The sequence below is a fragment of the Glycine max genome, chromosome 3 (assembly GCF_000004515.6).
Source record: "Glycine max cultivar Williams 82 chromosome 3, Glycine_max_v4.0, whole genome shotgun sequence".
In the NCBI taxonomy this organism is placed as follows: domain Eukaryota; kingdom Viridiplantae; phylum Streptophyta; class Magnoliopsida; order Fabales; family Fabaceae; genus Glycine; species Glycine max.
The window spans coordinates 40774113-40846201 of NC_016090.4; the positions used below are offsets into that span (position 1 = coordinate 40774113).

At 30.4% G+C, this 72089-nt stretch overlaps 5 protein-coding genes and 1 non-coding gene across 11 annotated transcripts in view; 2 read left to right on the forward strand and 4 right to left on the reverse strand.

Annotated features, from left to right (window-relative positions):
- The window catches only part of LOC100795114 (FAD synthase), an 8423-nt gene extending 5701 nt beyond the window's left edge, over window positions 1–2722 (reverse strand). Inside the window, exons 1-5 of one of the 2 annotated variants that reach the window (XM_003521362.5) lie at window positions 2402–2722; window positions 2187–2297; window positions 1306–1351; window positions 1066–1223; window positions 765–882 (exon numbers count right to left, since the gene is read on the reverse strand). In XM_003521362.5, coding sequence (XP_003521410.1) covers window positions 765–882; window positions 1066–1223; window positions 1306–1351; window positions 2187–2287 — 423 coding nt within the window. In that variant the 5' untranslated portion in view covers window positions 2288–2297; window positions 2402–2722. The other variant, XM_041014127.1, reaches the window with a different exon arrangement.
- A 4263-nt stretch (window positions 2723–6985) lies between these two features.
- On the reverse strand, window positions 6986–8896 carry LOC100795649 (putative pentatricopeptide repeat-containing protein At5g37570). Its single transcript, XM_003521363.5, has one exon. It carries the CDS (start codon window positions 8796–8798, stop codon window positions 7059–7061), a length of 1740 nt encoding a protein of 579 aa, XP_003521411.2. The 5' UTR covers window positions 8799–8896; the 3' UTR covers window positions 6986–7058.
- A 1230-nt stretch (window positions 8897–10126) lies between these two features.
- LOC100796170 (uncharacterized) lies at window positions 10127–13194 on the reverse strand. Of its 3 annotated transcripts, none has more exons than XR_001387569.2 (7): window positions 13033–13194; window positions 12909–12957; window positions 11875–12032; window positions 11100–11187; window positions 10709–10775; window positions 10550–10614; window positions 10127–10403 (listed from the first exon to the last, which is right to left on the reverse strand). XR_001387569.2 is itself a non-coding variant. In XM_003521364.4 (6 exons), exons 3-6 carry the CDS (start codon window positions 12011–12013, stop codon window positions 10561–10563), a joined length of 348 nt encoding a protein of 115 aa, XP_003521412.1. In that variant the 5' UTR covers window positions 12014–12032; window positions 12909–12957; window positions 13033–13128; the 3' UTR covers window positions 10166–10560. The 3 variants fall into 3 exon arrangements, 1 of the variants encoding a protein (XP_003521412.1); XR_001387568.2 differs by having other exon boundaries at window positions 10166–10398; window positions 13033–13128; XM_003521364.4 differs by having other exon boundaries at window positions 10166–10614; window positions 13033–13128.
- Window positions 13195–26298: 13104 nt separating this feature from the next.
- On the forward strand, window positions 26299–28679 carry LOC100796698 (putative xyloglucan endotransglucosylase/hydrolase). The gene is made up of 4 exons (NM_001255045.2): window positions 26299–26599; window positions 26710–26810; window positions 26918–27135; window positions 27923–28679. The coding sequence occupies exons 1-4, from the start codon at window positions 26404–26406 to the stop codon at window positions 28287–28289; spliced, it is 882 nt and encodes a 293-aa protein (NP_001241974.2). The 5' UTR covers window positions 26299–26403; the 3' UTR covers window positions 28290–28679.
- Window positions 28680–35612: 6933 nt separating this feature from the next.
- Window positions 35613–42092, reverse strand: LOC100818898 (E3 ubiquitin-protein ligase RFWD3). Of its 3 annotated transcripts, XM_014773882.2 has the most exons (13): window positions 41452–42089; window positions 41195–41270; window positions 40998–41087; window positions 40859–40903; window positions 40576–40656; window positions 40360–40440; window positions 38874–38942; window positions 38249–38359; window positions 37989–38134; window positions 37870–37909; window positions 37231–37293; window positions 36968–37158; window positions 35613–36462 (listed from the first exon to the last, which is right to left on the reverse strand). In XM_014773882.2, the coding sequence occupies exons 1-13, from the start codon at window positions 41874–41876 to the stop codon at window positions 35985–35987; spliced, it is 1896 nt and encodes a 631-aa protein (XP_014629368.1). In that variant the 5' UTR covers window positions 41877–42089; the 3' UTR covers window positions 35613–35984. The 3 variants fall into 3 exon arrangements, with proteins under 3 accessions (XP_014629368.1, XP_014629369.1, XP_040870063.1); XM_014773883.3 differs by lacking the exon at window positions 38249–38359 and having other exon boundaries at window positions 41452–42091; XM_041014129.1 differs by lacking the exon at window positions 38249–38359 and having other exon boundaries at window positions 36968–37293; window positions 41452–42092.
- Window positions 42093–66914: 24822 nt separating this feature from the next.
- On the forward strand, window positions 66915–66988 carry TRNAI-AAU (transfer RNA isoleucine (anticodon AAU)). The gene has a single exon. It is a non-coding gene; the product is annotated as a tRNA-Ile (tRNA).
- Window positions 66989–72089: the final 5101 nt, after the last annotated feature.

The window sequence follows — 72089 nt, forward strand, 5'->3', positions numbered from 1 at the left end:
TATAATATGCCAATAGTCCAGTTTTCATTAAACCATGGTAATTAAATATTGGTTTAAAGAGCAAACACATACAATTTTAAGCTTTTACAGTTTACTAAGGCCATACACTTGATACTTTTTCTCAAAATTGTTTTTGAACGAACATGTTTGAAAATTTCCTGAAGGAAGTAAAGTGGAAAATGAAGATTCTGATAAGTAATTTGACACTCTTCAAATAGATGATTTTTCACATGTGCCCTAATTATCCTCTCCTCAACAGCTTAGAGTAATCTTTTCAGCCATATTCTGGTTATTATTCTGGTGATTTCAAACTAATAGTAAGTTTATACAGAAATTGGGGAACCTAACTTTAGGTTGAATTTGCTCTATGGGAAAATTTTACATTGATTTTGAGCATGCAATAGTGTGGAAAATTGAGATATTTAATGCATGCTGCAATTGTTCCAAAATTGTAGTATTGGCAAATCATAAATTATGCATAATATGTCTAATGATCATATATAGTGAGATTAATGACAATGTTGAGGTATTCAAAGAACATTTAGAAGTTACAATGAGTCAATGACAAGTACCACTTTATATTATAATAAGTATCATTTTGTCATCGTTTAAGCCATTTTATCTTTACTAGATTGCAAGTTTGCAACTTATTGAGTAATGAGAATGTAGCTAAGCTTTTTCCTTAACATATATCTAAGAATAATTATATATGTGTGTAGTTTTTTTAAAGATGTTCGTATATTGTTTGTAAAATCTTCACTTACCGCAGTAGGGTCTCCAATTCGAACTCCAAGGAAGATAGCTCGAATCGGTTTTTCCTTTAGCAAAGCCTCCAAACCAGACTTGAAATCTAAGCTAATGGTGTCAATTTGCAACCCATAGCTGCTCAAGAAAAAAAATCATTAGCTGCTCTACCTTTAAAGGAGGACAAGCCTCCAAGTTTAAAAATTACAAACAATGGTAGAAATTAAGGGAGGAATATATCACCTCTCAATATTATCTAAACTTCAATGACAAATAAAAAAAAAAAAAAAAAAGTAGAAAGGAAGAAGAAGCTTCACTCACATGGCAGCAGTATCATAGGTAAATGAGTTGATTTCTGGGAATGCACAAGGACTCTCAAAATATATTGTTCGAATTGGAAAATCTTTTAGATCCCCATTGACACTATTTTGCCCCTTTTTATGCAAGAAATAGCCAGCCCTGAGTATGTGCAACAAAACCTGCATGCCGAAGGTCAATGTCACCATTAACGAGTCCATAGATTCTGATAGATCATAAAAGATTACAGACATTAAAACTTACTGTTGAATCCTTTCCTCCATTGAAACTGAAGGCAACCTCCTCAATACTGTTGGAAGAAATACATTAATACAACAGACATAATAAGACAACTTACATTAACAAGGACAATCAGCATTGAGAAGATAAAATTGTCATAAAAGATCATAATTTTTTCTCCATTCATAATTTAAAACAAGGTATGACTTATAGCAAATGAATTAGCAAAAAGACACCAAAAAGTAGGGAGACATCACTCTTTGATGTATATGCAGTTGTCCCCAAAACAATCAAATTTCAATCCCCAATTTGGCCATCATCAATGCAAAATAGTCTTCCTATGTAGCTGTAAGAGTTGTTGAGTTATTTGGAATGGGTACCCTGTTAAAAAATCAACAGATGGAGTGCATATCGTCCCTTCTTCATAAACTTACATACAATTATAAATGTCAAAATAAAAGCTATTTCCAGTTTTCAGATAACACCATCGTAAGAATTCTCCAGTGACTTAGACCAAACAGAACATCGTCACAGATCGTTGTTTCCAGATATCACATTTCCAGCAATATTTTCAAGTTAACAGACTCAAACATTTTCAACAAATGCTTGCCCCTAAGACAAAAGCAATCAAGGAAGGAAATTCAATATACCCCATAAACTCATAAAATGGATCCAACATAAATCAACAATAAATCCTCATTGAGCACCTATTCATCTTTCCAGTCAAAACAACATCAAAAATCAAGTCAACACTCCTCATTTTCTGATTTACACTAACCAACAGAAAAGGGGCAAATGAATCCAATTCCTCACACATGAACTCTAAACCTATCTCATAGAAAGGTTCAAGACAACAACCCCACAAATTGCATGTCCCAGTTCATAGGAGACAAAGAACGACTTACGAATACAAAGCCAAAGCTCTCTGAACAACATAGGTAGCGTTGTTGTACTTGGTCTGAAGTCTTCGATCGTCACACTCTCTAATTGCCTTATCGATCTCCATGTTGAAAAGCCTGAGCAAACGAAAAACAGAATCAGAGCAAAAGGGGTTCCGAAAAGATAGCGAATTTAACGTTGTTAAACGAAAAGCAAACATGGGTCGTCGTCAAAATGGTACCTTGTAGCGAATTGGAGAAGGGGGGGAGCAAGGTGTGAGTGTACGACAGTGAAGTGATTGAATAAAGATTGTGGCGTTTTCAAAAGGGGATTGGATGGGAGTGAGAAGACGAGATATATTTAAGAAGAAGAAGAATTGGACATGCAGAATGTGGTTGGTTATTATGTAACAATGAAAAAACGCGCAGAATCTGAACAAAACAACGATGGTCTTATCTACGTTGTGTTGTCGCTGCGCACGAAAAATGAAGTGGCCGCTCCAACAGAAATTTAATAAGATAACCGGATCCAGGGGGGGTCACCCTCCTTCGCAGATACAAAGCCTAAGATATTACCCAATTATGCCCCCTAGTGCTTTCGTTATGAATGCTTTGTTTTTTTTTTTTGTTCAAACTTTCAATAAATTAAAGGTGATTTTCTTCCTCTTTGTACTCTCACCTAAAAGCTTTATTTATTTAATTAATAGTTTAATTTTTATGTAAATTTAATGTAAAAAATAATAAATTTATCATCATTTATAAATTATAATAATATTCTCCGTGTGATTAATTAATACGAGATTCTTTTATTTTAATCAAATGTCTAGATATTTGAATCATGATTATGAAGTTATGTTAAATAAGAATTTTACTATCAATGATCATTTCTAACTTAAACATAATTATCTAATAAAGAATACTTGTATCATAAAAAAATAAAATCATCTTATCAATATATTAATTTGTAACCGAATAAAATATAAAATTCTTTTGTATTTTTAATACATGAATTATTTACTATTACTTTTGGTTATAATTTTTTTTTTAAAAATAGATATAAAACTTATATTAGTACATGTCATTATATATGTGAAATTAATTTATCAGTATGTTATAAAAGAAAAAAATTAATTTAATTCATTAAGATGGACCTAATAATTAAAGTTTGAATAGTTTGCACGTTTCACTTGTTATTCTGAAAAGTAATATAAAATTAATTATAAGTACCAGTAATAATTAATTATAAGGATTAGTATAAAAAAGTAATAATTAAACAAATATTTAATCTTTTTTAATATGTCAAATCACTATATGAATTTCTATCAACAGACGTGTTGTAGATAATAGAATCCTATTATACGACAAAGATTCACAAATATTTTTCTTGCCTACCACCCTACCATGTCGAAAGAGATTCTGAAATAAAGAAAGAAATATCTTCGGATTAAGCAAAAAAGGGAAATATTTATTTATTTATTTTCTTACAATACTCTGACTATGTTTCCTTTCTTTTTGGATTGGATGCTTGTGAGGAAGCAATACGGACTTTTTATGTTTGGCCATTTTCATAAGAAAATTGTTTGCAATTAATTAATAACTAATAACGAGTAAAAAAAGGGCCAACATATGTAAAGAAGAAAACACTAGGTAAAGGCCTATTTTTAGGAAGCATTAAAGTGAATTTTCAAGTAAGAAAACAATAATTGAATATATTTTTTTAGACGCGATTGAATCAATTTAATATAATTGGTTTGTATGTATTATTTTTTATCAGAATAATTTCATTTTTTACAACATAATTTCAATGATGTAAAGTCATTTTCAATACTTTTATGATATCTTTCCATTAATCTTCTTATTTATTAGGTGAAAATATCGATTATTGTATGTATTTCAGATACCATTTTCATTCTTTTTTTATCTATTTACTTATTTATTAAGATTTTTTTATGTGCTTTTCTTCTGAAAGAGTATTTTTAGGGGTTTTTTCTTACCCTCTTTTCTCTTTCAATTTATCATTTTCAACATCTTTCATTGTAACTTAAATTTTGATATTTTTTAAAATAAATTATCATTATCAATAATTAAAAATAATGTTACATCACAATATTAATTATTTATCTAATTTAAAATATAATTTTTATTTTAAAAAAATATATTTAATACAAATTTTAATTATAATTATTTAAAATATAATAAAAAAATTATATATAAGTATATATATATATGTATGTATGTATATACACACACTTATATATAAATTTTTCATTCGTTAATCTTGTTTATATAATCAATCAAATTCAAAATAAAATTTAAGCTTTTTCAACAAAATGAACTTGAACAATTAAGCTCATTTATTAGCGTTGATTTAGGGTTTACTGGATTTAGGTTGCAACAAGGGAACTTCAAAGTTCAAAATTTGGACTAGTCATCGTCTATAAATAATTGGTCATGACAAAGGTTACAAGATGCACGCTCTTCGTGTAACATACTCCATGCTTTATTATGCTTTTAGACCAATAACTCCGGTCTCTTATACAACAATAACAACAACTATGTTCACCTCTTTTCTTTTCTTTTTTTTCTATTTCACAGTTCTTATTATATCACATCAATTATCATATTTTTTAACTTCCTTTTTCTTCGTTTATTTTTCTTTTCTGTTTCTACCTCCTATTTCCTACACCCAACTATAAGGTATGTATCTACCACTTTTTTGTTCCACAAACGCATTTCTCAAGCCCGACATTTCAACTTAGTAAACAGTAAAAAAGATTATAACAATGTTATCCTAACTCCTAAAAGGTGCATAAGGAAAAGGGGATGGAAAAGTGGATTATACGGAAAGCAACGAGACATTCCACATATAGTTTTTTCATGATTTAGATTGCTCTTTTAAACTAGGAAAGCTCACACGAATATTCCAAGATCCAAGTTAGAACAATTGAGTATATTAATGGTGTTAAGTGAAACAAAATATTGTTTAATATTTTATGATTATGATATAAGGAAAAATGAAGCCTGGCTGTTTTTAACCTTATTAGCAAGGGGCAGGGGCACGGCTGTATGCCTTTAGCCTTCTGCCCTGGCTCGTCTAGTAGGGAAAAAAAATGATAAGTTGGTAAGTGGTAGATGAGAGGGAATTTCTTCATACGCCTCAAAAAAACTCCACCTACACCCCCTTTCATTAGCGAAAAATGCCTTTGAGGGTGGTGGTAGAAATTTTTTGGTTGCAAGAAGTTTTAACCCAAACGAGATCAATATTCCCTGACTTCTGCATTATTAACATGACATTATAAGTAACTGAACTAATATGACAATTATGTTAAAAAATAATTAACATCACTATATATAACTCTAAAATTTATAATTTATATTTAATACACATATAAGTTTTCATAATAAATTTAAATTTTGTAATTGAGCAAAGAGCCTGAGCTAAAAGAGATTTGGTACCCATGCAAAGAGCTTTTAATTAAGCAATTGAAAAAGCAAATTTAGACCTTAAAGAACTAAACTGTGCACTAACGGAAGGCCAAATGAAATAATACTTTCTCAATTTGAAGTCTCCTTTTCTATACCAAACTTTTTCAAGAATAAATAATTCCATAAAAAAGTTATCATTGATTGGCAAGAATCAGTTACTTACATTAGAAACATTACATTAGTAAACCAACTAAACAAAGTTCCAGTAAATTTACTAACTGTTCATGTTTCATGCAAAGCATCCCTTCCCTCTCGGGGCAAAATGATAACTACGAATCAAATCAAACTCAAAAGTTGGGTCCAAAAAAATTTTGTTCCCAATTTATGCCATTATCAAACATATGTTTTTGCTAACAATACATTGCTGATGAAGGGCTGTCTAAATCTCCTTTAAGTTACCACATATCAACTTTCACCAATTTACAGGCACAACGCAACATCTCAAAATCTAACACACTAAATCCGAAAAGAATAAATGAAATCAATAAACCCTGTTTTCCAATTTTCATTTTACTTTTGTACTACAGTTACCAACACCAACTCACATTTACCACAAAACCTAGCCATCAAAATCAAACAACACAGCAACATTGATTTGACCACAATAAATTATCACTCCAGTAAATCACTTCGGCTTCTCTATTCACAATAAGTGCGGAGAGAAAGCAGTGTATCTTTTGGTGTTTAACTTACGAAGAAAGAATGATCTTTTTATATTTCTCCATTTACAATTTAACAACCATGGTACAACTGCTAAAGCTTCCAGACCAACTGAAAACGTATTCATATCAGCTTCCATGTTCTGCAACCAAATTACCCAATCCATAGGTAGTGTTTGGCCCGTCATTTTTTTAGGCTTTACTTCTCCTTTTAAGGAGAAAATAGGCCAAACATTAGTTTACAAAAGCTCTTAAAATAAAAAGGAGCTTATTTATAACAGGGGGAAAAAATTAAAAAAAAAGAAAAAGAGCTTGAACAGATACTTTCACTATCTTTTATATAACTTCTCAGTAGCTTATTACCAAAGGCCTCTCTTTGATCCCTGAACTTTGGCTTTTTAAAAGATTTTCTCTTAATTGGTAAAAGAAAAGCTTTTCTTTAAATTATTAACAAAAAAGGTCTCTTTGCGCCTGAGTGACTTCCAGCAAAATCGGGTCATGCACCAATTTATCCTCCCTTAATTAGTTAATTGTGTCATTAATATCCAATATATCCTCCATTGAGTGCAAGTAATTGCTCATCAAGTAATTTAAAATGAACTTTTAAGTTTTAAAAAATAAAATTAACAACTTTCACTTTCTATTTTAAGTTCTTACGTTTAGCTTTAAATTAAAATTAGCTTTTAAGTAGAAAAAAGTTGGGCCAAACATACCCTTCTTCATACATGGAATACCGGAACAACTCAGCCCTGGACTAAATTTTACTGGAACCAGGTATCTTCCGCACTCTCCTTTCCCTCATCTTACTTCTCACAAGGGAAACATCTATCCATCGCTCTGCTGCTGCATAGATGTCGGACAACAGCACATAATTAGCTGCATTTAGAGGCTCAAGCTCAAAAAGTCGATTAGCAACAATCTCTCCCAACTCTGAATCACCGTATAGTTTACATGCCCCAAGAAGTGCACCCCAGGCTCCAGCATGAGGCTCCCAGGGGATTAATTTTATAAGTTCATAAGCATCCCTTATGTGCCCTGACCGGCTTAGAAGATCCACCATACATGCATAGTGATCAGGCAATGGACTAATGCAGTATTTTTGCTTCATGGACTGGAAGTAGTTCCGTCCCTCATCAACAAGCCCAGCACGACTACAAGCTGTGAGGATGACTGTGAAGGCCACCTCATCCGGAGTTAGCCCTTCCATCAGCATCCTGTTAAACAGATTCACGGCCTCTTCACCGCGTCCATGAATTGACAACCCTTGTATCATCGAACAATACAAGACTACATCTCGCCTAGGTTTTTCATCAAACAATTTCAACGCCCTTTCCATGTTTCCACACTTTGCATTCATATCCAAAAGCGCTGCAATTACATGGTCCTGCTGAAGATCAATACAGATCTTGCTTACATAAGAATCAACCCACTGAGCAAGTTCTAAATGACCCAACTGTGCGGAAGCCGACATCAAGCTAACCAATATAAACTCATCAGGCTTCACATTCATCAATTCCATCTCGAGAAACACTCGCAACGCCTGATTAGGCAGCCCATTCTGGACATAACCTGATATCAAAGCAGACCAAGCAACAACATCCTTCTCCAGAGAACAATCAAACAAGAACCTCGCCGCCGCCATGTCACCAGCCTTGGCATACCCATCAATCATGGTGGTGAAAGAAACAACATTCTTCTCAGGCATTGCGTCAAACACGCCTCTAGCACCGCTCAAATCCCCCATTTTCACAAAGCCCTGCAACATTGAGTTCCAAGAAGCCACATTTCTGTGAGGCATCTCATCAAACAGCTTCCTGGCCTCAACAACATCCCCAACAGCAACGTACCCAACAAGCATAGCAGTCCAGGAAACCACATTCCTGTCAGACATTCCATCAAACACCTTACGAGCATCAGCAATCTCCCCGCACTTCCCATACATGTCGATCAAACTGGTGCCCACGTAGAGATCCTGGTCGACGCCGCACCGGAACGCGGAGCCATGAAGCGATTTTCCCTCCCTTGCCTTGCACGTGCCGGAACAGGCCTTAATGACAGAAGGGTAGGTGAAGCTATCGGGGAGTGCCCCATGTGCCTTCATGCGAGCGAAGGCGGAGAGGGTGTGGGAAAAGAGATTCTTTTGGCAGTGGGATTTGATGAGAGTGTTCCAGAGGACGGTGGAAGGGGCGAGAACGCGGTGGAAGACGGAGGAGGCGTAGGAGAGAGTGGAGAGGAGGGTGTGCGCGCGGGAAATGAAGAGGAAAACGAGGAAGTGGTCTTGCTCGAGGCCGCGATGGATGATGCACGCGTGCACTTGTTCGAGGTGTTCACGTTTCTTGCAGGCTTTGAGGAGGGTGGTGATGCTTGCAGCTGAATGAAGACGGAAAGGAGAGGAGTGAGAGATTGAACGCATGGAAGTGGAAGTTGGAATGGGAATGACAGGGAAAGCCTGCATTTGCATTCCCGCAGTAGCTTTTGAGACCAAAATGGACATTTTAACTCACTTTTCGATGAAATCAACCATCTCACTCTTTTTTTTCTTCAAAATTGAACGGACTCAAAATATATAATATTTAATTAAAAAATTATATGTTAAATTGTTGGTTGATGAACTATAATCAGGGTAGAGAATTAAGTTGAAAATGATTGGATAATTATATGTTATGTTAATTGTCTGATCAATCGTTAGCATTTAGATTGGATAGATTTAATCTTATCCAAAGTACAAACTAGCAATTACAATTGATCACGTAATTATAGAGCACCCTTATAATTACAGAAATTGTGAACCACTTGGTTATGACTATTGAGATCTTCACCTCTGTCAATTGTTGTTTATATATTAGGTAGACATGGTATAAATTTGATTAACGAAGGAAGTTTGAATTATTATTGAGCGTATTACCCAAATAGAATTACCTCCTAAATTCCTTCGCATCATTGTTAAGGGACATAAAATAATATTTGGTAAAGAGATAAGAAAATGAATAAAAGTGAGAAAAATAAAAATGAATTGAAAAATAATAGAAAGAAGTGAAAAGTAAGATGGTTTTTGAAGTGAAAGAGAGTGAAAAAAAAAATAAAAGATTTGAATTAAAGTAATTTAAAAAGAAAAAAAAAGAATTTAATATTAAATAAAAATATATTACTATTATTATAATTATTTTATTTTATCGTAAGTATATTATTATCATTTCGTATTATTTTTATTTTTATTGTTAATATTATTATTAAGGGACACGAGTTCAAAGAAAATAACAAGGGAGGGGGGCATGACATGAGACGAGAGTGGTCCGTGGAAAATAAGAAGGTTGTGAAGAAAAAAAAAAAAGAAGGGATAATCCATTTTATCATTTAGTTGCAAGATACATACACATAATATGGGTTTTCTTGAAAGTTGTGTCATTTTTATTTATTTTCATCTCATTTTGTAATGTAAAACTTTTTTTATGGCCCTTTCATTTTTTTAAATCTTTCCGCCTCTCTCTCTCGTCACAACCAAACCATCCTTATTTTTTAGTTTTCACACTTTTCAACTCTTTCACTTCTTCATACGTTCGTCTCAACCAAACTGTCATCAAATTCGAGTACAAAAATGGCTCAAATTTTTCAAATGGTTTGCTTTTTTATGGTTTGATTCGGTTTTCTTTGCACAACTCGTGTATGACACGGTTCTTTTCAAAAAGACGGAACAAAACTGAACCATAATACTTAATAAAAACTGTTCAGTTCCAACTGAACCATAATACTTAATAAAAACTGTTCAGTTCCAACTGAACCGTTTTACAGAAATAGTTGAGTTTTTTTTTTACTCAAATGATATATGGTTTCATTATGGAATGTTTCGATGCAGTTCGATCGTTTCGCACACTCCTAGTAAAATTGCATTAGAAAGCTATTGAACAATGGCAATGCAAATGCCATTTTCTTTTCAAATTTCATTACAAATTTGAGTGAGATTGCCCACTTATCACTATGGAAAATGCATTCTAGTTTAAAAAAACGTAACTAGTCCGATGAATGTTTAGCTGCAGCAGCCACAATTTGACCAAAAAATCCAAGGTGTTGCAGACATAAACTGCTATGAAGCCTACCTGTGCTAAGAGAACCAATTAAACTGTCATTCAATGATTTCAACCAATCTCGCGATAAAGGATTTGTATAAATATAAACAATGTGCTTCCGAGGGATCTGGGCACAAATAAAACTCTGCCGAGTTCTCACTTAAACTTACAGTAGAATTACCTGTCTGTAATCTAATCATAGAGACCATCCTCGAGCCAAATTTCAACCAAAAAACTTACCATCTCCTGCAGAACCCAGCTTACCATCATTCTTTTCTTTTTACACAAGTATTTCCCAAATTTGAAAAGAAAGCATAGGAATGTATACTAAACAACTTACAGATAATAGTATTGGTCGTTTAAAAGGTTCTCTAGATGCAAGCACCTCTTCATAAGTCCTTGTGACGCTGCAAGAGATGTCTAAGTTATGTTTGGCAACATATAAATGGATAATGGTTTCCAAAATCCTAGTGGATGGATTAGGTAAAAACAATAAGAGTGATTCTGGACCTCCCATTTTATAATAAGCAAGAGTAATGACTTTTGGCTACATTTATAGGTTCTTCGTAATTTAGCTATATATACTAGGAAATTTGAAGTCTAACCTGATTGAATCTTATGAGGAATTTTCTTTTCTGAACATAGGAAAAAGTATAATTACATCATTGACTGAGCAGACCCCCCTCCCCCTACTTTTTCAATCATTTGTGAGAATGTGAAACTATTGATACCTTAATGTTGAACCTTTAGGTGACCTCCGTAATTTTTTTGATTGATCACCAACCCATTCTGTCCTCATTTGATGCCAGGCTAACTCAGCTGCATGAGAAAATTAACATACGTGAAATTATTCCACAAAGAGGCACACAAGTGGACTGCATTTGATACTGGAAAGTTGATTACGAAAAGAGTCTCATAGCAGTCAATATAAAAGGAGAAAAAATATATTAATATATTTTGTATTTCCTGAGAGGCCTTCAGGGGACTGAAAAGCATTAACATCAGATATTTTCTATAAAATGTTTGTTTCAATCTGGCTAAGTTAATTTGTAAGTTTGCAATTGTCTGTGTGTCATATTGAATAAAGTGTAGCAACTAACATAACCATATGCCAAACTATGTAGCTTGATTAGTTTTTACATTTTCTACCTTTTCCTACTTGGAAACCACAGGGTATGACTACGCATTTTGTCTCAACTTACCTAGGAAACAAAGAACAAAAAATATAGGATTCTAACATATGAGTGAAAAAATTTACGTTCTAAGTGATGAGGAAAACAAAACTACTTGTGAATTTAAACACGAATACATCAATCTTGTTGCAGAGCCAAACCTATTAAACCTGAATACTGCATATGAGCATTACTCAGCCCGCCCACATTGCCTTGTGCACACTGGATACTTGAGAAACTTGAACCATGAAGGAGGTTTTTTTTTGTTATTGTTGAGTGTTAACATATGCAAGCTAATTATTATTATTTTTTCTAAAGTATAACTAAAACATACCATGGTTTACATAGACTTCTTTCTCAGTTAAATTCTTGTTGCCAGCATTGCTTGAGCCCCTTGAAGAGTGATTCTGATGGGGAACGGCATCTGAACTAGTACCAATTAGTTCCATTTTTTTTTTGGAGCAGTACAGCATTATCTTCTAACCTATTAATCTGCATAGAAAGTATATGAACAAATCAATGATAAGAAATAAGAAATTAGGAATATAAACACATTCCTATTTCCTATGCCACCACCTAATAGTTTGAGCTTTAAGGAGATTTGGTACCCATGCACAATAGCTTCTAATTAAGCAATTAAAAATGCAGATTTAGACCTTAAAAATCTATATAACTGGAGGCCAAATGAAATAATACTTTTTTCAAATTTGAAGTCTATTTTTTATACCAAACTTTTTCAAGAATAGAAAATTCCATATTATATATATATATATATATATATATATATATATATATATATATCTTACATTAGCAACTCTGAATTTTTTTTTTCTTCTCATTTTATGCCATCATGAAACACATGTTTTTGCAAACAAAACATTGCTGATGAAGCATTATGTTTAAAGCTCCTTTTCATTTTCCACATATCAACTTCACCAATTCACAAGCACAACACAACACCACAAATCAAACGCATTAGAACAGAAACGAATAAATGAATCAATAAAACCCTTTTCCTCTCTTTCTTTTCTTCAATCATGTTTTCCAGTTTTCATTTGACTTTTGCGTCACAGTCAACAGCACGAACACTCACACTCACCACAAAACCGTGCCATCAAAATCAAACAACACCGCAACATTGATTTGATCACAATAAATCACTTTTTCTCCGTTCACAAAAATCTTAGTCTTAACTGCAATCGAAACGAACCAAGTTTCTACGCCGCCACCACCATTCCAATAAAACAGTAATAGAGAGAAAAATATTCATCACAATCGAGCCAAATATAAAACCTTAAAATAATAATAATCATCAACAAAATTAAACTGCAAAAATTGCAATATTGCATCAAGAAGACAAGTGGTTACCAGAGGAATTCAAGATTTACAGTGTAGACGAAAATGACGGTGTTATTTACTGAAAGGGGAAAAAAAAGAAAAATAGATTAGAAAGGAATAAAAATGCAGAGAAGGAAGGGGGAAAGAGAAAAACCTTTAGAAGAAGAAGAAGAATAGTGCAGTGCAGAGAGTAAGCAGTGCTTTAGCTTAGGAAGTAAGAAAGAAAGATCTTTTTTATGTTTCGCTATCACAGTATTTAAAGCCAGAACAGAATCACCGTACAGAAACTCAATTAGTCAATAGAGTTTAATTTTTAAGCTGTGAATCTATTAAAAATTACTGAGGAACTGTTACAAAAGTCATTCGGCTTCAACCGCTCAATCGAGATCAGTGGTCGTTGGATCGCTCATGTATTGGACACGGGATGGTCTGGTTAAACCCAACCAATTTTGTGAAAATATGTGACCCAACCAATTTAAAAACCTCTGGGTTGTGCACATTAGGAAAAATAATGGGAGTGAAGAAAACAATCATGTGAGTGCACCTTTTGTTTAATAGAAAACTGGATTTGTGTCTAATTTTGTTTTGTTTATTGAAAATAAGACTTATGTTTTAATTTAGGTAATTACTATTTGCATTCTTTTTATTACTAATACAGGTTATTTGTATTATCAATTTTAATATTTCGATTATTTTAGATTTTGGAGTATGAAATTATGGATAAATTTTTCTTAATTAAATAATATTAGTTATACTTATATAATATATATATATATATATATAAAATTTTAAAATTTTAAATATAAAGCGGTTCAAATTAAGTTAATTATTAACCTACCAATTAGACTATTGATCCATTATCTCGACCGACTCAATTATCAGACCAAATTTCACAGCTATGTATGCATCGATCAGGGTATTAAAAATATTCTTCAGCCCTTTCAAAAAATATATTCTTCACCCCACGTTTTATACGAGTAATATTTTAACATTTTGAAGTTATGTGTTTTATCTTTATAAATCGAATTAAGACTTTGTCTTAAAAGTTAATTTAAATATTTTTAGTAATAACTTATTTTAATTACATTTTAAAAATATAAAAATAAAATTTAAGAAGAAACAATCTCGAAGGCAGCCAACAAAATAATAAAAACACATTCAAATTATAATTTTGATTATTTTTAATTCTTAAGTAATTTTTATCTTTCTATTTTTTATAATTTTAGTCCTTATATTTTAAAAAATTTAATTTGATCCTATTTTCAATTTTATATTTTTTATTTTTTTATTTTCATCCAATTTGATCCTTAGTTTAACAAATTCATTTAAAGGATCATAAAAAATAATTTAATAAATTAAGACGTAAAAATTTAAAGAAATAAACATATACAAGATTGAGTATCTAACTAAAATTACAAATTTTCTCAAATTTCCAGAGTAAAATTGCAAAAAAAAAAAGTTTAAAAAAGCAAAATCACAGATAAAAAAATTAAAAAATGAACAAAATTATAATTTAGCATAAAAGCATTTTGCTACCTAATGTCTCGATTTAACTCTTAACGAAGAAACCATCACGAAGCCCACCAATTAATTTTATACGAGGTGTCCGTTACTCGTCGGGGTTTTTTTAGTGAATAGTTAGTTCATTGCCAAAAGTCAGACGGACTAAAGGCCCACTAAGAACAATGGACCTTTGCTTACTTGTGTATCTACAAAATACTGAAATTTTTGTCCAAAAAAATAATATAGTATTTTTAATTCAATTATATTCAGTGTTAGAACTTTTTCATGTCATATTTTTATCTTATCTTATGTCACAATATTATTTTTTAGACAAACATTACTTGCATTGTACTATTGTAGTGCTTTTTTCATGTGTATATTATTTAGATTCTGAAGTAGTAAGATGTTTTGTCTCCTTACCTTACGTCATGTTCAATCCTCCTTAAACTATAGAGATAAAACAACAGATTTCTCTCTGCTATTTGAAATTGTTTATTTAATCAATTTTATTTCTTATTTTGATGATTAATCATTCACTTTGATGAAGATTGGACTCCTACCTTGGGACTAAAAAATTACGACCATGTTCAAAGTGAATGTTTTTTAAATATCTTTACTGTATGTTTTAAAAGTTCATTTAAAATTTTTCTATTATCTTCTAGTGTCATAAAATTGATAGTAAATAAAAAAAATGATACATTTAAAATGAATCTATTTACATTAAAAATGAATTATGATATATTTAAAAATATCCATTTTCAAACGGAAAAATATCTAAAAAAATCTATTTACATTAAAATGAATTATGATATATTTTATATCCATTTTCAAGAAAAAGGAATATATATTTTAAAACAAGTAAAAAAAAAGTATAATTTAAACATCTTTCAAAAAGAAAGAAAAATATAACTTGCTCGATCTAACATGATCAACGCAAGTCATATGTAAATTTATATTCTTTCTAAAAAGAAATGAAGATTTATATATATTGTTTTTGTTTTTGTTATGGAGCATTGAAAATGCATGCCTTTACACTGATAATGAGTTGGATCAAATGATCTTCTTGGCGTTAGACTTTGTTCCTTACGAACCCTTCAAATATATTATATATGAAACTGTAGCTAGAAGCTCAAGGTAAAACTATGGCATTAAAAGTGCATACTTGATGTTCAAAATTTATGTAAAACCTAATCTGAGTGTCGGTGGGACAATCCTTTCAAAATGTCCACAAATGGGAAGGGGGATTTTTCCATGAATGCAAGGCTTTTAGCAAAGCTTTTCAGATGCTTTTTTTTTTCTTCTTCTTCCCTTCTCTCAAAAATGCTGTGGATGATGTGATCAGTATCCAAAGGCTTTGTAGAAATTAATTCCCATCTTATGGTTGCGATTATCCGCTTCATGTTCATGTCTTGTGCAATCAACCCATGTTGGATTCCGTTTAGAAAAATATATTTAGTCAAATACATATCCACATAAATAATAATTCTATTATCTGTATCCTTATCCATTTGGATATCTATGAATTTGTATCTGAAATCATTATATATCTTTTAGTTAACTTAAATGTCAATTCTTATAATGCATTTATTTAAGAAACTACTAGAATATGAATGTTATTATAATTATAATATTAAAATTTGTGGCTTGTGCTAAGTGAGTATTTATCGTTCTCTCACTTAGTTTTAATAATTTTTTGGATTTATTAAAAAATTGTAATATTAAATTTAATGATAAAATATAATTAAAAGAGCATTGATTAAATATATATTATATAATTTAATTGAATATTATTCAAATATAATTCTAATTTTAATTATGATGCATTAAAAAAATATTTCAAAAATTTAAAAATTTAAAAACCTTTCAAAAATTGATTATATAATATATTAAATAAATTAAGTGAATATCAATAAAATTAAATATTATAATATTTATATTCATGAAAAATTGAAAATAATTAAACATACGCTAGACTTATTTAATATAAAAAAAAAACTTAGTTATTTTGAACGATTTTTGTGAATACTCGTTAAAACTCAATCCGATTACTGTCCTTGATTGAAATCGTGGAAATGCATGAAGCCATCATAGTAACAATGAGAAAAATACATACATTTCGTAAAACATGAAATTTTGCGTGGCATAAAACTAAAAAAAATTTATGGCCCCTCGTTGTGGCTTGTAAAAAAAATTAGTTATTTTTTTAATAAGTTTGGTCACAAATGTATAAGCATAATCTGACTCTAACAAATTCTTGTACGCAAGCCCCATTTTAGCAAGATAAAGTGGTTTGATATTCTCTTTTACGGTGAATATATGAAAAGTGTCAACAACAACATCTGTGGGTTTTAATAGTTAGGTGGCATGTCGGAGGCCAAAACAAACAAACAAAAAAAAATCGAAGTGACAATATTATCGACTTAAACTAATTTTAATATAAATTTTGGTAAAACATATTTTATTTATGAAAAAGTAACTTGCACATCGTGACGGGATTGCATTTTTTTTCTATATTTTTTTTAATACATCACTATATTGCTCTACTATCGATTTGATAAGTCTGCTTAGTAAATTATAGGATTGCCTTTAATAAATAAATTAGAAAATGATAGAACATTATATATGAATAAGTTCTGTTATATGTTTAATACATTTTAAAATAAAATAAGACATAAATTCAAAAGTGATGTATTTATTTTAACTAAAAAAAATACTAAATTAAAGAAAACGCACTAGCATAAAATTATTCTCCTCTATTTACCAAACAGGGTGTAAAGGTTACTTAAAAGTATCTGTTAATCACTTAATCTACATATATTCATTATATTTGACCACTTTAATACATTATTATTTAGAGTTTAAATATGTTTTATTGATAAAAAAGCTTAAGAATATTTTTTTCCTCAAATTTATAAATATGTATGTTTAGTTGGCAAATAAAATTTTTCGTCAAAATCATGAAATACTATATTTAGTTCCTCATGCGATAATTCATTCAAACTATTAAAAAAGTTAGTTAAGAGTGATAAAAAAAATATTTGGTGAATTTAAAGGATTAAAAATATAAATTTTAGTTAAAAAGACTAAAAAAGACAAACTTTAAATTTAAAAGACAAAAGATATATTTAAATTTTTCTTCACAATACTATAAATGTTAAGTATTTATTAGTTTTATTAATAATTAATTTACGCTAAAAACCCTAAAACTTAATAGACTTTATTTTTTCATTTGCATTTTTTTATTTATAAATTTTGAACCTAAAATTTTACTTAAAGAAATTAGAATGCAACACACTCAAAGTGCATAATGTTGGGTTTATCAAACATATATAAATGATAGTTTTTTTTCATCCTTAAGTTTTTTCATATAAAAAAGTACTTGATAATCTAAATTTTATTCAAATATTAAAATACATTTGTTAACAAAACTCAAATATATCTTTTTGAGTTCAGAACACACATATATATATATCGAGAAATATATCTAATAACTCTTACAATCTTATTCAATATCTTTAAAATAAGCCTAAATATATTTGTAAAATTACTTTATCAACTCTATTATATATGCAATGCCATAATTCTGACGACTAGGGACATAATTCCCCTAACTTCACGTGACTTATAAGTGACACCTCAATTATGTGACAAATAATAAGACTTTTTTTTTTGGTGGATGACTAATAATAAGACTTAAAAACAAAGAATGCTAGACCATTGAAACTGAAACAATTATTGCAATCAGCTCTTGAATCAAGTCGCATTTACTTACAAATGGTAAATGCTAGAGATCGAATGCTTAATCATCAAATAAAAGTATAATTTTTTATTAAAAATATTGATTGCCTATATAAAATGTTAATATTTTTTCCGTGTGAATGCCTATTGCCGTTACTAATTAAATTGTTTTACTATATAAAATGTTAATATTTTATAGTTTATTCAAACTTTGAAATGTGTATTATTATTTTTAGAATGCTAGCGATATATGAGTTTTTTATCCAAAAAAAAAAAATATTTATTCAAATAATATAACTCAAAAATATTTATGCTAATGATTAAAAACACTATAGCAAGTGAGAAATGGATGCTTTTGAAACTGATTTTTACTATAAATTAGATCATGAGAAATCGATTTTTAAAGTAGTATTTTTTTTTATACACATTGGTAGTTTTTTTTTTCATAACCAACAAAGGTGTGGTGCTTGTTTGTATGCCCCCGCAATTGCAATTTTCAAGTTGGCTAAAGAGACGCTTACTGCTACTAAAACCCATAACTGTATCTTCACCACCTTCCCACACCAACCCTCAGGTAATGCCTTCTTCTCAACATTGGGTGCATCATCCACTATGTTCCCTTTTCGTTTCATAGCCCCTTTTGCATTCTTGGTTACCCAGTTCCCGTGATGGGTTTGTTTGCGTTTTTGAGTCTTCTTATAGGAGACCATGGTTGAAGCCTGAAGGGTTTGTTCTGCACTTTCACTTTCACTTTCCCATGTGAACACATCTTGCTTGATGAAATGCCAATGTGGGGGGTTGGTTTTGCTGTGCTTGTTGGAATGTGAAATGGTCTGGTGGGAAATCAAAAGATCAAACATTTTTATGTGTCTTTCCAGATACATTGATGTTTCCCTCCTGCCCACCTGCATCTCTACCGAGAAAAGCTTTAATTAAATGCTCAATGCTTGTTTATATGTGTTTGTTTGTATTGGTAAAACATGGGTACTAGTTTCTTGCATATGGACTAGAATCTTGAAAATTAAAACAATTTTTTTAAAAAAATACTTTTGGGGGAACCGATTTCTAAAGTCCTAAAAAAAATTATTTCTCACTTGTTATGATATTTTATATCATTAAGATAAATACTTTTTGAATTGTATTATTTAGATAAATATTTATTTTTTTATATTTTTTGGGTAAAATAATCAGCGATATCTCTTATACTTTTTTTCAATATTCTTGATCAGTTAGAATTTGTTAAGAATCAATAATTTTATTGGATTCCATACTCAAATCAAGAAAAATAATTATTAATGATAAATAAAATCCATTAAAATTGATGTTTTTTTAATAATTTTTAATTGATTACTCTTAAAAAAACGTGTGACAGATAAAGTATCATTAGCATTTTTATTTATTGAGACTTTTTTTAGAGGTATTTATTGAGACTTGATATATATCCAATCAGTTCCTTCTTTGTTAATTAGACTATCATTTATTTAACATGTGTGCATGATTACATGAGCAATGAATAGAAAAACTATTAACTAATTTCTTATCATAATTTTTTTTTTTTGCTTCTTTAGTGTATTTATAAATATTTAATATAATGCATTAATAGTCTTTATCATGTGTTGATAGTCGCACACTAAAAAGCCAATCGAACTTAAAACATCATATATAATTTAATTACATAAGAATGACAATAAATACAATTGGGTGACAATAACTATTTATTGACGCGTATTTTATGGGATAAGTTTTAAGCTACCATTTATACGAATAGCTCTTCTAAGTTCTAACCAAAGAAAATTGAATTGACAAAATCAATATTTTTTTCTATAAAATTTATTTATTTATTACTTGAGTCTCTATTTTTTAAATTTAATTCTTTATGTTTGTACCATGCAACATATTCGTCTTTTCCTTTAACTTGGTTTAACGCTAAGCTACTTTGTGTTTGTGCAACAATTTTATATATTTTTATCTAATTTTAATTTCATCATTTTCCAATAAACTCACTTTTTTATGGAAAACTCACTATTTTTTTAGTCCGTTTTGGATGGAGTAGTTAGAAATAATAAACTTATAATACTTTACAAAATACAAAGACCTAAATCAAAATAAAAATACAGAATTTAAATAAACAATTGAATAGAATGATGAAGAAATTAATTTCACCAAATAAATCCACACGTGTATTACTTAATTACTGGAAGCGTTTATGGTGTTCCTTGTAATGGGTTCATGCACGGTTCAGTTTAGTTACATTTTTCCTTTTAAGAAAAAAGTTCGGTTAGATTTATGGCAAAAAGTTATCCATGATAACAATTATATAATAAGTCTCTTATAAAAAAAAACATTATACATCATCATTTATAATCAGTATCATTATTCTTAATTTAATAAGTAAAATGTCTAATACACATGAAGTTAATCACATACAATCATTACCGAAAGTATAAAATGTAATTACATAATTTTATCGATCAATATAAATATATTAAAAATGTTGTTCAATTTGAATTCTAAAAAAATAGAATACTTATATAAAATATAAAAAGAATAAAATATAGATATATAATTATATATATATATATATTCGTTTATTTTAAAATTACTCTTTCACATATAAAGAAAAGAATGAAATAATATTGATCCTATGACAATTATAACAACTCACACCTTTTATGTTAGAGTTGGTGAAATTCAATGCAGAGAGAATTTAGTATCTAATAAATTTTTTTCCTGATGATATTAATAAGGTCATGAAATTTCACTCAATTCAATATGAAAAAAATTACAAAAAAAATTCCGTTTTCATAAATAAAATTAATGGTATCCTTATTTCTAATAATACTTATAAAAAATGATAATAATTATTTAGAATTAGAGAAAAAAAGAAATATATTTGATAGAAAATCTTTAGTAATTATATTTTTTAATCTAATCAGTAAATTTTCAAAAAAATTAGTATCAAGCTTAAGTTTTGAAGTCGGTTCTTTATTTCCAGAACATGAACAAGTCAAAGTTAATTATGAAGAAGAAAAAAAAATTATTTGATGCAATTAGAACTCATTTAAACGAAAAAACAATACTAAATGAAAATAAAACAAGTGTATTAGAATCCATGAAAACTGAAAATTAAACTGAACCATAGTAAAAAAAATAGTTTTTTCAGGGTTAGATTTTAATTGATTTTTAGTCTTTTATATTATTTTTTTCCTTTTTTTACTATAACATTGGTGTCAAGTCTTTTCATTTTCAATTTATTTCTATCAATTTAACAGTTTAAAATTATTTAATACAATTTTTAATATTGAACTTTGAACACTCCAAGTTACATCCGATGTCGAAGGAACCTAGTCCACTATTTTTTTGGAATATTTTTTTTCAATCACGATTTTTTATCAACAAAATTTGAATTCAAAATTTTATTTAAGAAAACTGAATTTATTACCCATCAAACCAATAATTTATTAATAAAAAATCATAATTTTTGTTAAAAAAATGTTATACTTTTTTTACACATAAGTCTCTACTATCGTTGGAAAACCCCACAACTACACTACTGCCATGCATGGCTCTATCCGACAATGCATGGAAACTGTCAATTCGAGAGGCGAAATCCGACTTTAGTAAACGTTTATGGTTCGGTTCGGTTCGGTACAAAACACTTAACCTAATCGAACAAGAAATTGTTCTCTCGAATTTAAATAAACTGAAAATTAATTTGTCTAACTGTTGACGGTAAATTTGATGTTTATTTTGGTCAACAAACATTATCTCATAAAAATTCGAAGAAGGAAATAATTATTCCTTTAGAGGATTTGTATCCTCTACATAAATCATTTACTATTTGTCAATGTGTTAAATTTTTAATGTTTAATATAATTTAAAATATATGATTATAAATATAATAAAATAAACTAATAATATGAATTAAATAAAAGATATTATAGAAAAAAAACAATCAAAAAAGAGAAATATGTTATAGGAAGAAAAAGAAGATATCTAATGATGTTATAGGAAGGAAGAAAATATCCAAAGAAAGAAGATGTGATAAAAAAAAATGAAATGATTGAAAAGATTATACTAATGATCCATGAATACGGCACACACTTAAAATAGGAGGTGTTTATAAGTTTCAACTCTCATTATAAGATTTAAGTCTAATATTTATAAAGTACAAATCATAACTTCTCTTACTACTAGACTTTTTCTAAATTTTCAGTATTTATTGTTTTTTTATTCAATCTCCACCTTTAATTGTTTTGGCTTTTTTTTTATCTTTATTATTGATAACTTTATTTTTAATTTTTGCCGTTGATATCTGATTTTTATTTTTGGATAATCATCAAATAACAGTTTTTGATACGATCTAAAAATGACAGATAAACTATTTTTTTATTTGGTTTACTATTAAAAATAGTTTGATTTTTAACTTCTAATTCAGTTTAATTCATGATTCAGTAATAACTTTTGAACGGCCCTGTGAATCACTAAAGTAATCGTAACATCTAAAATTCTTTTTTTATTTGAACGGAACATCTAAAATTCTTAATCCGTGCAACAAGCATTATTCTTTTCACCTACTGTTAATAATTGGGTAAAAGTTGGCCTCTATTATCTTCAATAAGTTACGTTGACTTTCAAGGTCTGAGTCCAGCACATAATGGAGGCTTTTTTTTGGGTTACAGCACATAATGAAGTTTGCCATCCATTATAAAATTTGACTGTGTTAAAAAAGAATTAAAATAAATATTAACATGGAAAGATCAAATTAAAAAATATTTTAAAATCTTATATATTGGATGCTTTATTTTTAAGAAATTTTGTTAAAGATAATAAATATTAATTTCTTAACATATATATATGTCTTTTTTGAGGAGAACATATATATGCATGTCTTAAAGATACATGCACTTTACTAAAATTCATAAAAATATAAGAATAAAAAAGTCAAGTCTACAAATGGCTAAGCATTAGAAAATGCACACTCAACTGAGTGCACCAATTATATGCAAAACCCATGTTTGTAATTTCCATCTCTCAAAAGAATTACTCTTTTAATTACTATTAGTCGGTGGATAAAAATAAACCACTTTTGATATAAAATAAAATAAAAACATAATAAAGTGGATGTTTATATGCTTCATCCAAAATTCAGCAAAAAAAATATGCTTCATCCCAAGAAAAGGGAAGTTCATATGATAAACTTAATATGTAGAATATCTAAAAAAAATATACTTAATATGTAGAAAATGAAAAACAATTTACTTTTATTCTTCTTTTTAATCAGTATTAATGCTTAGTTATCATTTTATTCAATTATTTTTTACTTAAACATAAGGATTGTGAATATATCTTTAGTCGTCTTTATACCCACTTGTAAAATTGGATGCTTCCCAATAGTTGTTACCTATAAGTTAGTGCAACAATTTAAAATCATATAATTTACTCCAGTATATTTGAAAAAGACATGTTCCATATCTTAATTAGATTCTTTACTACTGCTAGGGATCATTTTCGGACCTAGATCAACTAGAATTTGCCATTTTAAAGTTAAATTAATAATATAAGAACTGTGTTATGTGCAGAAAATTAATATTCATAAACTACAAATAAAGATGTTACGTCCTAAACTATAGAAAATATAGCATATACAGGGAAATGTATTTAAGAGTATATTTTAGGTGTAATAATTAACATAAAATTTGTTCCAATTTAATTAGTAGTCACGGGTTCAAACCATGGATAAACAATCGTGATAAAAGCTTGAAGAAAAAAAGTTATCTCCCTTAAATTATACATGTAATTTTTATTTAAAAAAACTGTATATCTATTTTCTAATTAAGGATCTAAAATGTAAAATTCTAGAGTAAACTCTTTTAGAGTTGTTTTTCATCTTTATTATTTATTTCCTTAGAATCTAATGAATGATTTATTACAAGCATTGATTTTAATAAAATGAATGGTGAGGTTTGGTGTAAGTTGATCACTCCATATATATATATATATATATATATATTTGTAACAAATTCAAATATTAGCTGTTGACATATGCAGGGCAAAAGCAAAGGCCTGAACCTACTTTATATAATTTAAATAAATAAAAAACCACGGTTATATGTGTGCCAGTGAGAGTGTGTGTGCATAAAGCCTATGATATAGCTTGTCTTGTATGCAAAATGTGATTAAAGCAAAAGCATCTACATTTAGACCACAATACAATAAAACCTTCTGATTATTGGTTGTAACACAACAAGTGATTTATCCCTTAATAAGTCTAATGCAAGATGATGTAGAACTGTAACTTCTGTGGTGATTCTATGCACAATGCCCTCAATTGTCACGGAAACAATGCATAGAAGAAGATCCATTTGATATAGCAGACAACCAATTCAATTGAATTGAATTCAATTCAACCCTCTTGTGATCAGTTTTTTTACTTGTCGGCCAAAGTGGCCCTACCACCATTCCCCACCATGCTCCAACCTTCCTCCATTTCTCTTCCTCCGTGTGTTACCGACAAAATAGTGCATACCCCAATCTTGTAAAGTTTGTCTACACATAGAAGCTCTTGCAAGTTGTAGTAATTGAAAAATTCAGCGTGCACAAGTCCCCATTAAGCATATTTCTCCTAGCTCATTAATTATTTTCTTCACTTGAGTTGAGGCTACACGTATGTGTGTTACTTTCAAATCTTTTTTTTTTTTTGTGGGGTTGTTATTTCTATTTTCTACGAATTTTGTTCAAGCGGTGTGTGTAGCTAGAACTCAATAATAATGCCCCCGTGTCTTGTGATTTTATGGTTTGCTTCCGGGGAACCATGCCTTAAGTTCATGTACTTTGACACCTCATACTTAAATACTCTATGTATTGTTAGATTCATGGGCACTGATCCACACAAGATCAATTTGAAAAGAGGTTCGAACCTTCTGCTTCCATAAGCAGACAAAAATGAAGATCAAATTATTGGTTCAGCACAATGTTCTCTAATATGATCATTTTATTTTGATTATCCAAATTCGCTCATAAATCACATAATTCTTCCTCTTAATCTAGTTATTTGCATATTTCGGGTTATGGCATTAGTTATAGTTAAGCAAGTTCTATAAGTTAAAAGCAAAATAGTGCATGTATACCAACGTATCGAGAGCAATTAACGATAAATCCACTATGATTAGTGTTTGTCCCTACTAATCTCCATATATAGTAGCTTCCTCAAACTATGAATGAACATTAAGCGTTTTATTTTAAAAGGTTTGTTTATACCAAAAATGTGCATGGGTTGCAATCTATGTGGACTCATTTTCTTGATTGATCTAGATATCAAGATTATAAGCTATACTATTCGTACCATATCACTAAGTAGGATTACTCTACGTGTCAATCAATCATTCATGTGCCCCCATTTTCAATCAAATCAAGTTTTGGGGGTCCATTAATGGATGGCTACTGACCCACCACTCTATTGATGAAGTTCACAGACTATAACACACCGTTACTCACCTTTGATTCATGAGAATTGACTAAATCAGAATCTGTCCCACATTTCCTTTCGTATTTAACTTTTATCTGTTTTATCATTTTATTCATTGGCTCATTTTGGCCCTTATATGGGCATGTTATGCTTGACTGAATGGTAAGTGACACAACGAAAAAGGGAAAATTGTGTGGTGAAATGAAAAGCACCAAACATTGGGGTTAATCCAGCTATTGCTTTCAGAGCTCAGACAAAAATACCTGCAGCCTTCAATGAAGACGGGAAAAGCCTACAGACACAAGCCTAGGTTCTAGTTTGAATCTGAAAGCCATGTAACACTAAATAAAAAGAGCCACATTTAAGACACATCCATCTACCCCTTCTGGATCCCATCACCTGTTTTGCACTTTCCAACCAAGCTAACAGATTTTTTGTCATAAATAGAGGAGGGAAAAAAAGTAGTAGTAGTAATGAGAAAAGGGAAAGTTACACTTACACTAATGACTAACCTAAGTGCCTATGCAAGTGAAGGTATAATTGAATGCCATCCAACAATTACTGACCTCCAATTTGTCTCTAATGATCTATAAATAATTATTGGTATGTTTAATTCATCCAATCCCTCCATAATTCCACCACCATTAATTCTCAATTGGGGACCCACAAATTTTCTTATTTATATCAAACTGGCTACCATACTATTCTTCCATATGCACCTTACCTTGAGCACTTTCCCAAGTTTTCTCTCTCACACCCTTCATTTACACACAACGGAATCATTCTCCTTTCTGCTAACACTTTTGCTTTTTCTTCATGGCTTTCTTTCTCTTTGCTATTTTAATCTTGATGGTCCCTTCTAGTAATGCCTATTGGCCACCTTCACCTGGCTACTGGCCAAGTTCCAAATTCAGGTCCATGAGTTTTTACAAAGGGTTTAGAAACCTCTGGGGCCCTCAGCACCAAAGCCTAGACCAAAATGCATTAACAATCTGGCTTGATAGAACCTCAGGTCTGAATCTTATCACTTTCAATTTCAATTCTCTCTCTCTCTCTCTCTCTTTCACTTGCATAATATCATTGAAATTTAATCCACTTCCACTTTTTGTTTCTCATAAACAGGAAGTGGATTCAAGTCAGTAAGGCCATTTCGATCCGGGTACTTTGGTGCTTCCATTAAGGTTCAACCTGGATACACTGCAGGTGTTATAACAGCTTTCTATGTAAGAAATAACAGCAAATGTTGATTGGTTAAAAACTAACACATTCTGTTCAGATTATTTATTAATTAGTATTAGTAATTATAATGATTATTTGATTAATGTGGCAGCTCTCAAACAATGAAGCACATCCCGGTTTCCATGATGAAGTGGACATTGAGTTTCTAGGGACAACATTTGGAAAGCCTTACACTTTGCAGACCAATGTTTACATAAGAGGGAGTGGAGATGGGAGAATCATAGGCAGAGAGATGAAGTTCCATCTCTGGTTTGATCCTACCAAAGATTTTCATCACTATGCTATACTGTGGAGTCCTAAGGAAATAATGTAAGTCACTATATGCATAGTACATTGTAACTGTACTTCTGAATGTATGTGTAATGTGTGTGAGTGTGACTGTGACTATACGTGAATTTCAATGCATACATTTTCAGTACTAGTCTAAAAGAAAAAGGATAGATAAGGTAGGGACTACTTCGTTTTCTCCTGAAGTAGATAGGTTGGAGTGAAGATAAAAGGAACTGTGGAAGGTTGGATTCGGGGTATGTGGCTTCGGCTTGATTGGTTCTTATATATCATCAGGTATCACAGTTTAGGCACCACTTATTGGCTAGACATTTTCTATAGCTAAAACTTATTTTATATATAATTATTTCCACAACTGAGAAAGGGGTAAAAAGAATGGAGAAATTGGTGTGAGATTAGATAAGTGATGTGATGATAATGTCTTGTAGAAAAATGTGTACAAGAATAATATAACTCGATTGATAATTTGGAAGATGAAACGGAAATAATTTCGTTATCTCTGAAATTAAGGAAAGCAAGTAGGGATTTGACAGGAATATTAAATCATGTGGAAAATTAGAAAATTTGTAGAACCAAGGTCACATGAATGGCACAAAAAAATATGCATCGAAGTGTGGGGTAAACAAAATCTCATGACACCCAACTTAATGAAAAGTTAAAAGTAACATTTAATTAATTGATCTACTGGTTCCTCTCCTAGCCACTTAGATATAATTTTAATTATAAAATGAGTTTAAGTGTTCAACAATACAGTCACTTTTTCATGAATAAAAAAAACTATATAGTCACTTTTTTATTTATGTGTCAGATTCCTAGTGGATGATGTGCCAATTAGGAGGTACCCGAGGAAGAGTGGTGCAACATTTCCTCTGAGGCCAATGTGGCTATATGGTTCAATATGGGATGCATCATCATGGGCAACTGAGGATGGAAAGTACAAAGCTGATTATAAATACCAACCTTTTGTGGCAAAGTATACCAATTTCAAAGCTAGTGGTTGCTCAGCCTATGCCCCTCGTTGGTGCCATCCAGTTTCAGCCTCACCATATAGGTCTGGTGGGTTGAGTAGGCAACAACATAGTGCCATGAGATGGGTGCAAAGATACCACATGGTTTATAACTATTGTCAAGACCCCAAGAGAGATCACAGCCTAACACCTGAGTGTTGGGGTTGAATTGAAGAATTGAAGTATTCAACATTTGGAAATTGGAACACTTAGGCCAATTGGGTATATTATGATGCTGATTTTTGGTCCCCAAAACCAAAACACTGTTCTCTTGTGATTTGTTTTGTCTTTTTTCTTTCAGAAAGTTTCATTTACTTTATGGGGGTCACTTGAGATGGGGGGCCCCAGCTTGGCAGATACATTATGCAAGTGTACGGGGTTGTGCATCCAAGGCTCTCAAGACACGAGAATATTTGGAAGATTGTGTGTGTGTGTGTGTGTGAGTTTTCTTTTTAGACAAAGGAAAAAAAGAAAACAAAGGGAAGAGCGAGGGAAAAGGAATAATGATATCTATGTCCAATGGAAAAGCAAAGTGGCCAAGGTGTATGGGTTGGTGAATGTGGCACCATTGAGTGCGAATACTAAAAAGCACACTTCATTTAATAATGTTATTGTCATTTTAATGATGAAAACGAGAATCTGTGTGTGTGTGTTATGGGGATGGGGGGTTATGTGTTTTGTTCCAAGACTTTGTTTCATGTGAAACTTGTTTATTACCACCATGGAAAAGTTGGTTGCATGAAAAAAGATCGGATGATTATGTAAGAGGTTGTGGGCCATTGGTTTGATCCGAAAGCAACTGACAAAGAATTGAAAATAATTACAAGATCGAGCATGTAAATCATATCAAAAACTTTTTTTATGGATAAATAATTGCATTACTTTTGTCAATGATAACATCTATAATACAAATTAAAGGACTTAATTTTGCTGATGAATTGTAGGAGTTTAGCTATATATTATTGTATAAATTAAATGTTCCATTTAACTCGATAGGATCATGCCTTGAGAGAAATTTTATCACTAGTGAACAGATAATAAAATTTGGTTTCCATATTTTAAGGAAAGTTGATAAATTTCGTGGATACTTAAAAGATCTTTTTTTTTCATCACTTTGATATATATGAAAAAAATTCTGAATTTTTGTTATGATATTTTTAAATTGATTATTTTTTATATATTAAAATGGATGATTCCATTGTTTATAATTGAAAAGAATGTTTATGAGAGATTTCTCAACAAATCCTAATTTATATTTTTTCTGTCGTTAGTTTTGTATAAATTATTCTCTTTTTTCAAAAAAATGTAAGGAAAGAGATCTTTATTGTTGGATTTTTTTTATCCCACAAAAGCTTGTACCAGTCGGTTTAGGGCTAACCAGTGATAGCTATATAATGGTCCAACCAGAACTTAGGCGATGAAATGTTACACTTGAAGTTTAAATTTTGGGCACAAATTAAATTTGTGCATTTTTAGCATGATTTTGGCTTAGCCGGCAAAAGTTCATACAAATTGGATTTGCACCGAGCTTAAGATTCATTTTAGAAGATCCAATTGAATTTGACATTTTTGGTCTAACTCATTATAACTTGTAATTCACATCAAATCCTAAACCAGGTTGAACTAATTAACGAAATGTATGACTTATAGTCTTTAAATATTGAGCTCAAATAAAGTCTGTTTGTTTAGCCTAATTCAATCATTCTTTAATCTTGGTTTAGCACACAAAACACTTGATACAAATTAGATCTTCATTGGGATTTGATCTCATTTTAGAAACCAAATTGAATGTGTTTTTTTGGAAAGACTTATTGTAGTGGCAACCTATAACAAGCTTACAAGTGGCCTAGCTCAAAGATGTCAAACAGAAATTAAATTAATTCTTTTCAACGTAATTTGCTCATGACTCAATCTAGGTTTAATCATAAAAGCTTGTAAAAAAACTTGCCTTTTCTTTTTATGGATTTTTTTCTTTTAATTCAATTCTTCTCATCAAAACCTCATGTGAAGATACTTACATTTTTTTAATGAACTTTTAAAAGAAAAATTATAAGACTAACAACAAATTTTGAAAACTCGAAGGAAAAAATGAAACTAAAAACTAAAAATTGATTTTGCTTTTTAAAATTTAAAACTATAAATCACTCCAAAGAGATCCTTACTAAAATATTTCTAAAAATAAGTGGTTGTAACAAAGCCTAATGCACACCTACATATTACACTTTAAATGTATTTTTAAACAAGTTAAAAAATATAACTTATTAAATACTCCTTTGAAAAAACAATAAATATTCCTCAACAAATTACATATCTAAAAGGATTTAAATTAATTACATTAGTAATGTAAAGCTTTTTATATTATTATTCAATTATAAATTGTTACATATTAAAATTATTAATTTTTTATAATAATTATTTTAAAAGTCATATTAAAAATAATTTTTAATTAATTAACCATATAATTTTTTTACACTTGCAATATATAAAAATTAAATCTATCCAATAATAATATTTTTTTCATTTACCAGATTTGAACTCAAAATTTTATTTAAAGGAATCGACTATAGTGAAATTTGATATAAAAAATCACTCTCAATATTTTTGCCTTACCTTTAAATTTGAATTTTTGTGAAATTTATAATTTATTTTTGTTGAGTATATTTAAACCATTTGACACTTTTAATATTTCATATATTTATTAACTTTCCTATAAAATAATATAAAATTTCTATTGTTTAGCAATTACTCATTTAAGTGTGATTTTGATTCATATATCCCACCAATATTCTTTTTGTTAAATTGCTTTTATTATGTAGATATTTAAATATAAATCTCTTCACTTCACTACAAACATCTTTCTTTTATATGTTAACACCCGCTTCTTTTCATCTAACTTGATTTTTGACACAAAAAAATATCATGTCTTTTCATCAGTTAAGTTACAAACGTAATTAGTTCAGGAACTTTAATGGTACTATTGGTTTATTCGACAGGATTCAATGAAACAAATACAGCACTTAATGATTCATGAACGAAAAATCCAGATTCGATCAGTAGATTGTCTGCTCTGCTCTGAAGTCTGGAATCCATTAACAACTTGTAATTCTATATATCCATGTGTTGTACGATGGTTTAAATCGTGTGTATGTGTGTCATATGAGTTTTTTTTTATTAATAAATGTTTAAATTATTTGTTTTGCTTGCAATAGATAAAAGAGAATATTTGGTTCAAAAAGTAACATAAATATATTAATCTGAACACATTTTAATGGAAATCAGAGATTCATTTAAAATATAACAATTACGTGACTTAATTTTATTTTTCTTATGGTAAATGAAAAAAATCGTTATATATACGTTAATATCAACAGTGAAAATTGTTTTAAACATGAAAAATATGTATAATTATTACACTTTATATATATATATATATATATATATATAAATTCTTTAAGATAATTTTAATATAATTTGATAATTTTTCTACAAAGAGATATGTATTGAGCAAGATCTCTATTTACCATGTTATCTTAAATATTTTAATGAGAAGTTGCAAAACAATAATTCATAAATATATAAAAGAATATTAGTTACAAGTATTTTACTATCGTGCACCTTTTTTCTCTATTTGAAATTAATATATAGAATAAATATGTCTTTTTCTTTATTTACTATAAATAAATAAACCGTATACTAGCATAATTATCCCTATCATGTTTGTGTGGTTATGTGTGTAAGCAATTCAGACCATACATCAAGACATCGAGAATGAAACAAAAGCAAACATTGAAATGGTAATCTACCGGCAATCTCAAAATTATAAAAATATCACCCTTCCTCCAAATAATCAAGCATGATTGTTTATTGAAGATGCTCGAAGACGATAATAATGCATAAAGCATAGGGCCATAATGCCAAGATCAAACAAATAAGGTAGTTGGTGGATAGCTTTTAAACCATTAATAATAGAATGAAAATGATTGAATGTTTTCCAAATGATAAATCCCTTCAAGTCACTCCACTCCCTTTCTCTGAATTTGGCATTTTTTTAAGGATTAGTTATTTGATGTGAGATGTTTTATTTGAATAATTAATTACGAAGATTATATTGACCCCAACGCATTTGCACCCTATTGGGCAAGTAGTTAGAATTAATTTCTTTCATCCTGTCACATTTTATATGAAGGTTATAATAATTGAAATGAATTTTTTTTATACAGAATTGAAATTAATTTGAACACACATTTCATTTTTTCAATATCCATTTTACTTAACTTTAATACAAAGATTTGCAACTTCAACGTATCATAAAGCCCTTAACTACATCACTCATTTCGTAAGAATTGTTTATCCCATGCAAACCAATGGTTAAGGGGTTAAGTAGGGACTTCTGATATAAGATAAGGACAAGAAAAAAACCACTTTTTTTCTTGGCGTCTTGTAGGCGAGAGCATTATAGATATTATCCGCCTCCTTCGGTTATTAAACTGACTTCAGAACAATAAACTATGGCCAAACAAATAATGAATAAAAGCTTTATTTGTGGAAAATGAATGTAATTATGATTTATATTTCCTGTAAAATTTGTCGTACTAAAACTGCGATGGTATTCAAGCAAAATTTGAAAAACAAACGATACTTCGTATTATCAAAGATTTGATTAATTCTCCAATGCAAAAAAAAAAAAAAAAAAAAAAAAACACACTCACATACACACATGGGGGAGGTGGGTAGCCACAGAAAATACTAAATACTAGGACTTCATGGAAATTCCGTTAGTATGTAAGGTCATGCTAACCAATTCTCTAAAAACATTGGATAAAAAAAATATTAAATACAATAGTAACATAATATAAGTTTTAAATAACTTAAATTCTGAAATTTAAAAATAATCGATCCACTTTTTTAATTTAAAAAATAATTTATTTCCCTTAAAAATGTTTAATATATTATCAAATAATTATAATATATAATACGTGAAATAACATCATGGAAGTTACCTTTGAATTTAGGATTACGCTAATGGATTTTTATAAGCATTGGATAATTTTTTTCTTCTGGGATCAAGAGACCCCTATGTCTCCCAATCCATCCACTAGCTCAAAAAATAAATCTCGTTTGTTGTTAATACTGAACAAAATAAATTTTATATATGATGAAAATTGAACACAAATTCTTTTACTATATATTATTATCACTCATAGGAATGAAACTAGACTTTAATCATTGGATAAAAAATATTAAATACATTTAATCATGTATGAAAAAAAATATTAAATAACCATATTATATTATATTATAGGTGAGAAGTTTAAGTATTGATTTTTTTAGATAAAAAGTATTAAATGAATTATATTTAAATACAATAAATCCTCTTTTTTTTAATAAAAACTTTATTCTTTTATTACATTGATATCCTTAAAAACATTTAATAAACAAAGCGCTTTTAAAAACATAAGTTTTAAATATTTTTATATTTTAAAATTTTTCTTTTTATTTAATATTTTCTACTTTTATTTCTTCGTGCTCTAAGAAAATTCGTTTTATAAAACATCTTGTACAAGTTTAATTTCGATTTCCCTTTGTCACATCATCAAAGTATTTCATCCTTTTTAATTACTATTATAATCAAACACTTCTAAACCTGTTAACTTACACATAAATTATCATACAAATATTTTACTTTTAAATCAAAATCAAATATTAGATGATTGAATAATTTTGCGTTAACTATGTGTTTTTTCCTTTAATTATTTTCAAATTTCATTTTAAAACAAAACATTAACCGATTTTAATCCCTAATGATTTTATTCTGTTAACGTTTTTTTTGTCTTCCATCAAATATCATTAGGTTATCACACAATCAACTAGTGTAACATAACATTTATGCTTAAACTTTTTAAATTATGTTTTTAGTGCATTGCCTTTTTACATATTTTACATTTAGGTCCTAAACAATTGTTTTATCAATATTAGTCTATTTTTTTTTTTACAAAATTCACTTTTAATTGTTAACAAGTTTTTAATCGATCTTAATCTCTTAACTTTTGTTTGTCATTAAGTTTTTTTTTTGAAAGATACATGTTGGTCATTAATTTTAGTTTCTTCCATCAAATATTATTACTAAGCAATGTGACAGGCACATTAACAAACACATGACTTGTCATCCGAGTCATTAGTTTGACATAGAAGTTAAAATAAAATTTTGTTTAGAAAAGAAAAATAAAAGTCACGTGATAAAATGTTAATTCAAGACATTTTTTTAATGATTTTAAAGTGTTACAAATTTTCTGACGTATGAAACCGATAAAAAAAATTGAAATTTTGAAGGAAAAAAAAATCACTAAAAATACATTAAGCAAAATCAACAACTCTCGATATACGAATCAACACAGCAAACCATGATTGAAAACACAATCAATAACCCATAGTAAACAAAACAAGAATAAACAAAATCACAAACTACAATCAAAACTTCTAAACACCTCTAATCTTGGAACTCTTTCGAACCCAAATTCTCAACCTCACTTCTTAAACAAACGTTAAATCCTTTCATTTTAATCTCACTCTCACCCACATTTTTGCTCCACAAGATGGGCATAGTGCCAAGAGTGAGGTAACAACAACGAATTGTAAGAATTTTCTAATAGGTTGTTAATTTATGTATTTTGGGTTGTTGACTTATATATTATAATTTATTAATTTTGCTTACTGTATCTTCTTTATTTTTCTCTTTCAAATTTTCAAACCTCTTTATAGCAAGTTTACACTATAAAAAAAATTTCAAGAAAATATAATTATTAGAAAATGCCTTGAACTAACATTTTATCACATAACACCAAACTAGTAATCCACATTGCAAATCACACGATTACCACATTATCACTTAATAGTGATACTTGATGAGAAAGAATAAAAAATAGTAAAGGGTGTGTTTAATTTAGAAGATGAAAGAATGAAAATAAAAGATTTTTTTTAAAAAAAATTAAAGTATAAAAGGTGTGAATCCAACAAAATAAAATATAAAATTTCTCATCAATATTATTTCTCTCTTTTGTACCAAACACACCATAACAATAATCGAAACACTAAGACTAATTGAAATTATTGAGTCTGAACATAAGTTACATAAAAATGAATGAGTAAAAATATTTAGAAAAAAAATGTTAAGTGAGACCAATATCCAATCAATATTTTATTTAGGAGCTAAAATAAAAATTCCTAAAAAGACTAGGAATGAAATATAATTAATACAATAATTTTTCATTGCATCAAAATTAATAGTTTTAGTGACTTTCACGTAATCATGGTTTGTTCTTAACGACAATCTGTATCTTACCATTGTCACATCAATATCAGCATTACTGCTCCAATTTACAAACAAATGGGGAAAAAATCCCTACAAAATAATTAGAGAAGAATGAACAAAGTAATTTAAGGAAAGCTATCAACTACTTTAAGGAAACCTAAAATTCTAAGAATAATTTAGAATAACAACAAAGTCTTATCCCATTAAATAAAGTCAGTTACATTATTATACTACAGTACTCGACACAACGCCGAAGAAAATCAAGGTTTCAAAGATATTGAGTCTAAGGTCTCCCTTGTTGATTTCCTACAATGTCCTCTTCAGTCTCCCTTTTCTCCTTTTTGCTGGACTAAAAAATCATGTTATCCACCCTTCTAATTGACATCTCTTGTGATCTCTTTTGTACATGTCCAAATTACCTTAAGTGATTTCCTGTCATTTTTTTCTCAATAGGTGCTACATCAATCTTTTCTTGCATATCGTAAATGAACCCCCAAAAAATCAACCCCAATGAACCCCTTATTCTTGAAACGACATTGCAGGAAGAATTACCTTTACCACGAGCGTTTGGAAAAAAGCTGCAATGTGTTCTCACTTAAACAACCAAGAATTCCATGGCTAGGTGAGTACCTAAGATCACGGCCCTGAGCTTGCATTTTCAATTGCTGAAGAACTCTAAAAGATGGCAACGCATGCAAGACCAAATCACGTGTATCTTCATTCAAAGATGCAAACAATCTGCTCTGATCCTCTATGTCCATAATTACACATTTTGGTAGTAGAAATTTACTTACGCTGGCATATGAGGAACCCACCTTTTGGAAATGATGACTGCCCATTCTATTGAACAAGACATGAGTGCCCTGTACTCCGTGTTGCGTACTAGGAGGAGTGGGCGATGGTTGAGAGTGACGCAGATCCATGGACATGTCATATTTCGGTCGGTATGAAGCAACAATGTCATCACTGCTAGGGCAATAGGCAAGGGATATGCAGACTCCTTGATTATCAGTTTCAGGAACCATAAGCGGCCTTCATGTTAAAAAACTGAAGCATTAGGAGGGCGAATTACAGCAATAAAAAACAGAGCATGACAACATTTCTATGTGATTGCTTGCAAAATCACCAGTCCTTATGGAACCAAGTTGAAATTATGCAGAAGCAAATAGGAACAATCCATCATATACCGTCTTAAATGCAGGGAAATGTTCCAAGTCCATCTGGAGTTAAGACATAATTTAATTCACTTTTTATTTTAAGGAAAAATAAATCATTTGGTCCTTATAGTTGCATAAACTTTACCTTTTAATCCTCACACTTTAAAATCATCCCTTTTAATCCCTATACAAGCACTTTCGAGTCCCTTTTGGTCCCTGTCATTACAAAATGACAAGGACGAATAGGTAAAGTTTGTGTAACAAGGACCAGAGTTACCTAAAAATGCTTTGTACAGGGGCTAGAAGGGATGGTTTTTAAGTACAAGGCAATGATAATGAAAATATGTAAAGAAAATATCCATAAAATATAAGCAGCCTACCGCTCTTCAGAATCAATGTTCCACTGACAAAGGCCAACAGCAGATGCAGATAGGATGGTTTTAACACCAGAAGACAAACTTGAAGTTTGTGCAAGAGCATGTACAGTATGCACAGGGTTGCTAGTCAAACCAACAAGGGATTTCATGGGTCCTGCAGTTTGGCGCATATCAAACACCAAGACAGAACCATTCTGCAGGGAAGTTATATGAAGATTAGCATTTGAAGTTCCCACATCAAATAAATACAAAACCAAAGTGCTGACCTGTAGTCCAGCATATATGTAATGTGAATTGTTGAGATCCCATGAACAAGACCATGCAGGAACCTGGAATACAATTCTAGTAAAGGTGAAACCACCCAAAAGCTTGTGACAGATCACAATCTTTGAGCAATAAATTAGTAGAACAAGGGGAAAGGGGGCATGAAAAAAAACTATTTTAAAAATTTATTTCTAATTTTCTACATGTAGTTTGGAGGATTTTATCTTATGTCATTTGAGGTTTTGGAATCAGGGGAACTAATGGCGATTGATGGCCTTGCCCTCCTGCCGTATGCTATTTGCAGTTAGTTCATGCCTAAGGTTGGAGAAAAAAACTAGACTTTCTGGATATCTACTTACAACACTGCATCCTTTATGGAAATCGGTGGTTTTTTTTATCTTCTTCATGGTGTTTAGTTAATGGTTACTTTAAAAGGCCATCTCTGGAGACTGAAAACCTTTACAGAGATGACTTGCTGTCTTTTTGGCTGGTCCTTATGAATTTATATTACTCAACTCAAGGAGGATAAAAAGTTAAATATACAAGCAATACCAATCTTAAAACCACAAAACATAGCAAACTATTTCCAACAGCTTTATTACTACTAAATTACCAAATCAAAATATTGAATCAAACTTCACCTGTAGGTCATAATTGACAACAAGGTTGCCGCTGTCCAAGCTGTAACAAAAGGAAATACATCAATGACCAAATTTTTACTACGTCAGACAAGATGAATTAGTACTTAATGCAACCATACCTGAGCACTGATAATTTCTTTCCTAGAGAAGAAAAGAGGGCCAGGCTACTACTACTATGAGAAGCAGAAATGTGTAGGTCTTTAACACCATTTGTGCCAGAAGGCAGTAAGATGTCTTGCATCTCAAATGGAGACATCAAGCTCATCTACAAAGCCGAGTTCCCATAAAGGTTAAATTGAAATCCTTCATTGTATAAGAGTTAAGATATACTAAAGCCACATACATATACACATAAATACTTCAAATTGAAGAATCTTACTTTAGTTAACAAGTGCATTCCACCTATTGCCTTTCGCTTTTGTGCAATTAATAAAATTTGATTTGAAATGTCCATATCAAAAACACGAGCACCATCCAGATCAAACGTTTTCTAAAACAGGTAAACAACTAATTAAATAAAATTAAGTCATCAGCAGTCAGCACAAATAGACAACATCATATAAATTTTTTTAACAAAATAAGCTTATTATAAAAGAGGACATGTGACTGAAAAAACCTAGGGTATATTACACTTTACCACTTTATAGTTCCACATACTCCCCCAACTTACCTATCTAAACTTATTTTTAAATCACTAAACCTCCCTGAAGTTTGGTTTAAAGTGAATAGTTAAATTAATAAAGTCCATTTACTTTGCTTAAATTAATCATGGTTTCAGGTTTGATAGCCACAATTTTGACCATGCATATAGTATATTTTCACTTAAACACAAACTTTGAGGGGTTAACGATATAAAAAGAAAGTTTAGAAGGTAAATTGAGAAATGGTGATACTAAAAGACAATAAAGTGTAATTTTCCCAAAAATCTGTCCGGCAGATGCAATATGTGATGCTGTTAAGTACGAGAGGGAGGGGGAGAAAGTGAGAGAGAGAGAATGACATACCTGCAATTCAAAATTGAACATCAATTGCCTGCTCTGCATATCTAGTAGCATCTCCAAATAAGTGTTTCTCTACAAGAACAAACGTACAAATAATAATTATTTAAAACCACACACACAAAGATAGAAAAGCATAAAAAAGGCTCATATGATTTGCACCAAATCTTTATGCAGATTCTGCCTTTATGCGCCTCAAGTAAATACCTCAATTGTTAACATCTAGTCAAGGTTATCAAACTCTAGAATCTACTTAAACTCGCGGGGGCTCCGTAAACTCGACTCATAGACTTGCAAGAGTCTATTTTATATTAAAAAAATGATAAAATAACTATAAATAACATACCAATTCAACATTTCAACACCATAATAAAGCAAAATAGTAAACCACAAATTCCACAATACTAAAATAACTAAGTCTAGTAGTATATCACTACTGGATAAGTTCAAACTACACCAAATAAAACATAAATAATAAGTTCACACAATTACAAAAAATAAGTTATTAAAATGATAACATTAAATAACTAAAAAAGGACAATGTCACTTAGATAATCTATAAAATCAATAAAATGCAATACATTACATGAAAGTTTTGGGTTAAATTTCTAAATTAAACACAACCTTAAACTCACTAGTCAACCAAGTTTGGTCCAAGTCTACCAAAAAGCAAGTTTGTTAACGAGTTAATCGGAAGCCAGAAGGTACATGTGAACTGTAAACATAACTTGAGAGTTTGATAACCCATGCATCAAGTTGTTAGAAACTAGGGCTTTGTTCAAGGTGGTTTTTCATTTAGTTTTTGGAATTTTTAAAAACTAAAACCAGTTTTAGTTTTGAGTTTCAATATATTTTTTTATTTTAGTTTTTAAAAGTTGTTGCAAATTGAAGATGGATAGAATGAGTCAACCGATTTATCTCGTATCACTCTACAATGAAATAATGGTGGTGGCAACAAAGGTGATGATGGTAGCGGTGGTGGAATGGTGATGATGGTGAGAGTGTGATTTTAAAACTAAAAACCAAATTCACAAATCTTCTTTTCTTGATTTTGAAAATGAATGTAAAATTGTTTTGAAATTGAGTTAAAAACCATTTTAACTGCATTTTTGCCAAACGCAATTTGTTTTGAAAATTGCATTTGTAAACGAAAAACCAAAAACTCACAACCACCCCGAATGCGGTAAGAAAACCGATTGTTTCAAAGTAGCAAAGTAGTTGATGTTAAATTCCTGGATCTAAAGAAGGTAAATATGCAAACAATGGAAAGAGTGTTATTCTAAATGATCTAACAAGGCAGGGCTTGCGGGAAAAGGATGCAACAAAGTTGGCAAACATAACACACCTCTGTCATCTATTTCCTATAAAGTAAAATATTATCAGGTACGAAAAAGTGGCTCAAACAGGAAAAGGGTTCTAATATTGGAAAACCACAGATTTACCATTAAATGGTTTGTATCATGTATACTGTATAGTATTGCATATGGGATACCTCAGTAAGCTTCTGAACTTGAAGATTCAATGCAGCTTCCTTCTTCTGCCATCCGGCTTCTTTCTTGTGGCGATCACTTCCCTGATAACAGAACCAATATAATGTTCTTAACCAAAAATAACATAAATACAGCCATCAAGTCCCACACAAAGCCACGAAGAAAATATATTAAATGGTTTGTATCATGTATACTGTATAGTATTGCATAAGGGATACCTCTGTAAGCTTCTGAACTTGAAAACTCAATGCAGCTTCCCTTTTCTGCCATCCAGTTTCCTTCTTGTGCCAATTACTTACCTAATAACAACCGATATAATGTTCTTAACTAAGAATAACATAAAGACAGCCTCATATTCCAGGAAAATCAAAGTCCACACCAAGCCACGAAGAAAGTATAGCATGTACCTATGGCAAAAGGGGGGAGAGGGGGAAACTGTTTTTTTAGACTAAGAATTAAATGCACCAAGCAACCAAAGAAAAATTTTCACTAGCATCCTACCTTGCTTTCAAGGGCAGCACATTTGGCCTCAAGTGACCGAATTCTCTGTCAACAGAAAGAGTAATCAGGCAAACAATTTTGTTGAAAGTTTCCTATTGAGTTTTCATATTTTATAGAATGCGCATAAAATTCACCCAACCTTCTGATTTTCTTCCTCGACGGCCACTACTTGAGAGGCATAGAGTTTCCTCACATCCTTCAACGAGCATTTCACTTTACATTGAGGACACTAGGACAAATAAACACAAAAAAGATAAAATGTCAATGTACAATTTTTGGCTACACAAACATCAGAAACTACCTCTCAAGTCTCAACCAACCACAGTCTACGGTTACCTTATTGGAATTTCTGCGGTGTTGAAGCCATTTTTTGATGCAAGACATGCCATATATGTGTCCACAAGGGAGACAGCTGAACTCATCAACCCCCAAAAATTCAAATATATCACAACATTGTTCACATATATTATATATACAACTAGACAACAATTTTAAAATAAACTAACAAACTAACTAACTAATATAAGGTGTCCGATTAAAAAAACAAGAGAGAATGTAAATTAGGGTTAAGTAAAAGGGGTTTGGGATTGCACCAGATGTGATGCTCGCCGTTATTGGTCCAAGCGTCCATACAAATAGGGCAAAGGAGACCGTCAACGTCAGGGCTGGCCCACTCGTTCTCTTGGCTCAGGCTCCCATTCGCGAAGGAACAAGAAGCCTCGCCTCCTTCGGTTCTACGGCGCTTGTTCTGCGATTCGATGAGGGTAACGACTTCGCTGTTGGATGTACTGACACGGGGAGCGTCGTGCGAAACCCTAGGAGGCGCCCCGGCGGGAACATACTCTTCGTCTTCGTCGTCGTCGTCGTCTTCTTCTTCATCGTCGGTTTCGTCGTCGTCGTCGTCGTCGTGGGATAATCCAAAGTCTGCGGGAATTTCAATGAGATTTGCTTCTGCGTTTTCGTCGTAGTCGTGGGGTAATTCAAAGTCTGCGGGGTTTAGAAATAGTGTTGAATCCATTACGAGAGGGGAGAGCCCAAACCTATAAGGGCCACCGAGGGGAAAAAACTAAACGGAGGTGAATTTCAATCGTTTAATTGGTGCGAAAGAACTCAAGGAAAGGATCAAAGTGAAATAACTTAACATTGTTCGTGCACATTACAAAATATTATCCTTCATTCTCTCACTATAGGATGCTCTCGGATGTGGTTTTGGTTTAGTTTTTAGACAAAATTCATCTAAATCAAATATAAATTAAATATTAATGATTAAATTTGATTCAATTTTAATATATCATCAAATCCAAATCAAATCAATTTTCAGCCATTTGATTTGGTTCATCATGCGGTTTTTCATTTTTCTTAATCTATTATTAAACTTACATGATTATTGCTATACTATAATATTTTTCTATTAAATTAATGTAGAGATATCATACCAAAGGTTTTTTTTAGAAAAAAGCGTTTCAAAACAGTAAAAGGCATCTATTCCTTTTCCTATGTGAACCAACCAAAAAACACAGAGGAACGCAGAAGCAGGGTTCAGTTGATTTTTCTCATTCATTTCATCCTTGAAAATAGAGGAATAGTCGTTTGCCTCTTGAAATCGTTACAATAAAATCAACTTACAAATATTACAATTAATATAATCAACTTGCAATCGTTACTACTACAAAGAAGCAAACTTTTTTTTTACATCGGCATAAGGAAGGAAGGGTCATGCAGTGGAACCAGTTTGGCAAAAAAAAAAGGTGTTTTTTGTTAGAGGAGACCACTTTCTTTTTAATTTGCTAACATTTATAACCACCATCTGCTAAAAGCCTTATCGATCTTCTCCAAGTGTGCCACTACTCGATGAAGGAGTTTGAGACTCTGAGTCTGCCACGACACACTAAGACAGAAGTTTGCAAGGAAATCTGCAATGTGGGCAACTCGTCCTTCCTCTTGCGTCACACCCATCGAGACCTCACCAATCTGCGTTTGATTAACACGTTGTTGATAGTCCTCCTATTCAATCTCAAAAAACAGAAAATCAGTAAGGAACTAATTTCATCTAACAACCAAGTTGTATCCGAGTCTCTCAACCTTGTAAAACAAGGTAATTAATGTTTAGTCTTAAAATATAAACCGTTTAAAAATACTCAAGTACTTAACTAAACTAAACATGTGAGAAAATAAATAAGCATGCTCTTAAAATTCTCCTTCCAACATGTCCTTGAATTAAAAAAATATTAAATTATATTTTAATTGACTCAAGATTGTTTCAAAACATTATTACTCTAAATCAATATCTGAATTTGATAGAGTCCCCTTATCCTCAACAGTCAACAACTTCGCTTTAAGATTTATTTGTAAGCTTTTCAACTTGTATGATAAGAGCATGCTTCAAATTTTAACTATAACTTTATTGTTAATTGAGATTAAATTGTTTTTGACCTAACGAACACATCTATATTAACCTAACTAATTTAATGCCCCAATTCGGTATTAAAAGAATGTTTAAATATAAATTATTATTCAACAAGATAATACCATAAATAAAACTTTTGGAGAACTACAACAATTGTTTAATACTCAGTTACTGAGCCATGATTGAATTAATTGTTTACATTGTTATGATCTGCCCTTGGGTTTACTATGTAACTAATCGGTATCAATCGTACATATTATGTAACCTCTGCAAACTTTTATTTACTGAAGAGAGGGTGACATACCTGCAATTCAAAATTGCTATTTATCGATGCAGATTCCCTGTTCTGCATATCTAGTAGCAGCTGCTCCAAATAAGTGTTTCTCTACAAGACCAAACTTACAAGCTATAATTATTTTAAAACCATGCATACAAAGATCCAAAAGGATAAAAAAGGCATATATGATCTGCACTTAATCTTTACAGGGATTCATTCAGCTTAAATTTCTGTCTCCTATGCTCCTCAAGCAAATTCCTCAATTTTTGAAATCCAATTAGTAGAAACTAAGAAACATGGTTTCAAAGTAACAAAAAAGTTTATGTTAAATTTTGGGTTCTAAAAGAGGTAAACAGGTAAATACCAATGGAAAGGGGTGTTATTCCTAATTATCTAACAAAGCAGGGGCTACGGACTATGGATAAAGGATGCAACAATGTTGGCATACACGACACGACTCTGTCATCTGTTTCTTATTAAATTATCAGGTACCAAAATTGGCTCTAAAAGGAAACAGGTTCTAAATTTTGAAAACCACAGATTTACCAACAAATGGTTTGCAATTGTATCGTCTATAGTAAACAGTAATGCACAAGAGAGATACCTCTGTAAGTTTCTGAACTTGAAGATGGAAGGCAGCTTCTTTCTTGTGCCAACCAAAGCCCTAAGAACACATTTGATATAATGTTCTTAACCAAGAATAATAGCAGTATAGCCTCATATTCCAGGATAATCAAAACCAGGAAGAAAAGACAGTATCTACATATGACAGAGTTAGTCTCAACGGCATCCTACCACAGTTTCAAGGGCGGTACATTTGGCCTCAATTGACCCAATTCTCTGCCAACAGCAAAAAAAAGTATAAACTAATCACTAATCAGGCAATCAAACTACTTTCTTAAAATGTTTCTTTCGATATATAAAATAAAATGCACATAAAATTGACCCAAACTTATGAGATTCTTCATCGATGGCAACTCCTGGAGAGGCATAGAGTTTCCTCACATCCTTCAACAAACATTTCATTTTGCATAGAGTTTCCTCACATCCTTCAACAAACATTTCATTTTACATTGAGGACAATAGGACAATTAAACACAAAAAAGATTATAAAAAAAAAAGAGTCAATGTACAATTTTTGGGTACACAAATATCAGAAAGCACCTCTCAAGTCTCAACCAACCACAGTCTACAGTTACCTTATGGGAACTTCTGCGGTGTTTGTTGTATTTTGGGTAATTCAAATAAAGTCACATGGTGCTAGTAGCACCTGATAGCATCACAGATAGATATTAATTGATATAGTGCATTTCAGTTTATATACTATTTTTCTGTTTTGAGTTTGTTATAGGTGTAACAGAATTACACCTGGAGTCATAGAATATATACTTTCAGAAAATGAGCTGTAACTGTAATCAATTCATTCATCAATAAAGATTCAGTTCCTCTCAATTCTTCTCAACCTTCTTCTCTCTGTTGGTGAGTGATGAAAATCACAATTGAATCCAACAAATTTGGTATCAGAGCGAGTGAGATTCTGGGAAACACGAGAGCTGCGTGAGGTGCGTGTGATTCAAATCGGAAATTCGCATTGAATTAAAGATTGAAATCGAAGAAAATCACAATTGATTTTCTAGGGTCAGGGAAACACGAGAGAATTGTGAGGTTCATTTGAGTGAAGAACAGAGTGAGAAGATGAATGGAAACGGTGGATTTAACACTCACTTACCAGTGTTTGATGGTAAGAACTGGAATCGTTGGTCAATACAGATGCGTGTGTTGTTCGGAGCACAAGATGTGCTCGAATTTGTGAATGACGGAGTTCCGGATTTGGCGGAAAATGCGACGGAAGCGCAGAGGAATTTGCATCGCGAAAAGAAGAAGAAGGATCAGAAAGCCTTGTTCTACATTCACCAGTGTGTTGATGCAAAGATCTTTGAGAAGATTGCGGAATCGACGACGGCGAAAGCTGCTTGGGACACGCTTGTGCGTTGCTATGGTGGTGATGCAACTGTGAAGAAAGTCAAGCTTCAATCACTGAGGAAGCAGTATGAGAACCTGAATATGAAACACAATGAGAAGGTAGCTGATTATGTGTCTCGCATAATTACTGTTACGAACGAAATGAAGACCTGTGGTGAGACAATTTCTGAGCAGATGATTGTTGAAAAGGTACTGCGTTCCTTAACTGCTCAATTTGATCATATAGTTGTTGCTATAGAACAGTCTAAGGACACTAGTACAATGAAGATTGATGAATTGCAAGGTAGTTTAGAAGCACTTGAATTAAGAGTAATTGAAAGAGGAAATGGAAAAGAAACAGATCAGGCTTTGCAAGCAGCATCTAAGGAAAATTGGCGTGAAATTAAGAAGAAACAGTGGTTAGATAAGAAGGCTAAACAGAATCCCAATAGTAGTGATAAGGATAAAGGAAAATCACTGGCTGATAAGGCAGAATCATCAAATAAAGGAGGTTATAACTCAAAGTTTAATAAGAAAAAGAACTTTGATAAAAGGAAAATACAGTGTTATAATTGTGACAGATTTGGTCACTTTGCTGATGAATGTTGGTCTGGTGCTGGTAAGTGGAAGAAACCAGAGAAAGGTACAGAGCAAGCTAATCTTGCTCAAGATAGTTCTGATACAGAACCTGTTATGTTAATGGTGACAACCAATGATGAAGGCGTAGTAGTAGATTGGTGGTATTTGGACACGGGTTGTTCTAACCATCTAACTGGGAATAGGCAGTGGTTGATTAACTATGATTCCAGCAAAGAAAGTAGAATCAGGTGTGCTGATGATGAGTACTTGGTTGCTGAAGGAATGGGAGATGTGCTGGTAAAATTGAAGGATGGTGGAACTGTCTTGATTGAAAATGTGTGGTATGTGCCTGGCATGAAGAGTAATTTGATGAGTGTAGGCCAATTATTGGAGAAAGGTTACTCAGTAACTATGAGAGATGCAGTGCTGCAGCTGTTTGATAATTCTGATAAACTGGTTTTGAAGACAAAACTGAGCAGGAACAGGACTTTTAAATGCAATGTAAAAGATTCTGGTGTGAAAGTATTGAGTACAGTGACTGAATCACAGAGCTGGCTATGGCATAGGAGATTTGGACACTTGAATTTCAAGAGTCTAACTCAGTTGAGTGAGAAGGAGCTAGTGACAGGTATGCCAAAGATTGGTGTGTGTGACAAGACCTGTGATGTGTGCTTGAAAGGCAAGCAAACCAGATTGCCATTTGCTGATCAGTCACCTATGAGAGCAAGCTCTCCACTACATGCAGTGAGTTCTGACATTTGTGGTCCTATTGAAGTGCCAACACTTGGAGGTAATAAATACTTTATTACTTTCATTGATGAGTTTACTAGAATGATATGGCTGTATGTCATCAAGCAGAAGAGTGAAGCATTAGAGGTGTTCAAGAAATTCAAAGCTGTGGCAGAAACACAGAGTGGCCAGAAATTAAAAATATTGAGAACAGATGGTGGAGGTGAATACACCTCAAAAGCATTTGAGGAATTTTGTGAAGCTCAAGGTGTTGTCCATGAGGTCACTCCCCCATACACACCACAACACAATGGACTTGCTGAAAGAAGGAATAGGACCTTGCTTGATATGGCAAGGAGCATGTTGAAACAAAAGAACATGCCTCATGAGTTTTGGGGTGAAGCTGTAACAACATTAGCTTACATTCTCAATAGGTGTCCTACAAAGAGCTTGAAGTTGAAGGTACCTATGGAGGTATGGAGTGGCAAGAAGCCCTCAATGAGTCATCTAAGGGTGTTTGGATCTTTGTGTTACAATCATATACCAGACGTTAAGAGAACTAAGTTGCAAGACAAGAGTGAAGTCATGGTATTGATTGGATACCACTCAACTGGTGGTTACAAGTTGTACAATCCCAAGTTGAAGAAGACGTGTATTAGTAGAGATCTCTTGATCAAAGAAGATGAGTCATGGGACTGGGAGATAGGGGAAGTGAAATTCAAGGCTGCACCAGAAATCGATATATGCAGTGACAGTGAGAGTGATGATCACAGTGCTGCAGAAGTGAATAATGATGGTGTGAATGGTGTTGTAGCACCTAATGATGATGTGCCTGGTGATGTAGTACACGATGTGCCTGGTGATGTAGTACACGATGTGCCCGCTACTCCAGCAGTGAGACCACAGAGGCAGAAACAATTACCAAGGAGACTGCAAGATTGTGAGGTGCTGCCAGATAGTGCTGTGACTGACGAAGGTGACTTGATTCACTTCGCTCTCTTAGCAGATGCAGAGCCAGTCAACTTCACTGAAGCATTGAAGATTAGTGAGTGGAGAGCAGCAATGGAAGATGAGTTGAGATCAATTGAAAGGAACCATACTTGGGATCTTGTTCAATTGCCTAAGAACAAGAAACCAATAAGTGTAAAATGGGTATTCAAGTTGAAATTGGATCCTGAGGGCAGAATTGTGAAGCACAAGGCTAGGCTTGTGGCTAGAGGTTTCTTGCAGAAACAAGGAGTTGATTATACAGAGATCTTTGCACCAGTTGCAAGGCACGAAACTGTGAGAGTGATTGTCTCTCTAGCAAGCAATAAGGGGTGGAGTTTGACACATCTTGATGTAAAATCTGCATTTTTGAATGGGGCACTAGAAGAAACTGTGTTTGTGACTCAACCTCCTGGCTTTGAGTTAGAAGGCAAGGAGGAAATGGTATACAAGTTGAACAAGGCGCTCTATGGGCTCAAACAAGCACCAAGAGCATGGAATAGGAGAATTGATGCATATTTTGCTCAACTTGGCTTCAAAAGGTGTGTGGTAGAACATGGAGTTTATGTCATGTTGAAGGAGGATAACAAGGTGTTAATGGTGTGCCTATACGTTGATGATTTACTAGTGACTGGTAATCATACAACAGAGATTGATAATTTCACTTCACTCATGATGAGTGAATTTGAAATGACTAACTTAGGGAAATTGTCATATTTCCTTGGGTTAGAATTCTTGTGGACTGAATATGGGATTGTCATGCATCAAAGGAAATATGCTGGTGAAATTCTGAAGAGATTTGGGATGGAGGATTGCAATGTTGCAATCACACCGGCAGAAACAAACCAGAAGCTTGAAGACAAGCCTGAGGAAGAAGGTGTTGATCCAACTGGTTACAAACAGTTGGTAGGCTCACTGAGATACCTCTGCAATAGCAGACCAGATATCTGTTATGCCGTAGGCGTGCTGAGTAAATTCATGAATAGGCCAAAGAAATCTCATTTCTTGGCTGCCAAGAGGGTTCTAAGGTATGTGAAGGGAACTATGCAGTATGGTGTGATGTTTCCAAGTAGTGTTGATGGTGCTGAGATGAAATTGATTGGTTACTCAGATGCTGATTGGTGTGGGGACAGGACAGATAGGAGAAGCACATCTGGTTACTTGTTCAAATTTGGTGGAGCTGCTGTGTCTTGGAGCTCAAAGAAACAACCAGTTACTGCTCTCTCAAGCTGTGAGGCAGAGTATATATCTGGTTCCTTTGCTGCTTGTCAAGCAATTTGGTTGAAATCAGTGCTTGATGAGTTGAAATGTGAAGTACATATGCCACTGTTATTACTGATAGATAATAAATCAGCAATTAGTCTTGCTAAAAACCCAGTCTCACATGGGCGTAGCAAGCACATCGAAACAAGGTTTCATTTCATCAGAGAACAAGTGAATAATGGAGTTCTGAAATTGATTTACTGTCCCACTGAAGATCAGTTAGCAGACCTGCTAACCAAGGCTGTTAAACCAGACAGATTCATAAAGCTAAGGGAAGAGATCGGAGTCATTTGTTTTGAAGATTTGAATTAAGGGGAAGTGTTGTATTTTGGGTAATTCAAATAAAGTCACATGGTGCTAGTAGCACCTGATAGCATCACAGATAGATATTAATTGATATAGTGCATTTCAGTTTATATACTATTTTTCTGTTTTGAGTTTGTTATAGGTGTAACAGAATTACACCTGGAGTCATAGAATATATACTTTCAGAAAATGAGCTGTAACTGTAATCAATTCATTCATCAATAAAGATTCAGTTCCTCTCAATTCTTCTCAACCTTCTTCTCTCTGTTGGTGAGTGATGAAAATCACAATTGAATCCAACAGTGTTGAAGCCATTTTTTGATGCAAGACATGCCATATATGTGTCCACAAGGAAGACAACTGAAGTACTCATTCACTACCAAAAATTCAAATATATCACAAGATTGTTCACATATATTATATAAACAACTAAACATTACAGTAAACACATCCAATACACGATGTAAATTAGGGTAAGGGGTTAGCGGCTTAGCGGTTTCACCAGATGTGATGTGCTCCAAAGGTCCAAACAAAGTTCTGCCACGCCTGATCGTGGCGGTGTCTCTGTTCCGGTTAGTGGCATCAAAGTCATGAGTCATGACTACCAAGCAGGATACTAGAAATTTTAAAGGTATAATCTTTTTCCCATTTCCTAATCCTATTGCAAATGAAGCAAATCTTTATTTCCTTAAAATTTGTATTCCATGTTTGGTAGACATTCTTTTTTCGTTTTTAATAATGCATGATGAAATCATTGGCTTACAAATGTGAGATAAAGTCTCACATTAAGGGAAAAAATTGAATATCATATAAATGAAGAGACTCGTAAAACTGAATTTTAAGGTTTTGAATTAAAATATGGTGTCAAATTTCTTTTTTTGTTGAGGAAAAAATGTAAATTATATTAAACCCAAAATGATACAACAACTGGATATCAAGATGTTAAAACAAATGCAACAGGTGCGCTTGTTTATACGTAAAAAACTTAATCTTGTGTCAAATTTCTTTATCTCGTGCCTTATGATAATATTTTTAACCACCATTTCAATTCTAACATTTTACTTTTTACATCAAATAACTTAATTTATTTGCTTTCATTTACTTTTATTGCACATCTTCTTCTCACCTTTTTCATTTTTATATTACTTTTTTTCTTTAAACAACATTTTTTCTTGATACGTATTCATAGTTTATTTGTACTTGCAATTATATATTTTAAATCAAATTAAAAATAAAAAATTTAACACATAGACCCGTAACAAATAATTTATTAGAAGGATAAAAGGTCTTGAAGAGAAAAATTATTCTCTTCCTTAAATATAGTACTTATGAGATTATGTTTATTAATAAAAAGCATCACAAAATTTACTGTTAACACTTACAATATGATTAAGTGTAAAAAGAGTATGAGATGAAACTTAGTTATCAATAATAAAAAGACTTTTCTAATACATTGTAAAGAGAAAGAAGATTTTTGGGGTGCTGCCACACCTTATATGTGTACTGATTTATAGTTTATGCAGATAATTTAATGGTGGCCACTAATAAAAGTACTGCTAAAAGGTTGGGGAAACCTTTCAAAGCACTGTTTATATTGATGCAGCGAAGAGAAGCTTGTTTGTACTAAGTATATTTAAAATGTTTTTAAATATATAAATTATATTATCAAAAAATATTTATTTAGTTTTGTTTTTATATCAATAAATATTTATCTTGCATATTGCATTTGTTAAAATACTAGTTTTTTTGTGTTGAATTTATTTTCAAAAAAAATTTACTTTCACAACTTGTTTTATTATCACGACTCCCAAAATCTGACAAGTGGACTAACACTCCCCATTATGTGGTTGGATTAAATGCAACACAAATGGTGTTGAAAGAGGATCACAAGGCATGGCAGTTTGTGGGGGTCCTTCCATGATTACAGGGGTAGCATTCTTGGTTGTTTTGCATTATATATGTGCATATATGTTTCCTTTCATGCTGAACTCACAACGATCATGCTGATTATGCTCCAGTGGTATTGACAAAATTTTATGATTATTACTTTAAACATTTAATTTTATTTGTCACACATATGTAGAGAATGAAATGGATGTGCTGAAAAGCTAACTAGTGTTGACATCCACTCTCATGGTTTCATGTGGTGGGACTATATCCCTAATTTCATCAAGCACATTTCAACCAAAATAGGCTTTCCCGAGTCTTAACTATAGAATCTGTCGAAGTGTCTTGTCCACTGAATTCCTTTGCATGGGTTTTTTCTCCCCAATGTTTTTCATATTATTTTTCTCTTTTTTTTTTTTTTTAACAATACACGATAGTTGGGATCTTTTGACAATATTCCACGCTATGGCACGTTAAATTTTGCAAAATATTTTAAAATTTTAGTTTTAATAATTAAAATTTAAGGATTTATTCCACGCTTACAAATAGTTTATATGATTTTTTTTAGGAATTTTTTTAATACCTAGTTTTTTAATTAATTTGATCTGTGTAATTTACAAGGAAAAATATTAATAAAATCATATAACTTAATTAATTGATTTTTTTGTAACTTTTTGGATAAGTTTTGTTAATTTAATTAAAACTTAAACTGTATCAAAAAACAAACATGAAAAAGTTACACTGAATAATGTGAACAGACAAACAAGTTTATCAGAGAAACTAATCATAATCCTTTATAAATTTTGAATTGATTATTACACTCTAAAATAAAATAATATTACTCGCTAGTATTTTGTCAAGTGTTAGATACATGCTCGATACGCAACAAAGGTACACTTAAGCACCTAACACTACTCTCTACACTCAATAAATTATCATTTTACCCTTTATTGTTTTCTGGGTTTAATGATGGAAGCTATACATTAAACATTGTTAATACTGAACATGAACCACTATAGGATTGTATTTTTTTTTCTTCTAAAAATAAGGCATCCAGCCAGCTAGAAATTGTTAGATTAATCTTCGAGGAAGGAAATAAAATATGAGTAAAGGAATAACTTCTCTCCCCCACAAATGTTCTATTTACATAACCAGAAATCAAACTCTATAATATGCTTAAAGGACTCAAATTACTAATTATTTGTGCCACATCTTATACACTATATGATTACACTTTACATTAAACTAATATAAATGCTAACAAATGTTCTTAGGATATTGATTAAATAATTAAAAAATAGTAATATTTTTTTAGATGTGTAAAATTATTTTGTTCATAATTTTTTTTACATTTTTCGATGATCTCAACAGAAAATACTTTTTCATTTTTATTTCTTAAGTAATACCCTAAAACACTGGTTAACAAGACCCCTAAACTAAAAGTTGACACCAACAAAAATCAACTTTAAATGCAAATTTAGCACCAATTTGGTCTAAATTAGTAATTTTTGGCATCCACTATTTAAGTAAGTATCGTGGACATAGACAGCACATAATTAGAAGTTAAGATTACAAAAAAGAAGTATCTATAGTCAAGCGTCATTCAAAATATAATTAGAAGTTAAGACTAGCAAAAAAAAAAGATCTCTAGCTCTAGTTAAGCGTCATTCAAAATATAAATAAGACTAGCAAAAAAAAACAAAGAAAGTATCTCTAGTTAAGCATCATCCATATTATCCTCCTACTCAAAGTGGGGCCTCAACCTCCGCTCAAAATCTGCAAGCCACAGCATCACGGCCTCCATTAGTTGCTCAATGATAGCAATCCTCTGCTCAACAGCCATATGCTCAGACTTAGCAATTCTCTCCTTAAATGCATCAACACGACGAGGATACTGACTCAATAACTCTGCAACCTGTCCTTCGCTCTTGCCCTCCTGCTCATTGTCAAGCTTAGCAGCAGATTTACCAACAAAATGGTTAGTATCATAATAATGTACAACACAAGAGATACCTGTCTAAGCTTCTGAACGAGAAGATGCCTTCTCTCTTCTGCCATTCGGCTTCTTTCTTGTGCCAATCAATGTCCTAACAACATATTTGAAAACAATGTTTTAAGCCAAAACAATGGCAATTAATATAGCCTCATATTCCAGGATAATAATCATTCATTAATCAAAGCCCGGAAGAAAAGATAGCCTCAATGGCATGGCATCCTATACTACCTTACTTTCAAAGGCAGCACATTTGGCCTCAGGTGACCGAATTCTCTGCCAACAGCAAAAATAAGAAGTAATCACTAATCAGGCAATCAAACTACTTTCATAAAAGGTTTCTTTGTTTTGATACATAAAATTGACCCAATTAACCTTCTGAGATTCTTCATCTACGGCAATTACTGTTTCCTCACATCTTTCAACGAACATTCCATTTTACATTGAGGACACTAGGAAGAAATAATACACATCAGGATCATTTTTTGGGTACATAATAAATTTAAAGTATCAATCAACAAGCCACAGCATATATACAGTTACCTTATTGGAATTTCAGCGGTGTTGAAGCCATTTTTTGATGCAAGACATGCCATATATGTGCCCACAAGGGAGACAACTGAACTCATTCAACCCCAAAAGTTCAAATAAATCACAACAATATTGCTCAAATATATATATACAACTAAACAACAATTTTGCAATAAACTAACAAACATAAGGTGTCGGATTAAAAAACAAGAGAGAATGAATGTAAATCAGGGTAAGTAAAAGGGGTTTGCGATTGCAACAGATGTGATGTTCGCCGCTATTGGTCCAAACGTCCATGCAAATAGGGCAAAGCAGAGACTCAATGTCTTTGGTTATGCGGTGTTTGTTTGATCCATACTCTTCTACGCGATACGGCACCGTGGTGATTCCATGTTCCGCTGCCCTTGCAATGACTGTTACGTCGTCGTCGGGTAGTTCGAACGGAGTCTCCATTACAATCCATCGCAGGAGAAGAGAACCAAATTCAGGTTAGTAACCCCAGACATTAAAACGACTATAGAAGCCGATCGTTTAAATATGTTTTTGAGAAGAAAAAAAATTAAATAAATAAGGGTTACACTTATATATATATATATATATTATAAAATTATCATTATTTTCTTTAAAAAAAATTATTAATATATTCAATTTTTTAACTAATATTTTAGCCTGTACATTACATTAAATAAATATTGATTTTATACATCTAAAGTTTATAATATATAATAAATAAATATTCCTAATATATAATAAAAATATGTAATAAATAAATATTTTTAATATATCAATTGCATTTTAGATTTATGCTAAATAATTTAGGGGATTAATTACACTTTTTATCTCAAATTTTTATTCTTTAATAAATTCTACCTCCAACCAAATAGTTTAGCGTATTTTACTTCAATTTAAAAAAAAAAACTTACAAATATTGACTTCTATCATTGAACTAACTAACATTCTAAGATAATTACATTTTTACTTTCAATATTATACTTTTTTGACAAGTTTTCTCCTAACATTTTTACCTTTTGACAATTTTTATTTCTTTTTTATGACAAGTTTTACCGTCAACTTTTATGCTTATGTTATGTAAGTGTGCCAACTCAACTAAATTATTTTTAACTATTGATAATTTTTTAAATAATATTTAAATTTAGGCTATAACTAGTAAAAATATTTAAAATAATATATTGGAAAAGATAAGAAATTAAGTTAAATCGTTGAGTTGATAATAAACATAATATTTTTTAATAACATTCGAATTTTGAAGGAAATATATAGAGAGAGATGAAATTTGTTAATGATATTCAGTTATAGTTTATTAAATCGTAGAATTAGTAATAAAAACATAAGAAAATACACATGGTAAAAGAGTAAAGTTCATCACTTTGTGAGAAGAGAGTGAAGGTCCCAGGAATTAGGTATTCTTAGAGAGGGAGCTTCTTATCTATTTTTCATCTATATTCACGAAAAGATAGTATTCGAATAAAAAACAAATTTGAGAGAGTGAAGAAAGTGAAAACCTTTTAAAAAAAATTGAGATTGATATAAACTTAACATAGAGAAAAGATAAAAATATCAATGGATTAATCAGCTTAGTTACTATTTTAGTCCTTAAAAATTTGAATTTACTTATAATTTATGAGTAAATTTGAATTTACTCATAAATTAATAGCTGTCATAAATTAATTTTTTACTTATAATTTTAATTTGTATTTTAAAATTGGTCTAAAGTATTTTAAAAATCGTCACAAAGTATCAATTTATTATATCAAGACCTAAAAAAATTAATTTGTCAAAATTTAAGGACTAAAAAATTATTTTAAAATTTTAGGGACTAAAAAGAGTATTGTTAAGTTAACTTATTAAATGATAAATATTTGATAAAATTAATTGTTGAAGTAGTTAAAAATATAACATTATAAAACTAGTTTATTAAATTATATGATATTTTTATATAAATTTTATTTGTATTTTATGGGTAAAAATTAAATATATTTTAAGGTGTTAGAATTTTAGTTTCTTTAATTAATTTTAAATTATTGTGATTTTAATTTATAGCTAAATTATTTTTTCTTAAAATATTTTTTATCAAATCTAAAATAAAGTAAGAAAACAATTAAGTAGATATTATACTTTTAATATGTTAATAGTCAAAATAAATCGTTTAACATAAAATCATTCAAAAATTCATATTATTTAAAAAATTTATTTATCTAAATAAAGTTTTATTTAACATTTTAAGAATAAAAAGAAAATAAAATATTAAAAAATTAAAAGTTACAAGCCAAAGTTTTAAAAACATAGCACTTAAAGTGGTGTTTTGTAAAACTTAGAAACCACTAGAAATAATTTGTTTATTAAACAATCGAACAAATTTTTTTCTTTGTAAAAAAAACTTAAAAACTGACTTAAATGTTAGCAAAATGGGCATTTGCTTGGGCTTTTATTTTTTTTTTCACTTTTTAACTAAATAAAGGCCTATGAAATGCTAAAGCCATTTTTATGTTTAGCTTAGTAGAGATATTAAGTCATTAGTGACACGCCCAAGAACCCACACTCATGATTTTTTGTGAGTGTTATGGACACACACTTCACTGAGCACCCATATATTATTTTTTTATGGGCTTTATTAAGTTGTCACAACACCCAGTTTTTTTTAATTAATTTGATTTGTAAGTGTAAGTTCTAATTAAATCACATAATTTTATTAATTAATATTTGGTATTTTTTTGAATAATTTACGGTTGTCGTCAATTCAATAAAAAAAACGTAAACTATATTTTAAAACAAACAACAACAAAATTACACTAAATAATGTGCACAGACAATCAAGTCGACTGAGACGAGATATAAGATAGGTGAATTGATTAAGAAGAAAAAACAAACTATTCCTGCTGATAGAAACTAACCAATTAATTATTAATATTAGAAGATAAAAAAAAATATAAATATAACACCTATCTGGTGTAAATTATTTTGTAGCATCCACAATTTTTGGCAATAGACAGTAAATTGATAGTTGCTCCAACATCTTTTTAGTTTCATCCATACACGACAGAAGGCCATCTGATAGCAATCCTCTGATCAAAACTCATATGCTCAGCTCTACCAAGTGTCTCATTAAATGCTTCAATGCTCACTCAATGAAGGATCTCCAGCGTCGTAAACCGGTCCTTGCCTCTTGCCGCCACCAATATCCTGCCCAATGTCAACCTTAGCGGCCACATTGTTTTACCAACAAAATTTGAATAATCCATAATGCATTCGAGGTATACGTACCTTTGTAAGCTTCTCAACTTGAAGATGCAATGCAGCTTCTCTCTTCTGCCATTCGGCTTCTTTCTTGCGCCAATCATTGTCCTAATTAATATCATATTTTAAACAATAATAAATACTATAAGTAACAGGATAATAATTTATCAAAGCCCACACAAAGCCAGGAAGAAATGATAACTAGCCTCAATATACCTTACTTTCAAGAGCAGTACATTTGGCCTCAAGTGACCGAATTCTCTGCCAGAAAATTAAAAAAAAAAAAAAGAGTATTAAGGCAAACTATTCTGTTAAAGGTTTCTTTCGATATATCTATATATTGACGCAATCAACCTTGAGAGATTCTTCATCAACGGCAACTCCTGGAGAGGCATAGAGTTTCCTCACATCCTTAATCGAACAATTCCTATTACATTGAGGACACTGGCTAGGACGAAACAACACACAAAAGATAAAAGTCAGTGCCATTTTTTTGGGTACATAATAAATTCCAAGTATCAATCAACCAAGCACAGCATATATATATACACACACACACTTTACCTTATTGGAATTCCTATGCTGTTGAAGCCATTTTTTGATGCAAGACAAGCCATACATGTGTCCACAAGGAAGACAACTGAACCCATTCACCCCCAAAAGTTCAAATAATATATCACAACATTGCTGATCACAAATACTAGTAAACAAGAATTTTACGACAAACTAACATAACGTGTTCAATAAAACACAGATAGAGAGAGAGAGAGTGTGTGTAAATTAAGGTAAGTAAGGGGTTTGCGATTGCACCAGATATGATGGTCGCCGCTACTGGTCCAAACGTCCATGCAAATAGGGCAAAGTAGATGGTCAATGTCTTTGGAACGAGAAGCCTCGCTCTCTAATTCGGTCCTGCAGCGTTTGTTTGACCCGTCCTCTCGAAAGCAATTCTGTGATTCGTCGTCGTCGGGTATAACGATTAGTTCTTGTTGGTTATATGAAGAAGGATTAGTTGTTATTGTTCTTGGCAAAGAGAGGATGTAGATTGCGTCGTAGTTATCTTCGTCGCTGGTTCCATATTCTTCTTCATCGTGAATGCTAAGAAGGTCAAATGGTGGGTCGGGGTCGGGGTCGGGGTAGTCGAATTGTGGAAATTGGTTGAAGAATACTTGTACCCGATTCGCCATTACAGGACAAGAGAGTCCCAAACCATTCAATTTAAAACCACACCAGAAGGAACCACGTACTTACTGTTTACGCTGGCTACTTATTAAATCAATATAAATTATTCAAATTTTAAAAAGTTAAAAATATATTTGATTGGAATAAAAAGTTAGAAGATAAGATTAGATTAAATCAAATATTTTTTAAATTTAAATTAAAAAATATACTGGATTCGAATTCAAAGTTATAAATAAAGATTAAATGCTGCCATATATTAGGATATCTATAATCTTTATCAGAGAAACAAGATGATAGGTATTTTTCCCGTCCAAAAGTAAGGATAATACTGATTATTTCGTACACACATGATTAAAAATGGTAATTTTTTATGCAACCAATTTATTATTTATACATTAAAAATTAATTATTTGACCGTAGGATAATTTAGGAACCGTTTGTAAGTGATCAAAACACTCCAAAAAAATAAAAAATCTCTTAAATAAAAAATGAAAAAAATCACATATTTTTTATAATTAGGTTCAATTTGTCAATTTTATTATAAAAATCAAACTAAATCAAACCATATATTATAATTATATTAATTTTATTCGATTGATATTCAATATTAATTATGTAACGAGCTAAAATCTAGAATCTAGGATAGACATAACTTGAATGAACTTCACGATTTCATATGTTGGACTCTAGGTATCCTTTGATAAGAGAACACAAGGGAGACCTATAAAACAAATCACCCCAACACTCAAGTAGGTATGTGAGGGAGTTGAAAATGGAACAAAAAAGATAATATAGAATTTGATATTTATAGTGTGCGATGAAAGATTTGAAAATCATTAATGGTAGAAGTTGTTACATTGATAACTTGTAAAATATAACTAATCATAACTTATAAATAATTTATTATTTATACATAATTTATCGTTTATAGACAATTCATTATTAATAAATAAGTAGATAACTTCAGGTTATAAAGAAACAATAATATTATCATTAAGATTCAAATATATAAATATTTGTTGATATGTTATCAATCCAATAACCTGATTGCTGAGGGAACTATGTTTGTGTTTTGGCATCAGAACGTACTAGGAGGACTGATGTACACATTTTAGCGTCACATTAATTGTATGGACCCCACACAATATACTAGTAATATAACTAATAAACGGATTCGACCTAAATTTTTAAATGATGGTTGTAGTAGAGGTTACCCCAGTTATGGCCTTGTAAGCAATGTAGTGAGTGCAACAAGTCAGATTAAGAATATCTCGTGCAACCATATTTTTGGGAAACTAACCAGGTTGCAGATGGGTTGACGAAGAGAGGCCTAAGGATGGATGAAGGAGTCCATTCCTTTTAAATCCCCCCCTCCACGAATTCAAATTTCTTTGTTGGCTGATATTTCATCTGTTTCTTTCTTTTTTCGATTTTAGCTTGGTTTTTTAGTCCTCCATGTACCAAAAAAAAAATGTGATTTATAGTATATTTTTTCTATAATAAGTTTATGATAATATTTGTTGTAATAATTATTAAATAATTTATGAAATTTTCTTTGCTTTAAAATTAAGATACATATTTTACTTTCGATCGTAGCATTAAGTCTTGCATTAATAGGCAATGGTTGATAAAGGGCATCCCCTTTCCTTGGGCTTACATTGTTTGGTGTTGCCTCCTTCTGATTGTAACCTCCTGTTAATGGGTGACTTCATAGGAACTTCCTATCCTAGAAGTCTTCGTGTGTAGTGGCCTTAGCTTGGGCTTCCACCGAATCAAATAAAGAAAAAGGTAAATTTTTATTTTTATATATTAAAAAAGGATAGATGTATCAATATTATTAAAAATCAGTATTAAATTTCAAATAATTACAATGATATTACAAAAGAATTGTTAATATTATTTTATAATAATCCTAAATAGAAGTAAGAATAATAATTTTTAATTAAAATATATTCCAAAAAATTAATAAAAAATTATTTTAAAAATAATATACCGTAATTTTGTAAGTTTACTTAATAAATTTTTTATTATAACAAAAAATTCTCAAACCAAATTGTAAAAATTTGATTTTATTTTATTTGGATTCGATGTAATATTTAAACTAAATCAAATTGAATTACAAGTTTATTATATGTTTGATTCGGCATCCCTAAGATATATCACTTAATTGTTTGGCTGGAAAAAATATGTTAAAAATAACAATTAAATATTGCAAATAGTTTAAAATTTAATTCATTTACAATTATTTAGAATATCATGAATTTATTATTATTATTATTATTATTTCTTCTTAGTAATTATTTTGCATCTTATTTAATGTTGTTTTTATCATTCATACTTTTTCTCTCTTTTTTCTGGATGGCGTGTGCTGAAATAGAATATCTTATTACAGTTTTGCCATTTGAAATAAATAATTGTTTCCAATAGATACTATCTTTATAATTTTTTTAAAATCAGTTTTTTTTTGTATTTATTATTTTCAAAACATGCATGAACATATAAATTAAAGTTATTATTTTTTGACACAAGCCAAATTAAAATTAGAAAAGCATGATCTGAATAATAATTTAAAAATAGATAATAAAAAAAACCCGTCTATATAAAAACATAAGATAAGTATCACTTAGTGAACAAATGACAGCTAATAAATCTAATGTTTGAATTTGAATATACTGAGAGATAAATGATAACAGTTCTGAATCTGCTATTATCCAATCGACTGTTCATATATTGACTCTTAGTTTTTGCAAGTTTGCCATTAGGGCATGGATCTGTTGCTCCAAGTTAGCAAGCCGCTGTCTAGCACTCATAACCCACTTTCTATCCAGAATAATCAGTTCGTCTTCTTTCTTGTACCAATCATTTTCCCAATTAACAACATATTTGAAAATAATGTTTTAAGTAACAACAATGACAATTAATATAGCCTCATATTCCAGGATAATAATCATTTATTAATCAAAGCCAGGAAGAAAAGATAGCCTCAATGGCCTGGCATCCAATCCTACCTTACTTTCAAAGGCAGAATATTTGGCCTCAAGTGACCGAATTCTCTGCCAACAGCAAAATAAGAAGAAGTAATCACTAATCAGGCAATCAAACTACTTTCTTAAAAGGTTTCTTTGTTTTGATACATAAAATTGACCCAATTAACCTTCTGAGATTCTTCATCAACGTCAACTACTTGGGAAGCATAGAGTTTCCTCACATCCTTCAACGAACATTCCATTTTAATTACACATTGAGGACACCAGGAAGAAGTAATACAAATCAGGGTCATTTTTTGGGTACATAATAAATTTAAAGTATCAATCAACCAGCCACAGCATATACAGTTACCTTATTGGAATTTTTGCGGTGTTGAAGCCATTTTTTGATGCAAGACATGCCATATATGTGTCCACAAGGGAGACAACTGAACTCATTCAACCCCAAAAGTTCAAATAAATCACAACATTATTGCTCAAATATATATATACAACTAAACAACAATTTTACAATAAACTAACAAACATAAGGTGTCGAATTAAAAAACAAGAGAGAATGAATGTTTGTTTGATCCGTCCTCTAATACGTGATTCTGTGATTCGTGCGAAGCCCTAGGAGATGGCACAGCGGTTCCATATTCTTCTGCCTCTTCAATCAGTTCAATATCGTTTTCGATGTTGTAGTATAGTTCAAACGGAATCGCCATTAATTACAGGAGAGGAGAGCTAAAGTGATTAAGTGAGCTCAGTCAGTGCCGCCAAACCTAAATACGACAGAGTACAGTGCTATGCTGGATTTGCACATTTGATTGCAGTAATATAATTTTAAACTAAGAAGACATCAATGTTTTTTTTTATAAAAAAAAATACTGTTTTACTGTTACACAACGAATTTGATTATTTAAATTTAAAAGATAAAATAAGATTTTTTTTAGATGGTTTTTAAAATACAGTTATTTTATCACTATACGCGTTCATTGAAATGAAATTATTTCCGTTTTAAAAAGAAATAATTATTTCAATCTTATCTTTCAAATAAATAATATGTTTTATCAATTATAGATGATTAATTTTTGTTGAAGAAATAAAAAATTAATTTATTACTTTTGGAATCTAGACCTAGGGAATTGTAGGTAACATTGTCTTTGATATTAGTATTTACATGAATTATTTAACTTTAAGTAATGCTATTTTAAGTTTTTTTTTTCTTAATGAAACATACACAGTTGTTTATATAAATATCATTGGTTATATAAATAATTGCTGCTTAATAATATTATATTATAAATAATATATTTTTAATAACAACCTTAACATAAGAGAGTAAATTTTTATTTAAAATACTTAAATTTATATAAAATTAGAAAACTCACAAAATTATGATAAATAACTCATATAAATAACGATTTTTTAAGTGTCCTAGTTGGATTGGATTGGACATCAAATTGAGTAATTAAAAAAATTATCACCTCTCTAATTATTAACAAAAGAAAACCCATCAAAATTGTCCAAATATTAAACTAAGAAACCGCCACAAGCAACTAAACCTATAATTTTCATATTAAAGCCCAATGAAACATTTTGCCCAAAACTAATTAAGAATATTTTTTTTATTAATTATGTCATATAATTTTCATATTAATACTCTCACACCTTATCTTGATAATTAATATAATTTAATTTTACCATATAAACTATGGTGACGCTCAGTTAGAGTGTTTTTATTTTTATTTTCAAAGAAAATAAAAAATAAAAATAAAAATACGTTTTGATTAAAATTTATAAAATATTTTATCTAAAAATATTTTCAAAAATAAGTCCAAAACAAAAAAAATGACAAATCAATATTCTTAACTTTTTTTTTTAAGAAGTAAAAATATATTAACATGATAAATATTTTGTTTTCTAAATCTTAAAAATTTGAAATACAAATTATTTTCAAGAAGAAAACACTCAAATATGAACCAATGACGATTACAAGCTTCGAATCTATGCCTTGGGCTTTGACCGTGAAAGAGATGCATCTTCCATGGCCGGAGTAGTAAGTTTTTACGAAAACACATTTATTCCGCACAAGTTGTAGAATTCATCGACAAATTTGGACCATTCAATGGATTCCAACGCATTAAAAATTTATTGTGGGGACAACTTTGTGCCTTTTTTTTAGGGTCTACGATGAACTATATAAAAGTGAGACACCGGTAAATTATTTCTTTTTACATGTTGTAGGAGGTTATTTACTTTTTTTAACATGTAATAACGTGTTAATCTGTTTGTAAATTAAAAACCTCACGTGACAGACACTTGTTTTTTAAACATTTTTCCCCAATATGCCCTTACCTTCTCCCCCTGTCCCTTTTTGTTCCAAACCCTAGGATGAGAGGGATCAATTATAAAAAATAAAATACATCTAACTTTTATATATCATTAATTTTAATTTGATGTTTTAATATATTAAATTACATTAATAATCTATCAAAACATATAGTATTTTATCACCAAAAAAACACACATAACATCTTTTTTATATGTTACAAAAATAATCAATAATTACTAGCTAGTTAATTTTTAACTATTTTTCTTTTCAATGCATATTAATGAATATTCAATAAGAAAATTATCTTCAATCTTACTCTGAAGTGTAATCCTTTTAGTAAAACATTAAACATAAAATATGAAAAATAAAAAATCATTCTTTTCGTCTGATGCAATATTTTTTCAACTTTTTTTTTATCTTGACAATGTCACAACTCGTACCTACAATGGCCGCTATTGTGTATTTTCATTGTTTGAAAATTATAAAATCTTGATCCAATAATACTTGTTTGTATGAGATTTGAAAATGAAGAACTCTTTCTATTAAAAAAGTAGAATATACAATTAAATATTAAAAAAGCAAAAAAATACTCATTATATAATAAATAAAATTTAATGAAATATAATATTTAGATAATTTTTATAAAAAAATTTACTATTAGTTTATAATTTTAAATAGTTAGGAGATAAAAACTGATTATATAATAACTAAATTTTCTGAAAAAATATTACTATTAATTTTATAATTTAAAAAATAAAGTTAAGGGATAATAACTAATTGCATAATAATTTAAATTTTATAAAAAAAATATAATGAATTTCAAATCAGATTTCCTTACTTAATAGAAAAATTATTTTTTTATAATTAATAAATGATATTAATTAATATATTAAATTTTTAAATTAGAAAAAAAATCAGGCAACCAAGACCCCCTCCTCCTAACATAGGTCCGCCTATGGCAGTAGTAGTGGATTGTTTGTTAACCGAAAACCCAGAAGAAAGTGATTCAAGCTATTTTTATATTTTGATAATAGCTTACTGTATATATGAATAACAACTCTACAAGATAACTTGATTTGGATTGGAATAACTTGAATTGAAGCGCAAATAAGTATTGGACAGATTAAAAAAATTGGTCATAAAAATTCTCTAATGCAATTTTGATTTTCCAGCGTCTTGGTTTAAAGGGTCCAGGACAAAAAGAGAGGGGAATAAGGTAAGAGTTATTATGGGATCCAAATTTGCTCCCCGAAAATTGATCTATTAAATTAGAAATGAGAAGAGTGGAAGGGAGTTATGAGATAACATCTCAAATCTCATTCAGAGAGAGAGAGAGAGAGAATATTGAAAGTGTATTAGAAGAGAAAGAAGAAAGATTAGAGAGTTAGCTTGTCAGTTATGATGAATGCTGGCTGACCAAATAAATAGAGAAGCTGTAAACTGAAGAGCGGGAGAAAAATTGTTCCAATTGTCACAAAACAAGTGTTTCAAAATAGGGAAAGCTGATACTGAGGAAAGTCAACAAAACTTATTAACCAAATTTTATTCTTATTTTCCTTTGACTGTTTTTACCATCTTCCATTGTCTGTGACAAAGCGTGGCATTGAATATTCTGTATCTGATTCATTTTCCTAGGATGATCTTAATATTTAGAATTTCAAATTATACATGATCGATTGATCAGCTTCTTATATGCATATGCCGATAGCCTGATACTTAGATTATTTTTTGACTTCCCATTTCCAGTGCCTTTTTAGAATGTGCATAGTGATGTCAATGCACACAGTTTATATAACGTGCAATGCAAATTCTGCATTTTATCTGATTCCAAGATACAATGGATATGCTTGACTTTACCTTTTTATATAATATAGCTTTGTAGTTATATCTTAAAAACCTAAATATTCAACTTGACATGTCAGAAACAAGTTTCTACTGATTATGACATTTGATAAACTTTTTGTAATGGGACACTTATCTTCCTATACCCTTTTTGTATAATACCAGAATTTGTCTCTCTAAACTGAAAGTGGCATAAACTATTTTGTAGGTTCGTGGCCCAACTTGTGCTAGGAGGCTTGTCAATTATCTTGAGGAGAACAAGGAAGATACTTGGGTAAAGAACATTAAGGTCTTGGAACGTGGCTTCAATGGGTGGGAAGCTTCTGGTAGACCCGTTTGCCGCTGCACTAATATTCCTTGCAAAGGGGAGTGAGAGCCTTAATCAAAGACATTTCTGGTTGGATGGAATTATGGAGGAATATAATCTTTCTTCTGATATGTGCAAACATTTGTAATTGCTTACAAAATGTCAAAAACAGTAGGATGACCACTATGATTGCATCTTATATCGTGGTAAAAGCCTATATATATTATATATCATAGGTAAACTGAATACCGTGTTTCTGTTTTTTGTCCTTCACTTAATAATGTAAGAAATCCTTCGATGGAGACTGCCAAGAATTACAAAGTTACTTTTTTTCTTTCTGAACTTCCCTAATGTATTACATAACATAATTTGATGAATGATTGAGGGATTCTGTGTTGACAAGATTCATGGGCTAGTCCTAGGGAAGACTAGCATTTTGGAGAGTTCCTAGTAACTCAATTAAAATTGTCTGTAACTAGTTTGCTAAACTAAAAATGGATGTGCCCAATAGCCATATCAGCGAATCTCAAGATTGTGGTGTCATGGTGCAACATTTTTAGCCTTTGACGTGCTATGAAATTTTGCTTGAGTTCCATTTGACAGCCAAAAAAATCCTCAAAACTGCATATAACCCTTAAGTACTTTAGTTACGATTGAGTTATTGTTCACTAGCCTCAAAATGACGCTTGCAAAAGGATTTCACTCGTTTCTTATGCTTTAAAATTGCATTGGAATGAATGCCACCAAAATCACAACGGGTTTACAAGCATGTGCTTTATCTTTGGTCATCAACATTCTCCATATATATGTTTGTCCTTTCTCTCATGCTATTTTGGAGGTACTTATGAAATGCTTGTGTTCCTCTGGATCTCTAATGCTAATACACATTGAAAATCCAAGCGACTTAAACAAGCTGTAAAAACAGATTTCAAGAGTCATTATTGTCATATATCATAGCCTATATCGGGTCTTTATTGTGAACGAAAGTATATTAAATTATTAATAGATGTTGCAGCGGCAGGAATAACAAGTTCAAGATGTATGTTTTTGGGATGTTCGAAAGCCGTAATATGATCCAAAGAGTCTAATATTTCAACTTAAATACCTGGAGTAAATTCTGTTTTCTAAAATTTTAATTCAAAGATATATATACTTCTTAATCGGGAGGTGAAACAGGAAAATGTGCAAGAGAAAAACTAAATGAAATTGATAAATAATTTAACGTGAATAACATTAATATAATTTGGCCTATTAGCTCAGTTGATTAGAGCGTCGTGCTAATAATGTGAAGGTTGTAGGTTTGAAACCTGCATAGGCCATTTTTATTTTTTTTTTTTTGCCATGCACTAATAATATAAAATTAAGTTTGATAATCTTTCTATATTTTTTTATAATCTTTTTTTTTTTCTAAATTGCATTGAAATTGAAATATATACAAGATTGTAAATCGAATTTAGAAAATATAATTTAAATTTCAAAATAATATATAAAATTGTAGAGTTGTTATGTTAAATAATAACCGTATCAATGCAAATAAAACACATTAGTTTTAACCAATCGCAAGACTTTCTTGCCGATGGATTTAGAATTTTAATTTTTAGAATACAATTTTAATTCGGATTAATACATATTACTGTAATATTAATATCCAGTGTATTAAAAAAAGATATACAAAATAAGTTTATAAAATATATCAAAATTTTAAAATTAAAATCAAATTATAGTTAAAGTTAATAATTTTTAAAAAGACAAATTATAAATAAAAGGTTAAAATTAAGAGAAAAAAACCCTCAATGTGAAGTTGCATATTGTTCCAGGCGTTGTGTGTTTTCGTTTTTTAACTTTTATTTATAATTTTTATTTTTATAAATTATTAATTAATTATAATTATAAATAAAATAAAGTCTGACTCCACTTTTCTGGATATGTTGTTATACATTTTTTATTTGTTTCTGCATCTCATGCACTTCATAAAACCAAAATTCATGAAATGTCAGTGAATACCTCGGTCATTATGCATACATAAATTCAAAACAACTTTAACAACCGACCTGGACTTGACGTTGGCGACCAAATACGTTTTGATCGCTATGTTATGTTGGTAGCAATCAAGTATTTTTCGGTCGCCGTCATACAAAATTGTTCTCAGGCTAACGACCGAGTTTATTTTTCTAGAAAAATTAAGAAGTTAAATTTTTATTTTATTATAAATCTTAATCAATATGTAATATTCTTAAATACTTTTATACTTGAAAATTATTGAAATTAATATATTAGTAATATTTTTAAATTAACAAATCAATATTTTCATTATTTTATAAATCATAATAATTATATATTATTTTTAATTATACTTTGATGATTTATAATAAAATTAAAAGAATAATATTTACATTATTTGATTAAGATAAATAAATCATGGTTATCATTAATATTTTAATTTGTATTTTATACAAAATAATTTTTTTATTTTATAAAATTATTTAAAAATTATAATAAATATATACCCTTTATATTATGAAAATATGTCATAATCAAATTTTGTGAAATTATGAATTTTAAAATACTAGAAAGTTGATCAACGTTTTCTTAAAAAATAAAAACTTTAAAAGGTTTGAAGAATGACTAGAACCATAGTATTTGAAGGACGAAACACACTCATTTACACTACTCCCAACTACTCATTTGAATATTTAGTACAAAATATAGTATTAATATAAGTTTTTACACTACACCAAACTACTCATTTGAATGTTTAGTACAAAATATAGTATTAATATCAGTTTTAGGCGAAAATAGTTCAAAATTCAAAGTTTATTTTTAAAAATTTATTATATTTTTAGTCTTATATATTATCATTTAAAATATAATATAAAATAAAGCTTATATAAGTATACACATTCTATTTTATGTGAAAAATAAAATTTAATCTTATATATTATATTTTAAAGATAATATATAAGAGTAAAAAAATATAATAAATTAAAAAATAAAGTTTGAATTTTGAACTATTTTGACATAAAACTTATATTAATACTATATTTTGCATTCAATATTCAAATGGTCACATGGTTGTAATGATTAAAGAATGTGTCATTCACTCCAAGGATCATGGTTCTAATCCTTTCAAGCATTTTTTAAACTTCTTATTCTTTAAGAAAATATTGGTCAAGTTTCTAGTGTAGTCAATGTTTAAAATTTATTTTGAAATATAGGGGGACTCAGACTCAGATAGTGAATGAAAAAAATAGGGAGACTGATTTGGTTGTCAGTCTCTAATCCTATCCGGGTCAGAAAAGGAAAAAAAAGGAGAAGAGAGAGTGTAAAAATAAAAAAGAATAATAATAATAATAATAATAAATAAAGAAAATACATTTGTAGCTTATTGGACTCTTAAAAGAGTCCATTAGGTCATGAGAAAGCACAAGATAAAAGAAAAAAGAGTAAAGGATCAACACACAAGTTTGAAGGGTTTGCAACCATTGTCTACCTTTTACTCGTTCCCTCTCCTCTCCCACACAAAAAACTCAAAGCCTCTTAATTCCAACATTTCTCCATATTTTCCACCCACACACACAAAAAAAAAGCTCATTCCTACTTTGTCTCCAACCTCCGGTCTCTCCTTGCAAACACACCTTTCTATGCTGCAACATTTAGTTTCTTGTGAGTTCAGCGGTAATGATTGAATGAAACCTAATCAATGCCTAATATATGACTTTAAGCCAAAAAAAATACAATAATCAAAGCTTAACAATTAATTAAAAATTACTAGTGCATGTTCGCATTTGATGCACAACTTAACCACTTATTTTTCCTTTTTTGAGATATCACTCTCACTTGATTATGTAAAAGAGTCAAGCTTAATCATGATGCCAGCGTAAGTAAATTTATTTTTTTAGCACTACCATTGTTAATAGATAATATGAATAGTATATATTAAAAAATAATTTTAAAGATTTTTTTTTTCAAATTACTGCCATTATAATTCATTTATTTAAATTAGGTGTTTAATTGTTTCTATTATATAAATTATGTATTCTTTTACAATGTTGTTTGTGTTCGTGATTACACTTTTTCTTATCATACAAAGGAAATATACTTTAAAAAAGAAAGAATATTAAATTTAATTTTATTTGATAATCTGATTTTTATTTATTTTATTTTATAAGTAATAATTTTTTTATTGATTGTGTCTAAAAATAATGTGTTAAGTGTGTGTCTATTAAGAGTTTATTCATGAATATAAGGTGTAATGTTTATTTGATGGCATGTACATTAGTACATGCCTACAAACACATGTTAATGGTTTAATGCTTGAAACTGCCATGAAATATAAATTGTACAAATCCGGAGGAGTAGATGTCAAGCATGACTAATCAGGGGTAGCCACTCTGCAATAGAATTTGAGAACATGGTGTGATCGAATTCAAATCCCATTTGGATGGTTCGCACACGTAATTTTTATTATTCTTGTTATTGGTAATATTATTGTTATAAAAACATAATCCGTTGGATCTGAGGTAGTTTGTAAGTTATTAACAGAAAGGTTGCAGTCCAAAGTTTTTCTGGTTTGAAAATGAAAGGCTATTCCTGTATAAAGTCATTATAAATATCTCATCTTATGCTCATTTGATTTGATCGGCTAAATAAGTTGTGTAGGAAAATAAAAGGTAAAAAATTGTATTAGACGCTTAATTTTTTGGGGCCAAAAATAAAATAAAAAATTTGTTAAGGATCAAATTTTCTTAAAAAAAAGAATGAAGATGAATTATTTATTTACTTATTTATCAAGAATTAAAAACACATTTAAATCTAATTTTATTATAATATTTTGAAGAAAAATAATCTATCTTCCTCACTCCTAAATATTGGAGAGTATGCATTAACTCTTAGAAAGTGAGGTCCGTTGGGCCTTCGTATTCATTTCTTGAAGCCCTAAAATAGGTGGATACAAGTTCAACGCTCCCACTTTCAGCTGCTACTAGACTAATGTAGGATCAAATGATAAGGTTACCTTGCAGTTACGATACTCACCCACAAATACTATGGGTGATTGAGTGCGATAAGTCGATAACTAATCAATTAAGATCGATTAAATTATGTTTGATTGCTTTACTTAGCTGCCAAGCCAAGGAATACTAAGATTCTAGAAACATTAAGTTACCAGCTGCCCAAATAATCAGATGTCATATATTTGATTGTTTATTTAGTGTCATGCATCTTTTCTACATCAATTCAATACTACAATTATTTATTCTGTATTATACATCCTTTTTTTATACATATACACCAGTTCGGGATTTCCTTAATGCATGCTTAATTATTTACTTAGAATTATGCATTATCTCCACCGGCTTCAATATTTATATATTGACTATTGTCATTGAAAGAAAAAAAACTTATATATATATATATATATATATATATATATATATATATATATATATATATATATATATGTTAACTATATAAATTAAATTCTTATTTCTTTCATTTTTTAAAAATGAAAAAATAACATATGTATTGACAGTAAAAATGTCTTCTGTATTATAATCATCTAATCACACTTCATTATGTTTTTTTTATGTGAAGAAAAAAATAGAAAAGCAAAAGAAATTATTACTCCTTCACAAAAGAAACACCAGTGGCATCTGCAAGCAAAGCCTGAGAGACCAAAGAATCCAAGAAGAAAGGTGCTCCACTCCAAACTTAGCCAAACAATCAACACATTGATTTTCTTCTCCCAAGGTGTGGGAGATTAGCACTCTCCAATCCCTTCTAAGGAGGTCTTGAATAGACTATTGTGTTTTATGTATAATAAGTTTATTATTTTTATAATAATTATCTTATCGATAATATATAATTATCATGAGCAAGGACGGATGTAAGGAGGGGCAGCCATGGGCTTTAGCCCCCCACCTGCATGACTTCAATAAATTTGGCTGAATTGCCTTGTAGTTGTAGCAAGCTAGCTAGGTAACAATTAGTAAATAAGATGAGTAAACTAAAACACACCGGAGGAATTTCACAGATTTACGAATATAATAGAAAATCTAAATTTATGTTCACAGATTATTTTGAGTATCAATTTATCATTCATTTAATATTTACACGTCAACATTAATCGCTTTAATATACTATTATTTTATTATAAGCATATTTGTATGTACGATATGTTGTTATAAGATTTGATGACTTTTAATTATTATTTTTTTTAGATTGTGAGATTACTATTGTGAATCTTGTTCGATAGTTATTTTAGCTGTAAACTAAAGAATCTTTCAAAAGTTAAAAAAAGTAGTATGAGTTATAATATGTGGAACCTTTAACAATAATCTTTCAGAGCTAATTCTTGTGTGTTAGTGACAAAATGGGGGATATATAAAATGCAACCCATGATAATGGTTGGTGTATTTTTAT

Coding starts and splice junctions, on each gene's coding strand:
- LOC100795649 (XM_003521363.5), bottom strand. CDS start 8,798: ATGTCCATTTTGGTCTCAAAAGCTACTGCGGGAATGCAAATGCAGGCT.
- LOC100796170 (XM_003521364.4), bottom strand. CDS start 12,013: ATGCTGTACTGCTCCAAAAAAAAAATGGAACTAATTGGTACTAGTTCA. Junction 11,188..11,874: donor AGAAGTCTATGTAAACCATG/GTATGTTTTAGT, acceptor TTTCTCATGCAG/CTGAGTTAGCCTGGCATCAA. Junction 10,615..10,708: donor AACGACCAATACTATTATCT/GTAAGTTGTTTA, acceptor TGGGTTCTGCAG/GAGATGGTAAGTTTTTTGGT.
- LOC100796698 (NM_001255045.2), top strand. CDS start 26,404: ATGGCTTTCTTTCTCTTTGCTATTTTAATCTTGATGGTCCCTTCTAGT. Junction 26,600..26,709: donor CTGGCTTGATAGAACCTCAG/GTCTGAATCTTA, acceptor TCTCATAAACAG/GAAGTGGATTCAAGTCAGTA. Junction 26,811..26,917: donor GTGTTATAACAGCTTTCTAT/GTAAGAAATAAC, acceptor TTAATGTGGCAG/CTCTCAAACAATGAAGCACA.
- LOC100818898 (XM_014773882.2), bottom strand. CDS start 41,876: ATGGATTCAACACTATTTCTAAACCCCGCAGACTTTGAATTACCCCAC. Junction 38,135..38,248: donor GAATGCACTTGTTAACTAAA/GTAAGATTCTTC, acceptor TCGGCTTTGTAG/ATGAGCTTGATGTCTCCATT. Junction 37,294..37,869: donor TTGTCAATTATGACCTACAG/GTGAAGTTTGAT, acceptor ATTGTATTCCAG/GTTCCTGCATGGTCTTGTTC.